General features: G+C 37.6%; 1 protein-coding gene across 1 annotated transcript; it reads left to right on the top strand.

Annotated features, from left to right (window-relative positions):
* Positions 1 to 12,483: 12,483 nt before the first annotated feature.
* On the top strand, positions 12,484 to 37,728 carry LOC145684959 (BTB/POZ domain-containing protein 2-like). The gene is made up of 5 exons (XM_081757309.1): positions 12,484 to 12,706; positions 18,816 to 18,939; positions 26,762 to 26,886; positions 29,945 to 30,149; positions 36,661 to 37,728. Exons 1-5 carry the CDS (start codon positions 12,681 to 12,683, stop codon positions 37,591 to 37,593), a joined length of 1,413 nt encoding a protein of 470 aa, XP_081613435.1. The 5' UTR covers positions 12,484 to 12,680; the 3' UTR covers positions 37,594 to 37,728.
* Positions 37,729 to 63,535: the final 25,807 nt, after the last annotated feature.

The raw sequence follows: 63,535 nt of genomic DNA on the forward strand, positions 1-63,535 counted from the left end.
CCTTTGAAAGAAGAAAGTATGATCAATGGAGAAAAACAATACTTGCCTGGGATCCAAGAAACAAGGAACGTTGCAGAGTAGCATGGAAGGGAATAGCTCAAGATAAGTGGTTGTGGAGAAAATTTCAAGAAATATTCATTCAACAGTATAATAATGATTTTTGACTATTTCCTGCGTGATTCACCTGAAATTTATACCACAAGTAGATCAGAAATGAAAATTTTCAAAGATGTATCAAATAGTAAGATGAATTTCTGATTAATTGAAAAACGTGCAGAGATGAATATCTGAAACTGTATTATTTGTGACACATGGTATCACAGTAACATTTGAGAGAGGAACGTTGCGATTCAAACATGCATTCCAACGTGACATTAAATTGTTCATGCTCTTTTGCAAAGAAATGTTGCTCCAGGTTTCCTAACCAGGAGACTGTGGCCTATGGTGCCTCTTTTAGTGTATGGAAAAGCTGCCTACGGAGGTATTTCTTTAGGAGTCCAAACAAATGGTAGTCGGAAGGCGATAATTCATGGCTATACGAAAGATGTTCAAGAATTTCCCAGTTGAAACTCACGATGTGAGTACGGGTCCGTTGAGCTGCAACATCCCCTCTAGTAATCCATCTTTTCCCCTCAGTTTCAGATGTATCGCTCCCTTCAGCCTGTTCATGGTTTGGTAGTAGATGTCCGCAGTCTAATACTCGTTTCATTTGCTAGAAATTTAACATGAGTAACATCCTCTTCAAACACAGGAGTAACACCCTCCCCTGATGGTCTCAAAACACAGTAGTCATTGTTGTCTTGGAAGATGTTGTCGTCTTGGGTTTCTTGGCCAGCAGTGGTTACGGATGTTTTCGTGTCATGCTTTGTCGTTTTGACTAAGGTGTCCATAGGAATATTGGAATTTCATCGCCCGTTATGATGAGATGAAGGAATGAATTTTCTTCCCGGACATATCGTGTGAGATGGTGATTTTGGTCCTCACTCAGATGTTTTGGCACCCAACGAGCATATAGTTTCTTGATGCCAAGTTGGTCGTGAGCAGGTACTCCTCACTAAACCATATGAGATTTCCAATGCATCTGAAATATCATGCAACTTCACTCTTCTGTCTTCACGAATCATCGCATTGACGTCACACATATTTCTGTCACTGATGGACATTGCTGGTCTGTCATTTCTGTCATCATCTGTCACAGTCTTCCTATCACTTTCGAATACGTTGCAATACGCATACACTTATTTCTGCGACATAACACATCATAAACTTCCACAAATTTTCGATGGATGTCAGGTGGTTTCTGTCCCGCGGCCAAAAATAGGTGCAACAAAAAGGTCACGATACTTGAATATCTCGAGAAATACATTTGCAATTTTTAAAAAGTCACAAAACTCGTCTCCAATATCTTTTAAAAGACCTATTCAAATATCCTTGAGCGAAATTTCCCCTTACTTCCTAAGGGGTAAGACGTGGGTGCAAATTTTTATTTTCAAATGGAAAAAGCTTGTTTTTGTTTTTTAAAATGCAAATATAGATTCTGCGACCGAAAATACGTTAACCTCTGTTTGAAACACTTTTTCGTAACCTTCTTAGATGGCGCTGCAACCGCAAAAATATAATGGTATGTCACCAGAGGTTAATAAATAAAATAACTCAAGTAATGCATTTGAAACTTTAAAAAGTCATGAAATAAGTACATATTTAATGTGTATAAAAGATCTAAAACTAAATTGTCCCCTGCTCCCTAAGGGTTGGCGTGGAGTAGCCTAACTGAAAAAAAATCAAATGCAAACCACCAATTTTATTACAGAACCAGGATCGAAAATAATATATATATCTTTTTTACTTCAGGGATACTTTTCATTTATCTTCCTAAATGGCGCTGTAATCACTGAAAAGATTAGTTGTTGGTTATATTTCCAAAATTTAAAAAAAAATGTTATTTATTGTCTTCAAACAAAGACGCACAATTTAATTTTCTTAAAGGGAACCCCTTAATTCTCACTGATTGAAGACAAGAGCACAAGTTATAAATTACTTACTTTAACTGTCAGACCCATTTCTTGACAACTCATCATTTTTAAACTGCTAAAGCTATTTTGATGTTTAGGATTAATTAGATAGTATGCTATCTGCATATTTCTCGTTTTGTAATACTCTTGTAGTAGACTGTAATTAATGTGTGTGTTGCTTGCATTATACCGGTACTCGAGTTACATGTAGTCGAATTCCATTTCCAGTTCAAACCCAAGTGGTTCAAATCTTCTCTAGAACAGTAAGTCGTCTTAAGTCAAATTTAAGCGAAGTGTCGGATCGCAATCGAATGCAATATACTCCAAACCATGTTTGTTCCCCGTCTTGGATAAACATAAAAAATGCTTCCGAGTAAAATGCTACATCATCACCCTCATCATGATATTATCATAAATCGCGAAAAAAATATTATTGAATAACCCATTGTAAATTCTGTATGAAGCATATTTCTTTGGAACCCACCAGAAATAAATGAAACTGGAAATACTGGGGGAAGTATGTCATGCTTGAACATTCGTTGTAAGTTCTTCATGAAACATATTTCTTTGGAACCCACCTTAAATAAATGAAACTGAAAATATTGGGGGAAATGTATCATGCTTGACTCATCCGTTATAAGTTCTTCATAAAGCATATTTCTCCGGAACTCGCTGGAAACAAATGATGCTGGGCTTATACATTGCAGTTGGGAGCAGGAAGATCATTTCCGTTATAGAACAATACTCATTTGTTGCTGTTTCAAGTCTCTCCGAGATATTGGTAGGTCGTAAGAAATAACAATATTAATTTGCCTTTCCTCGTTATTCGTTTACGTAATTTCAAGGTTTTAGCTCTCTATTTTTGTAGTTTGATTGTTGCAGATAAAAGCTGTACGTCTACTCACAATTAGCATAAGGAAATCTATTGTTGTCGACATGAGTTTGTAACTTCTGAAGGAACTTGTGTGTCGTGCGTGTATATTTCCACGCCCGTGTTTTCTATTTGTACCGCGTCCAAGAAAGCAAAGTGTTTGCTTCTTAAGTCATTTTGGCTCTTTCAACAAAGGCTTGCATTCACGAAGAAAACTTGTTTCTTAACAATGCACCTGTGACGTGTACAAATGCTAACACTACGAGAAGTAGTGGATCTCATCCCCTACCTGAATGCCAAGGACAGAAAGATTTAGTGCTTAGATAGTAACATTCATTGTCCGGAACTTGGACTTGCAAACTGTTCTGCCAAACGGTATGTGTGGCTATTTTTTATTACCTTTTTTATTTGCTATTAAAAGAAGTGCGTGTACACGAAATAACAGCTTAAAATAAGGTCAAGCTTACGATTATTGGAGTTGTGCCTGCGGAATTAGTATAGTTAGAAATTTATGGTTGTGGGTTTTATTTAGGTAAATAATTATTAGCACATTATATGGCTTACACTACAAGTTGTCTCACAGCCAAAAATTTTGCTTTTGGTTTACTTTCCCATAATTAATGGCCTAATACAAATTTCTATCATCGGGTTTACTCACGTCTATATAGTTTGTATGGGCTAAAATTGAAGTATAAAGGCTATCTTTAACGTAACTATTAGCCTTTTTCATTATATATTGTATGTATTTTTTTTATATGGAAGTTGGAAATAATCAGTGGCGTAGGCGTCAAGGGAGAGGAGGGGCTGATGAGGCTTAAGTCCTCTTTAGTTTACCGATATCTAAAATTGATTTTGCTTTTGATGTTGTATGTTTTGTGTGTGATGCCGATATTACAACGTTTCTTCTTCTTCCATAATTTATCATAGAAAGAAGTATTCTTCAGTCATATTCAAAACTTACGTCTCAGAAGCTCTATATTTAACCCTACTAAAATTTCGTCAATTTAATTAATTGCTGTACTCTTAATCTTTTTCTCTGCAGTATAATAATCAACATTGAGCATGTGGGTGCGAATAAATACTTTTTTTTTTTAAGAAAAGAAAAGTAAGTATGTGTTTTAAATTTTAAAGTGTTAATGATTTATGACTACATTAGTTGAATTATTAACCTACGCAACTTCCGTGAACAGGATTCCTCACTTCCAGAGGGAGCACTAACATTTTCTGTTGTTGATGTATAAAAATTGATTACGTTTTATTTGATTTCATTATAAGAGAGGAACAACATGTAAAACGCAGGAATAATAACGCCAATGACTAAAAGATTAATTAAAGATTGATAGCTTAGAGACTTTCGAAACACCTTGTAACTGTAAATATAAATCAAGTTAAAGCTCACGATGTTTGTGTGTGTGTGTGTGTGTTTTTAAGTGTATGTTTATCGGTTGACAAATAAATTATTTTCTCGAGTTTTAGCCAAGGAAGAATTCCGATACGTTTCCACTCGAGAAATGTGGAAGTCCTCTCCGTTGGTATTTTGGCTAGCGCATGTGCCTTTCTTGTACGTGGTTCTAGGTTGAAATACCAGTGACAGCTCAAAAATTAATTTTACAATCCTTCATTTTCATTAATCATCTGTCCCCTCTAGCATAAAGAACATAATCATAGGACGTTAAACTAAAGAAATTTCATTTCATTTTTTCGATATGAACCCTTTGGGGGGTAAAGGAGGTGAAGAAATTTATTTCTTAATTTTTTTAAAGGGCTATGATATTGGATGGCTTGTCTTTCGGGATTGACTTGTAAAAGCTGATTACAGTGCATCGTAATCCAGCCTTTTGGTAAATGTGGAATAAAAGTATTGATAAAACATCAGCGTATGGAAAATGTAAGCGTAAGTATCATTGCTTCAACACATAATAAAAAAACAACTTTTATTTATGAGTACAGAAATTCCCCTTGAACTCCCTCTGAATTTCTTTCAGACTCTAGGTCTCAGGTGACAAAGAATTAATTCTACTATCTGTTCTCATACACAATATAATTTTAAAACTTGGGAGCCTAGTAATCTTTGTGTCTGTAATATATAATCATTTGTCGATTGACTTCAGAGGACTGAGTTTAGCCCGCAAGCACAAGTTGCATATAGTTCAAGCATATCAGATGTACGGTCTTGCTTAGCAAAACCTGCCCCTCCCCCTCCTCTATCTGAAAACACCATTATTGTTGTCCACATACGAAATTCAAAGACACAGGCTATATTTTGTCTTTAAACAGCTATATTTTTATTTCAAGTCTAAGTTTTAAAATGTGCTAGTTAGGGTTGCAAGAGGTTGGGTGGCTTTTTTTCGTTTTCTTTTTTCTTTTTTCTTTTTTTTTCTTTTTTTTTTTTTTTGGCTAATACTGAACTTAGGTACCTGCTAACATTGGCACTCATCTTCTTCTTCATGAATTAATGTAAGAAGCGGCCACGTGATTTCCGGCCAATTTCTTAATCACCGGTATCTTTGAGCAATGAGATAACAGTGGAAGACAAACTATGTTCTTCAAACTTGATACTTTGAAAAGTTCTTAGTGGTTCTTTGTACAACACTGAGGTTAGTTTATTCGCAAGTTATTGCCAAATTAATATAGAGAGTGTATGTACTTTTTTTGCAGTCCCTTAAAGTGTTCTAGAAATAACTTTTATAACTTTTGAAACTTTGTTTATCTTAACTTGAACATATACGTGAAGTGGTTTATTACGAACAGGACAAAAATAACTGTGATAAATTAATTACAAGTAATCCGGTTAGAAACACTGTTTTGTATTTTAGTTCCAAAACCGGCCGCCCGCACTCGTTCGCTGGTCAGGTAATACACTCCTGACACATCCGATTGTCAGTGTTAACCTATTTATAACAGTATGTATAATATTTGCTAGAGAATGTCATATTTTCTTAACGTAGGTGTAAGAACTGAGAAAGGTATATTTGTTGCCCCCGATCTCTCCACACATTCCGATTGTCAGCGTTGCCATTTAATTATAATATTTTCTTCTTGTTTTGATATTTTCTAGATAAATTTTGGTAGATCTATTATTGACCATTCTCATGATTCTCTGCTCCTCTCACATTATTCGCACCAAATCTGATACTAGTATATTTCCCAATATCGAAAGACGTTTGTTCTGTGTTTCACCCACCCTATGCATCTCATCTATCAGTGTAGCCACCCTATTTCGAAGTGAATTTTCTGAAAATTCTTTTGTAACATTCATAGTTTCCGCATGACGTTCAACAAGAGTATTTCCTGCTACCTTCAAGAAAGAACTCAATGGATAATCAATCCAGTAGACCCAAATCCAGTGTTGCCACCTATCAGCAAGAACTTATCTAAAAAAATTCAATTGTGGTCAAAAAAACATCAATTCGATACGGAATTAACCACCTTCATTTTGAATACGCGACAAAACGTACTAGCGACAAAACGTACCACCGACAAAACGTACCACTTACCCTGAGGGCTGCTTGTGAAGGGCTTTCTAAAAACACTTTAAATAATGACAAGCGACAAAACGTACCACTTGCCTGGAAGGCTACTTGCGAAGAGTCTTCCAATCAGTCATCAAATAATGTCAGGCGACAAAACGTACCACTTGATACGACGGTATATAAGTCGGTATAAAATACATTTACACAGTACTCCTCTATATAAAAAGTAATCACCAAAATTTACAACTCAGGCAAGACATCCACTCGTATAATACTAGAAGCAGTAAATTCATAAATGTCCCATATCAACGACTGTCCAAATCATTAAATAGTTATCAGACAATTGGAATAAAACTGTATAACAAGATGCCTGCATCACTAAAAGATGAACATATAGATAGATTCAAATGTAAGTTATACAATTGGTTAGTTACAACGCCCTTTTATTCTTTACAGGAGTATTTTAATTGTTCAATAGAAGTGTAACGTATTTCGTAATCTCGTGTTGAGCTTGTATTTAAAATGTATATTGTTATTGTAATTTATTTTGTAATGCCATTTCATCATTAATTTAGTTATAGATCATTATTTATTTATACTTACGTATCAATATTGTATCACATTTTGACGTTGTCTATTGCTGTGTATAGCTTAACGACAATAAAATTCTTTATTATTATTATTATTATTATTATTATTATTATTATTATTATTATTATTATTATTATTATTATTATTATTATTATTATTATTATTATTATATCGGCCAAAATAAGGTTAAAAGTTGAACAGATTGGTGCTGAGAAAAGTACTGATGCAAGACCAAGACTAAGACTAAGGCTAAGACTAAGACCATGCCTGCAAGATTATCGCCAGACCAAGACCAACAAGAATCTTGCATATGCAATATTTGAATATTTGCTGATTTCCATCACACTTTATCCAGGCTTTGGACCAGAGACGGATAGGCATTATTAGAGGGGCGCGGGCCCTTTCTCCCACAAGGGCCACCAGCATCTCAATGTCATAAATCAATTGCAGTTTTCTTTCTACAGTAAGTCAATAGTATTAACAATTGACAATTAAAACCTGATATTCTTTCATTAGTATATTATTCTGAATTGTTCAAAATATTATATGAAGTTCAAGGAGAAGTATACTATATTACAAAATTAGCAGATGTTTTAGTGTACTAGTTTTTGATGCTACTGTATCTATCACTTTTGCATTCGAACTATTTTTTTAATAAATCTTTTTCAATAGACATCAACAAAATGTTTTCAAATGTTCCTGAGACGTGGTAATCGTTAGCCTATTTTTAATGTATTTCAGTTTATTTCAATTTTGAAAAATTTCTTTCACATGTTATCTGAGTTACGGGCAAAGTCAATAAAAATTTGTATGCTGGAAACCTGGATAAGTATTACTGCACAAATTACAATTCTGCAAAATTAAAAAGCAGCACATTGGACAATTTTGCAACACGTTTTGCATTCGCTTTCCTTGTAAACAAATGTATTTTCTCCTAATTCTGAATCACTTGCACCATCAGCACAGTCATTTTTCCTCGGTTGTGCTCGTCATCAAAACTGACTTTCAAGGATATCCACGTCCTTCAAAAGTCTAAGAGAATACATTTATAGTATCCTTGGAAACTTCTTAACTGAAGTTTTTCAGAAAATATATAAGTTTATCGAAAGGCACGTCTGGAAGTTCTGTTACTTGGTTGAAGTGGCTAGGGTCCAAACAATCCATAAAGTACATTGCTTCTTGAATCTTGAAGAAATACTCAAAACTACCATGTCCAATATTGTGTTGAATGCTTCGATGCAATATCTGGTCATTGGATAGAAGCAGCTTCATCTTCATATTCACAGGAAAAATCTTTGTCCATCTTTGAAGGCGAATTGTCGATAGGTCAACAGAAAAAAAGAAATCACGTTCTAAGTCTTCAAATTTGTTATTGGCCCATTCCGCAAAGCTTAATGCTGCATTCTTAACGGATTCAAAATCATCTCTCTACTAATTCAGTTGGAACAGAGTAGTCTGCATCATCCAATAGGACTACACTAGCAGCACCTTCTATTTGGAGATAATTTGACAGAGAGGTCGTCACTTGAAATATCTTAACGAACACTTCTGCTGTCTGAATTGTTTTGAACTTGAGAAGATCTTTTATATATCCTTTCGCTTTACACCTAGCTTTTGGTTTGATATTTTCTGTAGAAGCAATTTTCTTAATTATTACTGTCAACTCTATATACAAAGCACTTTTTGGGTTCGAAAAATGACCAAACTTTTTCTGAAAAACAGTGTGTTTTCTACCATCTTGTTTCCGCAATAACTGTAAGACGCCTTTGTTAACATTTGATCTTCCAAATGTACATTCGCTGATAAGACTCACGCATAAATATCGAACAGTCATTCAGCAGAACAATGACACAGAATCAATGCAATTTTTTTATCAGATCACATATGACATGATTGAGTATATGAGCGTAACACCTTACGTGTAACTGAGCTTCTTAGTAGTTAAGCCGTTAGCGTATGCGCCTTTGTCGTGGGAGACCTGGGTTCGATTCCTGGCGGGAGCTCATGTGCTTCGGATTTACCGTAAATCAGTATGTCGCGTCTCATATAGCCTCGCTGCTAAAAGGGCCGTTAAACTCAAAATCAACTGAATCACACGTATAACTGATCATAGGTGAATTGAAAAAATCCGAATATTGTCCTTGCATGTTACTTGAGCCATCTGTTGAATTTCAAATACACTTCTTAATGTCAAGGTTCAACTTTTGCAGAATTTCCAGCAGTAAACCGCAAAGACACTGTCCTGTTTGGTAGATATGCATTTTACAATGACAACAATACTTTGTTTAACAACCATTTCAACACAGAGCACTGGCCTGAAAACAACAGAGCACTGGCCTGAAAACAACAGAGCACTGGCCTGAAAATACTATATATTGAGTAGTGTCTAATAGAACAGAAAATATTGAAGCTTGAGAGAATTCTTTCGAAATATCTTCTCTGATAAGTGTGCTGATAGCATTCAAAACATAATTCACCGTGTTTAGTAAAAGTTATGCGACCACTATCCTGCTTATTTCCTCGTATATGACTCTTCTCGGTAACCTTATCTAAATTACGTTTAAACGGAAGATCAAATTTGCTTAAGAAAGAAATAATATCCAAAAAGTTTCATGATCTATAGCTGCGTCTTTCAGTTTATAGGCTGCTACATTTCCTCTGTAAATGAGTCCTCTTTTACCAATGAGTTTCTGGACTTTGACAACTCGATGCATTACCTGTCTGTTCTTCTCAACCTTATACTGCCGTTGTTTTACCTGCTCATGAGGAAGTAGTTTCTTAACATGAAGTAGTACGTTTTGTCGCGGATTAAATATCCGAAATGTTTTAATTAGTCCATGACAGGTTGTAATTTATATAAGTGGTACGTTTTGTCGTGGAATAAAGATCAGAAATGCTTTAATTAATCCATGATAGGTTGTCATTTATGACAGGTCGTCAAAAGTAGTACGTTTTGTCGGGAAAATTCAAGTGGTACGTTTTGTCGGTAGTACGTTTTGTCGGGACACCCTTCATTTTCCGGCTCAGAATCTAACAAGAATACAGCTATCTGATTGTCGCGAATTGTCTTTTCTTTGGATGCCATAACATACTACTCCAATTAGCACTGAAGCACGCCGTACCAAATGAAGCAAGACTCTCGTAATAATTTGTATAACACTGTCTTAGTTCAAAGAACCACCGCCAGTTGGCAGCACAATGCAATGTGTTATCGCTTACCAAATATTCTGTATGATCAGTTCGACTAAAGTCGAATATCGCAGCGAAGTAGAAACCACCGCCCGCTGGACGGAAGGTTCGCTCGTTGCTGTCATTCACTGCCTGCTCAAAGACCCTTTTTCCTATTGTTTTCTCCGAAAAATGTTTTTCGAAGTTTGACGCTAGGGCGCAGCACAAACACACCCTATTCCAAACTTCACAGCATATATCACCATACAGAGTGAGATATATTTCTGTCGTTGTTTTACAATGTGTTGCTACTTGCTAGATATATTTTGAAAACTGGTATACTGCTGTGTTTCTTTTTGTAAATCAAAACAATGAAACCCGGGGTTTCGTGGTATATCTTTTCGTGAAATACCTTCAGAAACTGAACTGAGGCAGAAGTGGTTGAAAGCAATATCAAGCGTTGTTTAGTGCTGTAAGAATGGGGAGTGGAAGCAATGACATGACTGATGCCAGAACAGCCCAAAATGCCATAAAAAGAAATGTTAAGATCTGGATTTATTCTGGCATGCAAATATTGCATGCCAAACAGACTGTGATTCTACCTCAGAATCCATCAATCTGAATTCGAATAATATAATGCCGCCAATATATGAACTACTAGCTTCGTTTCTGGTAATCTTAGAGTAAATTCAAGAGCCAAGAGCGCCCCTTTAGGTAAGTCTGGAAACTGCAGTGCAGGTATTGGTTTCAGAATATTTGGTGCACGTAGCTGAGGAAAAAATAGGCTGCACTACATATGTCGAAAATTTTCGGTGCCACCAACTAGAACACCAATTAATGGATGTGAAATGCACTCAGGATAGAGGAGGACTTCGTTATCCCACTTCTTACTTTCTGCGAATTGTAAAAAACATCCACTCATTTGGTGAAGCGGCTTTACCCTATTGCAAAAATGTCAGACTGCCTTTTCCAAACTTGAGTCATTATATAGCTCCAGCGTTATGCCAATCAACTGCGTCCAGATGCCCAAAAGATACAACCCACACATCTCAAATCGTACCTATAGTGTTACATAAATTCGTAAAAATCTGCTCTTACAAACATTGTCAAGAGACAGTCGGAGAAAGTGACACGAATTCGTTTCAGATCAAGACCTCTCCACGGAAAATATTAAAATTGGGATTTGTGAACTTCAGAATGAATTTTAAAAAAATATGGAAACAACAGAATATCAAGTGTTCAGTGTTGTTCTTCATATGGGTCTTCTCACAAGATCAGAATACGAAATTATAATCATACTCTCGACTGTAAGTATGTTTCAAATTCTGAAAACATCATAAAATATGTCTATTTAGCAGTGGTGGTTTTAGCAGTAGGCCGAGTGGGCACGGAACTACCCAAAAAATTTGAAAATATATAATCATAAACGCTAAATGATACAATAAAGAGTAAATATATTTTCCACTACTTATATTAATAGCAGATAATTAAACATCAAACACTACTGTAAAAGAAATTTTCTACTGGCATTGATCAGTTAAATATGTATGTGTATCCATAACCAAGGGAGCGGGTCTACCCAAAATTACAATCCTAAAGCCGCCCCTGCTATTTAGGTATACATAAAACTCTTATGTGAATTTTTTTGTGAATTTTATGTGAACTTTTGTGTAGATATTGCTTTATATTTGGTGTGTGAGTGATAGCATCGTAAGTAGATGAACGCCGAGGCTTATTACCGGTCTGGAACGGCATCGCAAGAAGGCATGTAATTTAGTATTTAGTAATTTAGATTTTATTAAAGAAAATAGAAACAAGCACACAAAATAATAAATACTTCGTCAGGCGTAGCCTAACAATTTCACAGAAATTTCTTTGAAGTGTACCTTTAAACAAACATTCAAGAAATAACTATACTCAAACATTTAGAAGCCAAAGTTCTGGGGTAAGATAGTAACGACGCCAAGCGGCGAAATCTGGCGCTACTCGTGTACGTGAAAACTCATGGAATGAGCGGGCAGTAAACGACGAGCGAACCTACAATCCAGCGGGCGGTGGTAGAAACAAAAATAGGCGTTATGGACGAAAGATGAATTCCACAGTTAAAAGTAAAAGTCATCAGTTCAATAAAAGTCGAATTTCGCAGGGAAAGGGTTAAGCTCTTCCATCAAATCTTACGGTTCTGAGTTGTTTGTGAAAAAAAAAAAAAAAAAAAGATGTAATCAGCGAAACGAAGATGGATCAGCTATTTACATTTATATCTTTGTCCTCCCAGTGGAAATAAAATAAGACAAGCTATGAAATTTACAATAATACAAGAAAAGGATTATTTCGGTTAGTTGGTTCTTGGTAACAGTTAATTGTTGTGAAAGCAACCATTAATAAAAGAATGACAAGCAACAAGAAATGCTTAAGGAGAAGAATTTTCTAAGACTCGATATTTTAAGGAAATATACTTCAGAAGAAACAGAATCCCTATAAGATCATAAATATCGCCATAGTTTTCTCAACGAATAACTTAATTTGTTTTCAGAGAAGAAATTGCAACAGCAGAAGGCGTTCAATATGCCAGGATCCAAGGGTAGAAGAAGGTATGCATTTTGGTTTCGTTTTCTTTTCTGAAAAAAAAAACCGATTTCAACATTAAAAAATTAGTGTTAGGTTTAAATATCACTTCTGCAGCTCAGCAAAAACCTTTAACCCAGAAAATACATATTTTGGCATGCAAATTAAAATCTGTTCCAGGTTATCTCTAAACAGAAAGTGTGTTATTAACATCATTTGCGGAATCAAGATCAGTGTTGCCACAGTTCTAGCTCCAGAGTGGGCTGAAAAACAGTACCAAATTGAAACAAAAAGGGCTGAATTCATTATTTTGTACCAGTATAATACATGGCTCCATAACACGAAACTAAAAGAGGTAAAGTTCTAGAACACCTCCCCCATCTACCCTTGTCTTCTAAGAGTCCAAATCAAGAAAGTGCTCTCTTTTCAAAATAATAACAATAATAATAATAAATAAATAAATAAATAAATAAAAGCATCCAAATGGGAGGACTCTGAAGAACCGTGGAAGTAGTTGTATTTTTAAGTGCATGTACGTATTTTTTCGTGCTATTATTGTTTTGGTGTAGAATCTTTACAACGACACATATAGACTTACTTGAGCACACGCGGGTGTTCTTTAGTATATTCAACACTTGATTGAACATGTGTGTGTTTCTTTTCTTTCTTTCTTTCTTTCTTTCTTTTTTTTTTTTTTAATACTTCAAGCTAAAATCTCCACAACACTGCTTCCTTCTCGTCTCCTTCACGGCGCGGATACACCCATCTAGCGTCATTTGTTTCCCGGTATAGGTCGAATTTATGAATTTTCCACACAAAGTTCGTAGTGTTGTGCGGTGCAATGTCACAATGAATATTGAAGAGCATTTTCTAAGAGTCCAACACAGGATGAATAACGTGAAATGTAGGAAATGTATTACTGACACTTTTGAAAATGTGACAAGTATTTGTTAAATGGTGCTGAATTGGGTAGAATTGTACCAGCTTTTTCACAAAAGGGGCTGAAAATGCCAGCGTGGTACCAACGGGCTGATAAATGACAAAAAGGGCTGAATTTGGTACAATTGTACCAAGTGTGGCAACACTGAATTCAAGATTCATATCGTCTAGCTTTCAGGCTTAGAAAAAAAATAAAATGAAGTATTTCAGTTTACTCACAATTATGCCCGTTAGGCTAAGGAAAATTATGATTAACGAAAGTGACTGATGATGTAAGAATACGTGGGGTGAGACAGTGGGAGGAAACGGAAGTATCCCGAGAAAATTCAGGGACACGATGTTGTCCACCACAAACTTACTTGGGTAGGGAATCGAACCATAGACCTCATGCAAGAGAGGTAAGCAGACTTAAGACCAGAACACATATACACAAGATTCAATTGACGCCATAATCATTGGATATTTTTCTAAAAATGTAATACTTGTGTTGTTTGATTAAATACATTAGATTGAAGTGTTATTTGATAACACTGTGCAACAAATTTGAGGTCACGTTCTGATCTTTGGTTGGAAAACAGGCGATTTTTAGCTAAATTACAGGCACTAAATCAATATGTGATGTCCGTTTTCTCCTAATTCGGGCGTGTGTTTAGCAGAAAAGGTCCAGCAATTTCTTCTTTAAAAAAAAAGTTACAATTTCGGTAACTTCTGTTCACATTAGGTTAATTTAGTTCAGGTTAGGTTAGGTTAGTTTATATTAGTGTAGAGGTTCAGCATAATTTTCCAAAAAATAAAGAATTTTGAGTATTTCTACTAATATTAGGTTAATTTAGGTTAATTCAGATTAGCGTAGGTTAGTTTTGATTAGGTTAGGTTAGATTTTTGGTTACGTTATTTTCGGTCTATATGATTTATGCCAGTTTGGCATTTTCCCGTTTCGCCTTATGCCCTCAAAACTTATTTTGACAGACAACCGATAAGGATGTTATCTGAAGGCGAAACGGAAATTCCCGTTTCGCCTTATAACATACAAGGGAATTAATACTCCGTATCCGTAACAAAGAGAAATTTATTTTATTCTCAACTGCAAAATACTTTCTATTTCAGACAAATTAAACTCAAATATCTTACAAGAACATAAATTTTATTATCACACCCAAAATAACATATCAGGTTTCTATGTAAATATAATATTAAACTGCATCAATATATGAAATTACAACAATTTCACTGTTCTTAAGTCTAAAATAAGCATGTATTAAATTCTAGAATGTACAATTAAATAACACATATGCCCGTACCACATATGTAGAATTAAATAACAATAAAAACATAGCGTATAATTTAAAATGATATTCTACTTGATCATGGTACATTTCTTATCTCATTGTCATTTCTTATTTGAGGTACAAATATAAAGGTAACCAAGAAAGTTCTGTCGTTTTTACACCCAACGCCCACGAACATTGATATATCCCCTAAGACGTACCTGTAAGATCAAAAATAGTTCCCATCATCATCGACGACCTTCTGCCGACGTTCTGGAAGACCATGGATTCCATCGCAGTAGAACTTGGTAGTCCGTGAAGCGAAGAAGGTATCAAGTCCATTTCGCATCTCTACTAGGGATTTGAAGTGGCATCTTCTAAGGTGATCGTCCAAGGAATGGAACAGGTGATAATCGGACGGTGCAATGTCCGGGGAGTATTGTAGATGCAATAGTGTTTCCCATCCAGGGCGCAGAATGGTGTCCCAAGTCATCCTAGCCAAGTGGAACTTAGCGTTGTCCTGTAACAGGAGGACCCATTTGTGATTCAGAAGTGCTGGCTCCGGAATTTTGAGTTTTTTCTTGAACACGGTTCAACTGCTGACAGTACACAGTTGCATTGATGTTCTGACCAGTTGGTAGCAGTTCCCGATGCATAATGCAGCGAGTAGTCCACCAAACACACAGGAGGACCTTCTTCTGGTGCAGTGTTGGTTTCGGCTGTTTTGGAATCGGTTCATGGGATGCTAACCAATGATGACAGCGCCGTGAAGCTTCGTACAGGACCCACTTCTTATCATATGTGAACACCCTGTTCAGAGATGGCTACTTCCTCAGATGAGACAGAAAAGAAGCATAGGTGTTTGCTCGCGTTGCCTTCTGTCCCGGAGTCAAATCATGTGGGACCCATCGACCTAACTTGTAGTGCTTCCCAAGTTGATGGAGTTGCTGCCGAATGGTTCCTCCACTCACACTCAATTCCAATACCAGTTCCTCACATGTTTGGCCACTGTTCGCCTCAATTGCTGCCTAAAGATCTTCAATTTGTACATGTATTGGTCTTCTGGAACGTGGTGCGTCTTCGAGTGTTTCGTCACAGTGCTTAAACTTGTAAAACCACCGCTGCAATGTTCGCGTGTCCATAACACCCTCACCAAAGGCTTGGCATATCTTCCGGCCCACTGTAGCAGCGTTTGGCCCAGTTTGAACTCGTACAATATACACGCTCTTATGACGCTCTGTGTAGGTCCCATGTACACTCTATCCTTACGCAAGTTCACGGTGTAAGTGATCTGCCATAAACAGGTAGTATATTGGATATTGCAACACCAACAACTGACCTTCACCGCATCTCCATTCGCATTCAACTCACGGTGTGAGGGCCAATTAATCACAGACCTTTATAAAAAGGGACAGAACTTTCTTGGTTACTTTTATACATGGCTGCAAAAACAATTGCTTGAGTGTGTAATATACAGTATGTTTGTAGAAGACGCAGGTAGTCCGTCGAAACATTAATAGAAGTAATATTTATTCTTAAGTTTATTTCTGTGTATTTGTTCAGCTAACATTTTATTAAAAGTCTTTGCTAAACTATTGGCCAACATAGTCATAACATAACCATACCTCTCACTCGCTTTGAATTAAGGTTTAATTAAACCTTTTTTAAACAGTGACGCAATACTTTACTCTGAATACTTACATTGATTATAAGTACGATGTTTTATTAATTCAAACATGAATATTACTAGCCTTACAAATTTTTGCATAATGACATTAAATTTCCCTATTATAATTTGAAAATTTCCTTCTCTAGTGTAAGGCCAAACGGGAATTCCTCTTTCGCCTTACAATCAAATTAATTAACACTATCTTAGCATCATAGCCCGAAGTAATGAAAACAGGCATAAGACGAAACGGAAAAAGGCCAAACGGAAAGACACCGATCTATGTACTTGCATCATCCATTTCTGCTGTAATTTTTTTTTTTTTTTTTTTTACGTGCTTCTGGACCTCTTCTGCTAAACATGTCCCATAATTGGTACTATTTTTATGGTACGATCACATGACATTTTGTTACGTAGACATGAGACAGGCATTTTACGCATACAAACAAAAAATTAGGTGTGCCTATATAAATTTCTAGCAAGATGTCCTTTAGTTTAAAACATGTAACTTTACATAAAAGGCACTAACTCGATATATGAAGTCTGTTTCCTTATAATGCGCATCATTTATATTGTGCAGTCACATGACATTTTGTTACACAGACATAGGACATGCATTTTACGTTTACAAACAAAAGACTAGACAAATTTCTACGGAAATGACAATTGTCATCTTTTTCTATAACTAAAGGCGTCTCTCTGATGATAGGACCATTAATATTCAGCAAGTATACTGCTATTCCATCGTCCACTGAACAGATTTTCAAATGTTGCAATATCCTGTTGTTGAAATGTTCCCCATATTGATGCCCTAAATTGCTTGGAAAGAAGTCCAAATGTAAATCCAAGAAACGTAATTTCAGGAAATGTGGCATTCTATAATCTGGTAGCAGTACATGGTGTCACTAATGATAGTCTCATAATTTGGTTCTTTAGTATTAGCAAGGAAATTAGAACACACTTAAGTTGAATGTTTTCCATGCTGCCTTTTCTATGTCTGACAGTGTACATTCAAACTCACTATCATGGATAACAACTCTTATTTGTGGGCCAACGAATACGCCTTCATTTATCTTTGCGACAGTTAGGTTTAGAAATTTTGTCTTCAGGTGCTTGGAAGCTGGCCCATCTGAATTTAATGCCTCAATGAGGATTTTTATAAACTCTAGATTGATGTGTAATCGTGGAAGAAAAACATCTCTAGGCTTTACGAGTTGTTGACATGATAAGATCTTGATTCCTGGAACATATTCTTGTCGTGATGGCCATGTTTTAGGCACATAATGGTTAACTCGCTCCCGGCTGTCCCATGCATACAGAAAGCAACAAAATTTGGTAAACCCTTATTGCATGCCTGTAAAGATTGCAATATTCTCCACAGATTCGCCACTTGAATGTAGTAAATTATGCCACCAGAGGCCTCATCACTGCGAAATTTAAATACCGCTAATTTTACAGTAATTATGTAATATCTTCAAATAGATAAAAGATAATCAAAAAGTGGAACAAGACCTGCCTAGACAGTATTATTTTGCGTGAGATACCGTTATCACGAGTCATTTATCTGCTTTCGATTTCCAGCCATTTAGAAAATCGACATTTATTTTCGCGTTTCTAAATAACAGCAAACGAAAAGCTACTACGTGACTCGTGATAACGGTACCTCATGCAAAACAACATCGTTTAAGAAGGTCTTGATCCACTTTTCGATTATCTTTTATCTATTTGAAGATATCACATAATTACTGTAAAACTAGCGGTATTTTAATTTCACTGTCTCGGAAAAGAGTTTAGGGTTGTTTTTCCACTGCAATCAGTGTGATTTTCGCCGAAGCCAGAGTCTATTGTTGTTCTTGTAGTTCTCAGTAGCGGGTCTAGCCCGGATCCGGGGGAGTTAAGCCCCCAGTTTTTTGAGTGACAAAAATAAATTAAGCTATTATTTGCATATTTTTGAAAGGCTATAGTAATTCATTATATATGTATTATAGTTTGGGTTTTGCCTGCCGCCCCTCCCAAGTTTTTAACTTCTAGATCCGCCACTGGTAGTACTCATTTTTAAACAATTTAACGAAAAAGCAAAAAAAATATATATATATTTTCATAGAAAACCCAACCGGTTTAAAAACTACGACTAGTGTTCTTTTTAATAGAAAATGGAGACGGTTAAAAATATGAGTTTAGAGAAACTGTTTTTTTAAAAAAAAAAAAAAAAAACTTGCCTTGTTTTAAAAGTAACTAATATTTTGTTTTCTCTGTTTTTAGAAATTCAAATGTCTACAAAGCCGCCCCAAGAGTGTCTCAAGAAGTACGACAAAGAATTATGCATTTCCTTAAAAATGGTTCTACTGATTGTGAAGTAACTTTAAAAAATCGCATGGCAACTAGAGTAAGTGAAAAAAAAAAATATTATTTTCTCAACATTGCAGCCTCTACATACATTTATCAAAAGATGTTTTCCCAGCGCTTACATGCCATAAATTTCTGTTGCAGTACCGCGAAAATAAAAATTGCAAGGCATGATTATTCGCAAACAGCACACATGTATTAAATAGTTATATAATTTATTTATTCACTTGATTCGTTTTAAGTGTCTTCATCCCGGCGAAATTAAAATACCGCTAATTTTACAGTAATTATGTGATATTTTCAAATAGATAAAAGATAATTGAAATATGGGAACAAGAGCGTCCAAGACAATATTATTTTGCTTGAGGTACCGTTATCACAAGTAACCTAGCGGCTTTCCGTTTTCAGCTGTTTAGAAACGCGAAAATAAATGCCGATTTTCAAAATGGCTCGAAATCGAAAGCAGGATAAGAGAGTCTTGATAACAGTTTCTCATATAAAATAATATTGTCTAGGGCACTCTTGTTCTACATTTCGATTATCTTTTATCTGTTTGAAGATATCACATAATACTGTAAAATTAACAGTATTTTAATTTCGCCGGGATGAAGACTCTTAAGTTATTTGCTTACATTTCATACCAAAGGCACCATTTACTTCCTTTCTGCTCAATAATATTGTAGGGTCTATTCGGTAGACACAATAATGTTGGATTTAACCCTTCACCAAATTTATTTTTAAAATATTACAAAACTTCTTTGTAAATACGAAGATAATAATTCAATGTCTATCCTTATTACGAGTAAAGGTGAGGGAAGGAAATACTTTTGCACGGGAACCCTTTAGCTCATGCCAGAATCCAGGGCGTCTGTAGCGAGTATAGGATATGGTATTATTGGTAACCTCCTTAGACCATGGCAGCCTCCAGGGCAAGGTAATACTCCTTCGTCTAGGGCGACCTCAGGAGCAGATGTGGGTTATGCGATGAGCGGTCAACTGATACTTCGGTACGGAAATACGGAAATAAATTAGAGATAAAGAGGACCTCTCAGCAAGTAAGCTCGTTTCCTTAAGTGATGCACCAACCTAATCTGCGGTTTCAGTTTCAGTTTCAGTGTTTCTGGCGGGTTTTTGTTTTTCCGAAGTGTCGGGCTCTTGCCCATGCCTTCTATTTGTGCTGTCCTCTGGCGGTGTGTTTGTGAATGTATTTGTGTTGTTGGGCTGCTACTGTCGCTAGCCCTTTGCTTGCTCTACTTGGAGTGGTTACCTCTCATTGCGGTCTTGGCATGCGGTATGCTCTCCGGGTTGGTTCAGCCGTGGCGATGGTGTTGATTGCTTCGTTATGGTGGTTATGGATGGTGTTCCAGAATCGTTCTGTATGTTTTTGTCGGACTTCTTCGAGTGTTGGAAGGTCCAGGTCCTCGTGCAGCTGGTCAATTCTCGTGTCCATTGCGTGGCCAGTGATCGCTCGGGCAGCTCGGTTTTGGACTCGTTGTAGAGTGCGGAGGTGGGTCAGTGCTGCACGCTGCCATGCCGGATGGGCATACAGCAGTATTGGTCTGATGCATTGGGTGTAGACTTGGCGTCTTGCTTCGTGTGTAAAGCTATTGCTAAGTAGGATAGGCAGCAGGGCTCCGAATGTTCTTGTTGCTTTAGTTGCCGTTTTCTTGATATGTTGGGCGAAGGTTAGTTTTTTATCTAGGATTACCCCTAGATATTTGGTTTGTTCCGTGGTCTGCAACTGTGTCCCATGAAACCTTACGTCGTACTCCTTCCGTTTGTACTTTTGCGTGAAGTCCACCAGGGCTGTTTTTGTGGCGTTGACTTTAATTTTCCATTGCCTTGTCCAACTCTCCAGAAGATGGATGTGTCTATTTATGGCTGCTTCCGCGTAGCGATGGTTGGAATTGCTAGCGAAGACTGCCGTGTCGTTTGCGAATGTCGCAAGCAACGTGCGAGGGGTGGTTGGCATGTCTGCTGTGAAGATGGTGTACAGCAGTGGTGATAGACACGAGCCCTGGGGTACTCCTGCTGCTATTTGTCTGGCGTTTGTTAGTTCTCCTGCGTGTGAAACTCTGAACGAGCGGTTATTCAGGAAGTTGTGTATGATCTTCACCAGGTATGTTGGAAAGCCCGCTTGGATGAGTTTGTGCACCAGTCCTCTGTGCCACACCCTGTCGAATGCTTTCTCAATGTCCAGGAACAGTCCTAGGGTGTGGCCTCCTGCATTGTATTGGTGTGTCATTCGGTCTACGACCCGGACTAACTGATGCGTGGTGCTGTGTTCGGGCCGGAAACCGAATTGATGGTCGGGCAGGATGTTCGCTTCCTGGGCGTGGTTGAGTAGCCTTCGTTGGATGATCCGTTCTACCACCTTGCTCAGGTGGGAGAGGACGCTGATCGGGCGGTATGAGGTGGCTTCTGTGCATTTCCCGGTTGGCTTTGGGATCATGCTGATGCGGGCTTCTTTCCATACAGCTGGGAAGTGTCCAGTTCGGAGTATTCCGTTCGTTATCTTAGTCAGGAGAACTAACACTTTTCTTGGAGCCTTCTTCAGCGCCAGTGGTGTGATCTTGTCAAGCCCGGCGGCTGTTTAGGCGGCGAATGATGTCACTTATTTCTCTGGGGGTGGTTGGGTGTCCAGGTTGGAAGTGGAGTTCCTGGTTTAGTTGGTTGATGCTGGCTTGCACTGCTTCTTCTGTTGCCGGAGTTGGGGGGACAATGTTTCGGTGAACGTTGCCTGAAGGTGCTCCGCAAACACTGTGGCCTGTTCTGCTGGGGTGAAGACTAGTCCTTGGTGGGATCGGAGTGGTTGGATTCTTGGAGGTCCCCTTGGTTTTCCAAGTGTTCTGATGAGGCGCCAAAATTCCGGTGTTGCTGCTTCCATGTTTTGGAGTTTTTCGTTCCACGTTTGCAGTTTGGTGCGTAGTAGTCTTTTCTTCACTCTTTTTGTGAGGGCGTTCCAAAGCGCTTTGAATCTTGGGTTTCGGGTGTTTTGCCATTTCCGTCGCGCCCAACGCTTGAGATGTATTAGCACTGAGGTGCGAAGGTCCTCCGGTGGTGGGGTTGGGGCCTGGTCTGCCTTCGTGTTGCTGCTGTGTACGCTGTCTGGATCGACGCTGTGAGTGCCGCTAGTGCTGCATCTATTTCTTCTGGCGTGTTGGTTGCCATTCTCGTGTCGATCATTTCAGCAAGGTGTTGCCGGTATTGGTCCCAGTCTGTGGTGCTTGTCTGGGGTAGTTTCTTCTGTGGGATGTGATGAGTTGTCGCCACTGTGAACAGCACGGGCAGGTGGTCGGATTGCAGGTCATGCAGCACTATTGGGCCTTCCAGTACGGCTGTGTTTGCCATGAGGAGCATGTCCAGGATATCCGGGGCGTTGCCGTTCTTGGGGTAATGGGTTGGCTCTGTTGGGGCGTCCGGTATGAAATCTATTTGCTGGAGGGCGTCGTAGAGTATGTTTCCATTCCTATTTCTGGCTCTGGAGTGCCATGCTGGATGTTTGGAGTTTAGGTCTCCAGCGACGATGATGCGGTGGCCGAGTCTGCGGAGGTTTTGGATGTCTGGTGGGTGGAGGTTGCTGTCGTGCGGCCGATATGCTGATATGAGGTGGAGAGGACCGTCCGGTGAATGCACTGTTATTCCTGTTGCTTCCAGTGATTGAAGGACTGGTAGTTGAAGCTGGTCATGCGCTATTGAGTTTTTGATTAAGACGGCTGTTACACCCATCCGTGTGTTGATGCGGTCAGTTCTGTAGGTTACGTAGTTTCGGATGTTGTAGGAGAACTGGGGTTTGAGGTGAGTTTCTTCCAGGAGGGCGACATCATTTCGTTCTCTTGTAAGAAAGTCTGTTATCTCCTCTCGTTGTTCCTTGATTCCATCCGCATTCCAACAGGCAATCCTGACTTCTCTGATTACTTGCATTCTAGTCTGAGCCATCATCAAGAAGTGCTGCAGATAGCTCGATGATGATGGCCAGCTTGCTAGCCTGATCTGTTGCTATTTTTAATTGTTGGAGGCCTTTCTTCAGTTTTTCTAAGAAGTTCCTTATGTTTAATCCTGTCAGGAGATTTAGCACTTCTTTGATGGAAGTAATGAGACTTCCGTCGATGGTGGTGGACTCTGTTGTGGTTGTCATGGCTGCTGTGCTCGGTTCGCCTGCTGGAGTAGGGTGGGTGTTTTGCGTCGGGCTGGTTATTGTTCCCGTGAGTGTGGTGGGTTCTTCCTTTGCTTGGGGTGTTGGGTTCGGTGGAATTCCGCCGGGAGTTGTCGCGTCGCTCTCACTGGACTTGTTTGTTTGCCGGTTGGTTTGGGTTTGCTGGGAGTTTTCCGTTGGCTGTTTGTCAGTGGTCTTCTCTGGTTGTTGTACTAGAGGGAAGGTTTGTTTCTTTGCCACTCTCTTCTTCTTCTCCGCCTGAATGTATGGGCAACCTTGGTAGTTGGCCGGGTGTGCTCCTCTGCAGTTGACGCATTGGGCGGCCGTGTCCCTGGTCTTCTTGGGGCAGTCTTGCGTTGCATGTGCTCCGCCGCACTTGACGCAGCGAGCCGTGGCTCTGCATGTTTGTTGCGAGTGCCCGACCCGTTGGCAGTTGTGGCATTGCAAGAGTTCTTTGCTGCCTTTGTAGGCTTCAATCTCAACTTTGTAGCACAGTAGGCGACGTATGTTATATATGTTGACGTCTTGATTTTTGGGAAGCGTGATAAGGAAGAGTGGAAATTTAGGGCGGACACCTTTTTCATCAGGCCTGCCGCTGAGTTGGCTTACGCTGGTGATGTCTAGACCCTGTTGTTGCAGGGCCTCTTTGATGTCTTCCATGTCGTTATCGATTGGAAGTTTTCGTAGTACTACTTTGAGTAGGCGTGATCCCCTTGGCAGTCCTGTGGCGTATTCTCTGTTCTCTTGGATGCAGAATGCCTCTATCTTGTTTAGGTCCTGCATGGTTGCGCAGTGGAATTTTAGAAAGTCCTTGTTTGGGTATATCAGGGGGGGGTGGAGAGGGTTGCACATAGTGTTTTGCTCAGCTGGTGCTGGTTTTTTACACCGTAGATGTAGATGGGCGGCACTTTTCGGGCTGAAGCACGTGTGTTTGTGGCTCTATTTTCTTGGTCTTCCTCGGTCTGCACTAGCATTTCATTCTCCTCTTCAGGTCCACTTTTATAGGTGATTTCTGGGTGGCTCGTTCCTTCTCGGGTTCCGTCGTGCTGGTTTCGTGTTTTCCTGATTACGTCATGTGTATCGTCTGCTTGTATTGATGGCTATAAACAATAACATGTGCTCGCACTGAAAGGTAGAGGCCCTTACAATATAGAAGTAGGGCCTCTAGAACCTCTGTAGTATTTATGTTATGTAATATCTTTATTTTCTGAATTAACATTATAAAAAAAATGTACATCCATGTGCATGGCCGCCTGCAGTGGGGTCGAGGGGAGGCAGTTGCCGCTCCTGAAGTTTCGGAGGAAGTATAGTTCTTGGAAATACATATCAAAACATACTCTTTTTTTCCTTTACACACTGCAGTGCTTATTTACTGTAGTTAATAAAGATATGGGCGCAAATAATCGTTTTTTTTCACTATGTGTTGTGTGCAAGTATGCAGCAAAGTGTATGTGTGTGTGTTTGTATGTATTGGTGATTATGTTTGTGCTTTTCTGTCTTCCTCTTTAGAATCGACTTTTGTCCCCCCCATTTGAATAATCCTGCTGGCATTCATGTATATATAAAACAAATAGAAACAAAGCGAAGCTAAATAAAATATATTCATATAGCATAAAGAAAAAAGCCATTTATTAAGGTAAAATTGATATTGGCGTTTTTCACTACGAAACCAGCAAAATGATGGTGGGCAACACGGGCATCCATCCTGGGGAGGATGAGGCGAGAGGGCAGAGAAACTTTGCCCAGGTCAAGACACAACTTCATCTCAATTCACTGAATGAATATCGTCACAAGAAATATGAGTGAATTATTGCGGCTAATTAAGACTTGGAGGAGTAAACAAAGTTACTCACCAGATCACGTGTATTTGCATCCTTCTTGAATATGTTTCGGTTGCAACCAAGATAACATAAACATGAATTTATATTTTTGAAACAAAAGACAAACAAACAAGTGGCAGTGTTGTGGTGTGATGAAGTTTGGTTTTGGTGTTCGGTAAACCAAACTCCTTGACAAGCTAAATTTTACGAAGCCTAGGCTGAAATATAGCATTGTATCTCAAATGAAGTGAAGGATGCTTTAAGAGTCTTCATCCCGGCGAAATTAAAATACCGCTAATTTTACAGTAATTATGTGATATCTTCAAATAGATAAAAGATAATTGAAATATGAAACAAGAGCGCCCTAGACAATACTATTTTGCGTGAGGTACCGTTATCACAAGTCACCTAGTGGCTTTCCGTTTTCAGCTGTTTAGAAACGCGAAAATAAATGCCGTTTTTCAAAATGGCTCGAAATCGAAAACAGATAAGTGAGTCGTGATAACGGTTTCTCATGTAAAATAATATTGTCTAGGGCGCTCTTGTTCCACATTTCGATTATCTTTTATCTATTTGAAGATATCACATAATTATTCCAAAATTAGTGGTATTTTAATTTCGCCAGTATGAAGACTCTTAAGATGAATACGTATTTGAAAGTAGAAAATATTTAAATGTTTAGATTTGTCGAGTAGTAAGTTACCTTAGTTACAATTTAACGCTGTATTCCACGGACAGATCACTATTTTGTATCCTAAGCATTATACTAACTCGCTAACCCAAACAGCACTGCGGGTAGTCTATCAAGGAAAGATGATTTCCATCATTACTTCCATACAAAAACATGGAGAACTTTTTTTTTTTTTTTTTTTTTTGATTGTTCATATCTTGGAATCAACTGGATGGATCACTTCGTTTAAAGAACTCGATTCATAATCTTTGACCTTCAACATCCTGGACAAGATTCATTTTGATCCCATTAACTAATTCTTGAGATTTTCTGTTTCCCAGACAGACACTCGGATGAATAGAGGAAATATATAGAGGAGCTTTTCATAAAATAATCATCATAATAGGTGTTCTGCCATTGTTGGCAGGTCCCTTGTCACAACTAAAAAGCTTCCATGCTCCATGTTGTTCTACAAACACCTTCGACTTCACGTACGATTTTTCTATTTTGATATCGTCCATTAATTGTAGTCTTCTTTTCCCTTTCCCTCTCTTTCCTGCCACCACACCCTCTATCACGTTCCTCATGATACAGTTCATTCTTAGTCTATGTTCCGTGCAGTTTCTCTTTTCAATAACGTCTAAAATTGTTCTTTTCTCCCCCTCCATTTCTAACACCCTCTCATTCATCATTCGTCTATTCAGTTAATTTTCTCCATTTTTCTCCACACCCACATTTCGAAAGGTTCCACTCATTTTTCATCATTTTCGCGTAATGCCCATGTTTCTGCTCTATACAGTGCAATACTCCACACAGAGCATTTTATGATCTTTTTCTCAACTCTTTATTCAAGGTCCTCACAAAATAGACTTTTCTTCCTCCTAAAGGCTTTATTCGCCATTCCTATACTTGCTTTTATTTTACATTCGTAGTTCATATCATCACTAATAATAGTACCCTGGTATCGCAAACAAGTCACCTGTTCTTTTTTCTCGCATCCTATTTCTATATTTAAAAATGACCGCTTCGTTCCAATCACTATGGCTTTTGTCCTTTTAGCATTTATTTTTATTAATAAAATTAAAAATGGAGAGTTAATTTGTCCTAAGATCTTTAGTGTAATTTACCTAAATTTTGTTGTTATGGTATTAGTCTATACTCTGAAACATTTAAGAATTTCTTACGTAATATTTTTTTTTTTCTTTTCACTTTCTAGACTCATAAACTTCACAAACTTATATTGGCCACTTCAAGTCCAGTTTTCAAATCGTTGACGGATAAAACCTCTGTAATGAAATTACAAGCTGATATCTCGCAGCTAAATTTTGATCGGATGTTGAAGTAAGTATGATTTCTGCATAAAAACACATACTATATCGAAAAATGTTGTTAAATGTTAATTATATTCATAGATATAGAGATATAGATAAAGATATAAACATATGTTTAAAACTCCCTTTTTGAGCACGTGTCGTAACTTTATTTTTTAAAAAAGTAATTATGAATTGTATTAACGTTGCGCTTTTGAGAATTTTTGTTTTACTAGCTAATCAGCGCCGCCAAGTGGTTGGTTGACGAACTAAACCAACAGGTATGGGAAAAACGAAAGACCAGTAAACATATCGGTAAGATGAGTAGCCATGTTTCATCTTAGTGAAGAATAAGCGCAATCGTATTATCGATTCGGAGGCTGGTTTGGTATTATTTCGTCACAATCCCGAAAACTGGGTCGACACATACCAGTGAACGAGATATGGATACACAACTACACTTCAGAAACAAACACTCAAAAAAATGGATTTTTAAAGGCGATCCACCTCCGAAGAAGGCGAAGACGGCAAAGTCGGCCGACAAGATGATGATTTTTTTTTTTTTTTTTTTTTTTTTTTTAGGACTAACAATAAATGGACAGTATTATGCATCGCTATTGCACTGATTGAGAGAAGAAATAAATAAATTTTAAAAAGTCCTCATTTGGCAAAGAAAAATATTCTCCCACCAAGACAAGTTTCGAGAAAAAATTATGGGATTAAAATTCGAATTATCACAACATCCACCGTATTCACCAGCTTTGGCCTCCAGTGACTTTTTTTAATTTGCAAACTTGAGAAAAAAATGCCATGGCAAAAAACGATTCACGTCGAATAAGCAGGTCATCGCCCAAGGAGATTCCTATTTTGATACCCTTCCGAAATCATCCTTTTAGTACAGCTTAAAATAGTTGGAGAAACGCTGGTGGAAAATGTGTAAAGCTACAAGAAGATTATGTTGAACAATAAAAAAATCAACTACCGAAAATAATTTCTTTTTTTATATATATATTTTTCTAAGGACTTACTGAACGACTCTCAGATTATAGAAATTGTCGTTCTTTCTCTCCTTCGGAGCGAAATTTTCAAAAAAATTGAAACACATTCTATTATTTCTAATGAAGAATGTATACCCACAAAGTCTTCTTCATAACTTCAAGGATTCATGAGAGATGACAATGAGGATTCATGAGAAATTTGATTTCTTCTTTACTCCAGCTTAGGACATGCACGAGGACTCCTATTTCAAAAAAAAAAAAAAAAAAAATTCTGCTCACCTGCTTTCGTAACAAAGAGTATTCTGTCCAAATTTTGTTTCTAGCTAGCCACAGTGGTGTGGTCAGGACACTTGATGAGCGTATCATTTTTACTAGTTTATAGAATGGTATCAAGGGCGCCCATTAGGGGGGCAAGGTGGGGCTCTTGCCCCCTAGAGGAAATTGTACTTCGGAATATCGAAAACCCAATAAAATTGTTAGAATAATTACAGCAAAATTTGAAACTATATTTGAAATGTCGCTTTTTCTTGCCCTCCCCCTTGGAAACCACAACATGGGCGCCCTTGAATGGTACTGATTAAAGTAAGGTGGTCGAAGAGAACTTCTTCATTTTACATTTCTTTCAATTGATAGTAGCGCCGTCTACGTGCATAAATGTAAATCACTTAGATAAAATGAGAATTCAGAAAATAGTCTAAAACTTTGTTTTTTTAATCTTAGGGAGTCGCATTTAAATTGTTGTTCTTGGTACGACGTGAGTATATATATTCCTATATACGTATCGTATAATTTCTGCAAAATCAATTTCAACTTACGGTTGATGAAATCGGGTTCGAACTAGAATTCTGTTAAAGAATTAAGACTACATTAGCCCAAAATACACTGCAATTCCAAGGACAGACCGTACTCTACAAAAATAAAATACAGGAGTGGTGGTAACTAAATTATAACAAATGTTTTTCAATTCTCTGAAAACTGATTAGAATACAATTTTATGATTTGTAAATTTCAGAAATATCGAGGTCTACTCAAAAACCTATATGCCTCCCAGTACAGTACTGATTCAAGGTAAATAATGGACCTACCTAAAAAGAACTTGAGAAGACGTTGGAACAAATTTAAATAAGCTTAAAGAGAATATATGCTTTCAGTGTAATGAAATCTATCTTGGAATTCATGATTATTGAATGAATTAAGAGTCTTCATCCCGGCGAAATTAAAATATCGCTAATTTTACAGAAATTATGTGATATCTTCAAATAGATAAAAGATAATCGAAATGTGGAACAAGAGCGCCTAGACAATATTATTTTACATGAGAAACCGTTATCATGATTCACTTATCTGCTTTCGATTTCGAGCAATTTTGAAAATCGGCTTTATTTTCGCGTTTCTAAATAGCTGAAAACGGAAAGCCACTAGGTGACTTGTGATAACGGTACCTCACGCAAAATAATATTGTCTAGGGCGCTCTTGTTCCATATTTCAATTATCTTTTATCTATTTGAAAGATATCATATAATTACTGTAAAATTAGCGGTATTTTAATTTCGCAGGGATGAAGACTCTTAATTTCAACATGATTTTAGTTTGTGTACAGTGGTTCTGTGGTAGAGAAATTCCTCTCTGATGATATGAATTCGTTGTTGGATGCTAGACCATCTGATTTTGTGGTGAATAATATCGCTTCCGTTTATTTTTTCGAAACTCCAATATCCTCCCACAGTTGCATTCCGCCAGTTATTTCATAATCTCAGTGATGATTTCATGATTAACCAGGGGGAAATCTTTGAGTCACGACATTACTTCCAGAGACCACATATCCTATGGTGCTCAATATGGATTCCAATTATACTTTTACTATACTCTTCACCCCCAGTGGTTTTAAATTCCCTCCGGAGAAAAGCTCAAAATTATCACTGTTTACCCTCATTAACTATTCATTTTGATCAACATACAGGACATTAGCATGAAATGCAAGTAAAAATTCATATTATTTCGTTCTCTTAACATACAGAACATTATATTCTCTCTATTGATAAATTCAGTTAACAGCTAATATTCTTAATTTGTTTTTTTCTTTTTTTTCAGTTTTATTTACTTTGGCGATCTGCTTCTTGAGGATGTGTATGATTCTATTCAAATGTATCAGGCAGCTAAGAAGTTCCAAGTTTTGGACTTGATAAAAGAAACTCGAAAGGCTATCTGTATTTTCATATCCATAGATTCCATCTGGGTGGCGCTGCAGTGCGGAGTTTCCTTTAACGACAGTGATATTAAAAGTGCCTGTGTTGATGTGAGTTTATAATGTTTATTTATACAGGGGTTAGACAAAAAAATCTAAAACGTTTGCAAAAGTGTGAAAATCATACCTAGTATGGTTTGGGACCATCTTTTGCGTCTAAAACAGCTTGGATCCGACGTGGATTGGACGTATACAGCTCCTGAATTGTGGTGTGTGGAATTTTGTACCGTTGTTCCTCCAAAATATGATCTAGTTCCTTAAGAGATGCTGGTGGAGAGTAATGAGACCCAACACGCCTTTCTAACTCAGACCACAATGGCTCAATGATGTTCAGATCTGGTGATTGTGGGACCCAGGGGAGGTGTGATAGCTCCTGGTCATGCTCCTCAAACCATGATTTCACCGTTTTTGCAGCGTGACAGGGTGCCAGATCATCTTGGTAGATGCCATCAACATCAGAGAACAATATTTGACCATGAATAGAACCTGGTCCCCCAAAATGGCCTCATACGCCTTAGCACTCATTATTCCATGCAGGGCTATGATGGGACCTTCAGGAAACCACGATATCACTGCCCATACTTTACAGAACCACCCCCATGCTTTACAGTTGGGAGCAGACAGTCTGTATCATAGGCCTGCGACGGTGTTCTCCATACGTAAACACGACCGGTTGTTGGAAACAAGGCGAAGGTCGATTCATCGGACCACATTACGTATTTCCACTGATCATGAGTCCACGTCTTGTGGTCCTTGTAGGACTGGATACGCCTCTTCGCATTTACTGCTGTAACCAGGAGTTTGGCGATAGTGGCCGGGCCATGAATTTCATTTTATCAAGTTCCCGTCGCACTATTTTCGATGAAACCGGGTTCTGTAGGCCGGAATTGAGTTCAGACGTAATTTTCATTGCAGTGGTCTACAATCCGTTTTAATGCCCTCCGTTCCCTATCTTACAGGATTGTCTTTCGACCACTGTTGTGCTTTGGAGACGTCGTTTGCCCATGGATTGTGTATGCCCTCGTGACATTGAACACAGTGCCTTTCGATACCCCGACAATGTTCGCCACTGTTGCCACTGAAGCTTCAACCAGACATGCACCAACGATCATGCCTGTTTGGAAGTCTGTCAGTTCGCCCATTTTACCGCACCACTTTCAGACCACGACACTCACAGGTGAACTGGTTACTGCTGACGGAAGAGGAAGGTCCACATGACACATTGAAACAAAAAACGACTGGCACCAGCAACGCGTATTGTACAGTGGAGGACCAAACTTACGTATCCTGTATGAAGTGTTTTTAGATTTTTTGTCCATCTCCTGTATATATATTTAAAGAATTATTTGAAACATATGGTGTAGGTAAAGTTTAAAGGTCGCCAGAATTTCGGAAATTTACAGGTAAAACAATCTACCAGCATCGAAAGAAATGTATGTAAAGAACAAATTTCAGCAAATTTAATACATTGTTAGTTACTTAGTGAAAACGTCAATACTAGGTAATATGATAATATGCCAAAATTTTTTGGAAAGACGAAGTTGAGAGGGGCCACCATAAACATGGCTATTGTAATATCCCACACGTGGGTAAACACTATCACATGTTTCTTATTTATAAACAAAACCACGTGCTCTTCTACTACAACTACTACAAGAAGCAGATGACAGGAATCCTCATCACCATCAGGTCATGTGGTAGAGGAGGAGCACTAGCGCCACTAGTGTTCAGAAGAGGATTTAAAACAACATGTAAGTCTCCATCCACATCAGTTCCGGCTCGTCAAATTTCCTCTCTTAGCTTGCCTAGAACTCTGAGAGATCTTATCCAACCCAAGTCTCTTAGCTTGCCTGGAGCTCTGAGATCTCCTGTCCACTTAGCTTGCCTGGAGCTCTGTGGGAACTCAAGATCTCTCTTAGCTTGCCTGGAACTCTGAGAGATCTAATATAAACCAAGTCTCATAGCCTGCCTGGAGCTCTGATATCTCTTGCCCACTTAGCTTGCCTAGAGCTCTGTGGAAACTCAACACTTCTCTTAGCATGCCTGGAGCTCTGAGAGATCTAATTTAAACCAAGTCTCTTACCTTGCTTGGAGCTCTGAGGTCTTCTGCTCACTTAGCTTGCCTGGAGCTCTGTAGAAACTCAACACCTCTCTTAGCTTGCTTGGAGCTCTGTGGGAATTCAACATCTTTCTTAGTTTGCCTGGAGGTCTGAGAGATCTAATATAAACCAAGTCTCATAGCCTGCCTGGAGCTCTGATATCTCTTGCCCACTTAGCTTGCCTAGAGCTATGCGGGAACTCAATACTTCTCTTAGCATGCCTGGAGCTCTGAGAGATCTAATCTAAGCCAAATCTCTTAGCTTGCTTGGAGCTTTGAGGTCTTCTGCTCACTTAGCTTGCCTGGAGCTCTGCGGACACTCAACACCTCTCTTAGCTTGTCTGGAGTTCAAAGGTCTCCTGTCCACTTAGCTAGCCTGGAGTTCTATGGGAACAACCCAATTCTTAGCTTGTCTGGAGCTCTGAGAGATCCTAACCGCAATCACCTAGCTTGCCTGGAGCTCTGTGATCTACCTGCCCACTTAGCTTACCTGGTGCTCTGCGGAACACCAATCTCTTTTTGCTTGTCTGAAGCACTGAAATTTACTAATTCACTTCCACTTAGCTTGCCTGGAGCTCTGCGGAATCCTTCCCTTGGTTGCCTGAGCCTAGGGACACCTATTTACCCAAACTACATAGAGACTTTATATTGGGCTTAGCACCACTCTTATAGTTACTGCATTTAAAATCATTAGTGTTTGTTGTCCTACTCGAACGATATTAGTGCCACAGTATGTGAGTCTGTACTATTGTACTCAGTGGTAGAGCGTTCACCTCTGGTGCTTGGGGTCCCTGGTTCGATCCCAGCTCACGTCGTGTGGACTTTGTGGTGGACAAACACCATGCTCGTGGGTTTTCTCGGGGTTCTCCCGTTTCCTCCCACTTTCTTCATTCCACCATTTCACTCATCTCTCACCATCACCGTCTTCTTTAGCCTAACCGGCATAACTGTGGGACGTAAAACTTAAAGATTTCATTTCATTTTTCTGTACTATTATAGTTAACAGCTGTAATAATTAAACACAGGTGTTCTGTGTTACTCGAGTTGTATTATGTTTTGACACATGCCTGGTGCTACTTGTACTCCACCATAATTTGAAGTAAATTATTAAAATGGTAGTTGCCAAGTCAACTAGCTATATAACATTGTAACTTATAATGTGAAGTCATTTTAGTAACACACAATTGTTGTTTTCTGTTCAGTTGCCAAACAACTACTTTTAAAATCAATTTCTTACTTATTAAATGGAAATTATTCTACTATTAAGAGGGATAACATGATATGCGGCGTAAATTATTTATAAATGGTTACAATAAATGAAATATAGTCGAGGAGGTAGAATAACATCGTGGACTTTAATGTTGTGATTTGGGAACCATGTTTCCTGAATTAAAAAAGAGCATCGAGAAATGAAGAACAAAGTAATCAAATGAAGTGTCAAATGGTCTTGGTTTAAAAGTTTTTCTAGGTTAAAATACGCTGAGAACAAATGTAATAACATCGAATAACAGATGGCAGCACTTGCCCTAATGTAAAGCTTGTCAGAAAATTCATAATTGCATAAAAACTTTTTGTAAAAGACTGCAGAAAATACTCGTAATATTGTTCATTACATGGTATAAACTTCAAATATATCACCAAAAGCTTTGCTTATAGCTAAAAACAAGAAGTGATGTTACTAGCTGTTTAGATCATGGGCATTTGCCCAACGGACGTCTTAAAAGATGGGGGACTCACGGACCACATCTAGCAAGTGCGCACTCCACTCTGGTATACCACTCTGGTTCCTGATGTCGTCCAAACTTTCGTGTGTCTCACGAAGGTAAGGGATCCTCAAAAGTGCAAATAAACGCTACAATCTCTTTCATACGAAGAGATTCTTACATTTCAGTTGGATCTGTTGAATCTACAACCTTCGTTCGATCCATGTCATCTCAGTCTAAAAATAGCTAAGCTACTCGTGTGCAGGACTCACTGACGAAAAAAAAAAGCATCATTACGAGAACTGTGGTACTGACACTGTGGATATACGAGCTTCCGAATCTCCAACTTCTCTATCTGTTTTATCAACCTTTGCCATATTACTTCGCAATTATGACAACACGTTCTCAAATGACGAATTCTGTCTCTCTCCATCCTCCAAATACCTACTACGCACTTCTCTCAAAGAAATAGTCCATACACGGCATGGCTACATTCTCAAAAATTCTAACCCTGTATTATACATCACAATGCGTGACAAAGTTCCTATATATATTCTCGGAGCAAACGCCGAGTTCACTCACCTCTCAGCCACATCACACAAGCAACTACCTCCGCCACGGCCGCCCTCACTTCTCTCTATGTTTATCTGCGAAGTAGACCCATCAGATACAAATGATGACATCCATGAGGATCTGAAACTCGATGGCTACACGGTTATTAAAGTACTTAGGATCGTAAAGACCTTGGGTCCACGTATATACTCCGTATTCTTACTCTCCAGCAAAAGATGATCGATAATCTACTTGTTCATGGGGCATATATTTATAATTAGAAACATAGAGCTGAAGCAGCGCTGAATAATACACGCATACATCTGAATGTAAAAACAACTATAAATGCGGCTACTATGCCGGGCTCCACTAAACATGGCTCAGTATCAATTTACACCAGCCAGCAAAGTGCACCAAGCCTGACAATCATCCCACCTATAGTTATAAGTGTAAAGCAAAAGCGGAACAAACACCAGCCCATGCTGAACTTATCGTACCGCAACGCACAACATTTATAGCTCCTCCAACTCTGCCTACCACTGACGACCCTACTCTGACAACATCAAATTACCCTCACAGTCAAACATTTGATATGAATTTCACTGCTACATATTCTGGTAACACAGTGCACTTTCGTGCATCTCCAACCACTCACAATGATCAATTATTATTTTATTATGGTTTTATTTGAATATTTGATCCTCCTCCACAAACAAATTCCTGTTTGAAACTCTAATTCTGGAGGAACATATCACAGTCTTCTTAACTAAACAAACATTCTTGACAAAATCAACCTCATGTCGCATACCACAATACACCATCCTTAGGGCAGACAGTCACACTCTAGCACAAATAGCAAATTTGGGCGTAGTAGTTGGTTTCTCTTTGCATCTCTTCAATCGCCAGCATAATTGTGGCATCAATCTATCTCATCCCAACCTGAACATCTCATCATCACTGTATATTTGAATATTTTTTTAAAAGGGCGTATGTGCAATAAAAAGTAGTCGGGAGATGACAAAAACTCTTTTCTTACGAGACGGTTTGGTTTATGAAAAGAAAGAAAAAATGCCTTATAACACGTTTCATGGAACACACGTCCTCTTAACACAAATTGTTACATCTACCTCTAAAGTATTCATTTCTTTAAAAAACAAGTTAAAATTGTGAAAAATGTTACATACGCCCTTTTAACACAAAGCGATCCATTTTTAATATCTTTTCATCACGATTGCTATCATTTAGACCATCCTCTGCCTACTCGTCGCCACTTTTGGATCAAACTATATTTCATGTTCCAATCTAACAGAAAAGCAATACCATAACCAACAATGATAAACAATTATTATTATTATTATTATTATATTATTATTATTATTATTATTATTATTATTATTATTATTATTATTATTATTATTATTAAGAATTTTGCCTTTTGGCAGGTCCTAGGACTAATGAGGTTTTTCTTTTCTTAATTTTCAGTTTGGGCCTCGAAATGTTTCTTCAATGTTTCTCGAGTTTCAGTTTCCTCTTTTAACTCCGAATATTTTCTTCTATTTTTCAGGTCATCGATCAGTTGTGTTCTTCTTCTTCCTATTCCTCGTTTTCCTTCCATCTTTCATTCTATGGCGTTGTGAAGAAGACAATTTCTTCGCAAGATATGTCCAATCCAATTGGCTTTCCTGCGAAGGATGCTGGCTAGAAGTGACCTCTTCTCTCCTATCCGTTTTAAAACATCTTTGTTTGTTGCTCTCTCTGTCCATTTTATCTTTTCCATCTTTTACCCCAACACCACATTTCGAAGCTCTCTAAATATTTCTTCTCTAACTTCCATAATGTCCAAGTCTCTGAACCATACAATCCAATGCTCCATATTTAGCACTTGACCAATTTCATCCTTAGTCCGATAGTTAAGAGTGACCTTTTCTTGTTGAATGCTTCTTTCGCTATGGCAATTCTTGACCTGATCTCCCTGGTGCAGTACGCGTCTTTCGTCAAAATACTTCCCAGATACTTGAAATGATCAATGTCTTCAAGTACTCTTGATAAACAAATAGCGGGTTGTTTATATAACCATCTACACTTATTACATTCCCATTGCTGTAGCTCTATAATAATAATAATAATAATAATAATAATAATAATAATAATAATAATAATATTAAACCATATTGCATCTCTTAGTAATAATTATAACGATTCGTTTCAGGTGTTGAAATTAGAATGTAAAGAAGCACTTGAGATGCGAGGACTGGCTGACGTAACAATCCAAGTGATGGAATTTATCTTGGACCAAGATGCGCTAGAAATATCATCTGAGTTAGATTTATGGGACATAGTAGTTACCTGGGCAAACCAAGAGTGTCTGAGGAAGAAACTCGAACCTAATACAGAAAATATGAGACGCGTAATTCTCCCTTTGTTGCGCAAACTCAGATTACTCACACTAAGTCAAGAGGAATTTATCGAAGGTCCAGCAACATCAGGACTTCTTACGAATGAAGAGGCAATGTGTGTGGTAAGTAATATACTTGCGCCAGGCAAAGTAAAGATTCCAGAGACGCTATGTGGTAACTCAAAGCCAAGAAATCAGTTCATGAACGCTTTTATTGAACTTCAGTACGAACAATTAGCTGATGTTTATCCTGTAGATGTTGATTTAAAGCAATTCCACATTTTCCAGTGCAGAGATGACACTCGTTTTGTCACAGAACATTTTATCGTAACAAGACCTGGCAACATTTTGGCTCTGCTAATTAGAACGCAGTCTGTCAACAAAGAGGCCCTGAGAAAACATTATCCTCATCATGACCTCTGCTCATATCACGAGAAAATGGACATTGAACTATTCAGAAATAATGTGCTTGAAGGAAAATGGCCACAAGACGAGCGTGTTAGATGGAACACTACATTGACGTTTGTAGTTTCTGAGATTCCTGTGGACAAAGACGATGTTATTTGTGTGAAAGTCACCCTGTATAGACTTGGTTGGTATCCATTGAAACGTCCTTCTCCTGAAGATTTTGAACTATTCCACCTAGACACCACAAATGGTTATTGTTTCGTAGCAAAATTTGAGTGCGAAGTGACAGAGGGTGAAAGTGAGCCTTCAGTAAGTCACCGTGACAAGAAACGAAAGTGAATCACGTTGCGAGATTTGCAGGTGAAACTAGTTATTCTTCGTAAGCAAGAGCTTTACAAGTTTGATCTCCAGTTTTAGAGCTGTTACGTTGTTTCTCAAAAATAAACAAGAAAACAAAGTTAATAAACCGTAGGCTATTTATTTTTTTCATTTATTCGTTCTTAACCAAATTCGTTATAGGTCTAATACATCTTAAATTCCAACTTATTAAATTGAAATATACAGGGTGGTGCGGAGCCGACTGACACATTTCAACGTTGAATATTGCACAGACGCGATATCTGGGAATGGGTTACGAATTTCTAGATTGGAAGAGAATAGGATGCCATGTTAGAAGAATACCGTAAGAGTTACTGTGGACATCGTTGGAGCGTTGATCAATATGTTTTTTGTGTTCATACTTATTATGAAACGAAATCAGACATTTAAGTGCAGCAATTGTTCAGACATTTAATTGTAACCTGACATTACGCTAAAGCAGCATTGCATTCTTCTTATGAAATTGCATCCTACACAACAATAAATGAGGTGTTGAATGACTACCACTTTAGCGTGTTACTTGTGTGTTAATTCAACACCAAGCACATCGCCTTCAGAGCACATCAGAAATATCTCGTTACTGGCTGTGAGTATTTGCATTGTTTTTTATTGTTTAGTATGAACAAAGCCTTGCGAAATATATTTCGCATTTATGGCAAATAACTAATAACATTCTATGTTTTCTGTAATCGGTCACAATAATATTATTGTAAACCTGTGAATCATCTGACAACAGTTACACAGATAGCAGTGCTTCCATCTATATTCTTTATCTGTTATTCTTGTGTCTTAACACGTATGCACAGAAGATAAAAGAACTGTTGTCTATGTAACTGTTGTCAGATGATTCACAGGTTTACAACAATATTATTGTGACCGATCACAGAAAACATAGAACATTATTCGTTACTTGGCGTAAGTGCCAATATATTTCGCAAATGTTTGCTCATATTAAAGGATAAATACCAATGCAAATTCTCTCAGGTAGTAACTAGTTATTTTTGATATGCTCGGAAGGCGTTGTGCTTGGCGCTGAATTAACACACAAGTAACACGCTAAAATGGTAGTCATTTTGTGTTGTTCCAACACTTTTTTTTTTTTTTTTTTTTTTACAGTGTATCCACTTTCCATCCCCTAGCCATAACGCACTCCAAGTTATTGCGAATGCGCAATACTCAACTTTGAAATGTGTCAGTCGGCTCCGCACCACCCTGTATATTAGTATAGACCTGTAATGTCAACACATTTTTATCGAAAATTTCAAGGTGCGGACATTACACGAGTCTCTCAGTTCATGAGTGTGACTACTGGTAATGCACCGTGTCCGAAGCCAATGAAAGATGATCAGAAAGCAAACGAAAATACAATGCAATATTAGTATATATGGTACTAGCTACTCAGATTTGTTCTATTTTTTTTTTTTCGTAATTGCTGGAAAACACTCCTATTTTTGTATTTTATAAATAGTAGACTATTGAAAAACACACAATCTAAAATATGAAAATGCTAGTACAGATATTATACAGGTCAATACTTTTTCATTTGCACTCACCGAAAAAAAAATAAGATGCGAAATTATATGAGCGCGAACATTACACGGAAGTATACGATATTACTGCTACTATTAATTGAACTTTATATATACAGGGTGGTAGGTAACTCCACCGAAAAACTTTGGGAGGTGATTCCTTATATGAAATGAAAGAAAAAAGTTCTAATAAACATGGGACGAAAAACATCTCCTTTTGGAGTTATGAACCGACGAAAATTCGAAAATTCACGTTTCGAAACGCTCTGCCTTAGAAACTACAGGACCGATCCTAAGCGGTTTAAGGAATTACAAAGGAACTTGTATGCGAACTATCTTAATATCTATGTTCTACCGTGGCCCGTTATCGGCGAAACGAGCTGTAAAATGGAAGTTGAAGTCTAGGGATACTCCTTTGGGTACTAAATGGCGCGTTCGTTTCGGCGATAACGGAGGATGCTAAAACATGGATATTTAGATAGAACGCATACTAGTTTCTGTGTAATTCCTTAAACCGCTTGGAATAGGTCCTATAGTTTCTAAGGCAGAGCGATTCGAAACATGACTTTTCGAATTTTCGGTAGTTCATAACTTGTGAAAGGAGACGTTTTTCGACCTATGTTTATCAGAACTTTTTTCTTTCATTTCATATAAGGAATTACCTCCCAATGTTTTTCGGTGGAGTTACCTACCACCCTGTATATACAGTATATATATATATATATATATATATATATATATATATATATATATATATATATATATATATATATATATGCAATCTAAAGCACCTTAATGTCGTATACTACGATCATCATAAGACTTGTTTCGAAAAAGTAGTTTCTGGTAGGTTTAATTACAAGTTCCCGAAATTGCATAATTTTAAACAGTGTTACGAACTTTACCTGTATTTACTGGGGCCGCGGTGGCTCAGTGGTGTAGCGTTCACCTCTGATGCGCGAGGACCCTGGATAGATCTCAGCTCGCACTAAGTGAACTTTGTGGTGGACAAACAGCGTGTGTGTGGGTTTTCTCGGGGTTTTCCCGTATAGTCCCACTTTCTTCATTGCAAAATTTCATTAATTTCTTATCATCACCGTCTCCTTTAGCCTAGCCGGCTTGAACGTGGGACGTAAAACTAAAAGATTTCATTATATATATATATATATATATATATATATATATATATATATATATATATATATATATATATATATATATATATATATATATGATTGAACTGACTGATAATGATATGAAATCCATAGTTTTTGGGGCCGTTGAGACGAACAGTGATACTTCCAATGCCGTTTAAATCCAAATTCAATCCCCATTGCCCTTTATAGCTGAAGTGAAACGTATTCTACCCATTCGAAGAACGGGTATTATGCTAGTAATAGTGTAAATGTAAACAATAAATTACAGTATAAATCGTTCACAATCAGTGGTGGATTTTGAGGGAAGTCACAACTGTAAATATTTAAGTGTTACTATTAGAGTATATTTAATGTACTAATTCCAGGAGCACAATTTGGGGTGGCCATTGTTCCCGACACCACGTTTGAGAAACGCATGTTTTCTTAAATATATTCTATACTAAATTGCTAATATAGAACTAAAACCTCCCTTGTCCGGGGATAATCTTGCCACCTCCCCTCCCGGACGAAACTTGAGTTGACGCCACTGAGTTATTCTTGTGTAAAGGTTTTTGAAATAGAATAAAGTTATCTTTCCTTAGCTTGTAGCTATAAAATTTAAATGTTCATGAGTATGACTTCCCTCAGTAGGAGCCACTGAAATAAATACGAGGAGAATTCAAAAAGTAAAGGCATGTTTGAGAAAAGCTGTACTTATTCTAATGAATTCTAATGATAGAAAACTGAAACATACCTTATTTCTCTACGTAATCTCGCTGGACTTCAATGCACTTTTCCCAATGTTTCTCAAGGTTTTAGATTCCGTAAAAAAAAAAAAAAAAAAAAAAAAAAAGTTTTTCGGTTGCATCTGTAACCAATTTTGCAAAGCATCAATGACTAACAGATGGTTGGCGTTTAGTCGAGGTCGAAGGCCTGCCGGATCTTTCATCGTCACATAAAGAAGATTTTCCTTGTTTGAAACATTCTATCCAAACGTAGATCTTCTTCGCGATAAACATCTGTCACCATATTTTGCTTGCATTCGATTAATAATGTCCGCAGGTTTCACACCTTCCCCATACAAAAAGCGAATCACTGCTTTCATTTCCTCCTTGGTGCAGATCGACAATAGACCTACCACGTTTAACGGTCTGTTACACTCCAATGACTATAGTACGGAAGGTATAACGTCGTTCGCTTCCCGCGAAAAGTTAAAGTGACGTTTATGGGGAGTGGCCAGCTTGGTTACTCATGGCTCGCTGAGCGCAGTAGACGGTTGGTGGTGATTGGCTACACTTTTACCACACCTCCAATGACGAGCAGGTCTAAGCGCGGGAAGCCAATGACGTTATACCTTCTGGAATATAATGCAGGAATACGAGCGACGCGTTGCCTCGAGTGTTGCCAACTACATCCACTCAGCGTTGGTTACTAACAGTGTTGCCAATCCCTGGAAAGAGAAATTGCAAATGTGCCTTTACATTGTTAGAATTTATAGGTTAAACAATACTCGTTAAGAAAATTGAACATAAAGATATAAATGAATATATACTTTCTAATTATAATGTGTTTATATTGTGTAATTAGAAGGAATAAAGATTCAATCGCATATTTTTAGCTACGAGACTGAACTATTAAATGAGCCGTGAAGGATTTTTTTATAGTTCATAGATGAAAATGTAGAAGCCGCTCTCTCATTTGTTATTCTGAAATATTATTATATCCTTCACATTTAATAATAACAATTTCAATGTCCAACATAGATACACGTCTTGAAAACAACAATTTATGAAAGCTAGAAGTATAAGTAAGGGTTTAACCTAAAGACCTGCACGGGCCGAATTTTTCGGCCCGAGCCCAATCCAGCCCGAATGTACGTAGGCCTAGCTCAGCCCGGGCCGGAAAAGTTTTAGAGATTTTCGGCCCGAGCCCAGCCCGGCCCGGGCCCCATAAATTTTCGAAGTTTCATTTTGTAACATTTTTCACGGGCACACTTCTTCAACGTTTGCCTTTATTCTAATTATCATTTAACGAATGTCAATAATTATTAAATAATTGCAATTAATCGGCCCCAGTCCGGCCCGACCTGAAGAGAAATCAGTGTCGACCCGCCCAAGCCCGGCCCGACCCAAAGAAATAATAGAGTCGGCCCGCCCAAGCCCGGCCCGTGCAGGTCTCACCTTCCTATGGGGTGAATTGTGTCTCTGAATAATGTTTAGAAACAAAAACCTTTACTTTATAGATTTGCGTGGCATGGCAGCAGTGGCGGATCTAGAACATAAAATCTGGGGGGGGGGGCAGTCAGAACCCAAACTTCATAGAAATAATATAAAATTACTATAAACTTTCAAAAAAAAATAAGTAATAGTCTAAATTATTTTTGGCACTTATAAAAACTGGGGGTCTAAATACCTCGGTTCCGGCATAGATCCGCCACTGCACGGTAGGGTTTTAGAACACTGGTCCACATCAGTAGCAGATACGGGGGGGGGGCGATCGAGGCGATTACCCCCCCCCCCCCAACAGAAAAGGAAACTTTCTACATATAAATAAAACCCATTGCAGAGTTTGAAGCTGTTAAAAGTAGGTCTAGGTAACAGTATGACAACTCACCGCCCCCCCAGAAGTCGCCCCCCTGGTCCACATCCATTTAGTTCTAATAAAGAAAGTAATCTATCTGGCTACTAACTCACCTTCACCTATGTGTGCGGAGCAGTATTCTAGAACTTTCCCGCGTGGCACGTCTCATTGGCAAAAATTACTTTTTCTTTCACCAGATGGTAGACGATAACAGAATGTCTAAGGTTTACCATAAATACTATGTTTTATATTTGTGTTTGTGATTCCTTTGCTGAGAAGCTAACTATTTCTAAATGCTACATGTCTGACTATTGGGAGATAGCTAACTTCTGACACATTAGCACATATGAGACACACAATAATGCAGACGTTAATAGTAAATAATAGGATTCATTTTAAGAAAACGGCCCGCTATCAAAAGTGTAAGGAGTTATTTCTCCTCATTACTTATACCTATCTATCTAACATAGGCTTAATCACGCATTAGCATTTTGGTAATAAAAATTTCGTCCGCATATATTTACCAAAACCATATATTTTATATTTACCTTCATCTTCTAAGCTCAAGTTTACCTGATGTGGTCTATTGTATGGATAATAGCGCTTAATAAGAAATTTTGGGATTAGCTATCTTGTCATGTCAATCACTCCGGTACACTGAAAAAATAATGTATGTGGCGTACGTAAATCGTATGCTATATTTGTAAATCCTTTAGTTTTTGGAGTTAACGTAGAGCAAAACGTATAACTAAAAAAGCATGTTTTATAATACTTTTTGTATAAGTGTTCCATCTGTACGTACTTTCCGTATGAAACAATATAGGCGGTCAGGATCTCGCATACAAATGGATGTATACAACATATAGTTGTCGAAGGTAACATACATATATGCTTGTAATATAAGGAAGACTGTTAGATATCAGACATCCTGCAATGGCATGATGTAACATCTATAAGGGTAGTGCCTATGTAGCATACGGATAACGTATGCTTCATACAGATTTCTGTAATAAGCAAGAGGATTCTGTATACTTGTATATTATACCGCTGTCCGGAGAATGGATTTTTCTAAGTGTAGCGTTTTGTATCGGTTTCTTTTTTCGTTTCTTCCGTACATATGAATCTGGTTCTTTCTGCCGAGCATATTTATGAACGTTACATCATATTAAAATTGTTAAGTCCAGGCGCACTGTTAATCTATTTCTTTGTAATTGTGCTTATGATTTCAGCATGTTAGCCAGGAAAAGAGGACTCTACATTCTTGCGTCGAAAGTTAATCTTTATATAAATTCTGGTAAAGGCTGTAAATATGAGCACTCGAAGCTGGTATTTAGATATGAATTGAATGCTGGTAGTCGAAGCGATCATTATTATATAATATATGTATATTCTTTCATACTCCAAGGATATAAGGTTTTAACCTCACGAAGAAATTTTAAGGTTTAACCAAGAAAATGTTGTATTTGAAGTTAAGCTGATGCCAAACAACAAAAAATACTCTGGGCTTCATTAATCCTTTTATAATTGAAATTTGTGACGTATAACATACATAACCTCTCATACCTCAGCATGTGCACTGTTAAAAATGGTTTCTTAAATTCGAGAAAAAAATCCTCGTATTTGAGTACATCCGTTTCTTACCTGTGCACCGAGTAATACATTCTTAAAAGTGAGATTTTGATTTTCTCAAATCATTTTGAGAAATAATGACTCAAATGCGAGGAATTGTGTCTCAATTCTGAGGGTGCAAATGCTTTCTCAAATTTGAGAAACAATGTATTTTTTTCTTAAAATTGGGAAAGTAACATTTGAGGAAATGAGACGCATAACCTCAATTTTGAGAAACACATTTTTCAAAAAGATTTGTGAAATATCTTCCTCAAAAGCGAGAAACGATGCACAGAAACGGGGTTCTCAAATACGAGAAGACGGAAAAGGATATAAACAAAATATAAACATGCAAAAAAAAAAAAAAGAAAGAAAGAAAACTATTAGTACACTCAGAATTTATATTAAATAAACACCTACAGTTATAGATATTGTTTAAAACGTAACACATTTAAATCTTCACTTCAACTCAAGAAAATTCCACGAATACCACGATGACTTGAATTTTAGGTGCGTTTCTTATTCCTATTGCATCAGACAGTTGAACATTTTCCTTTTTATCACTGTCCACTTTCTCAAGACTTTTTTTTTCATCGACGTTGTTTACTCAAGATTCTCCCGTTTCCTCCAACATTATACCAACTTCTTGGTAATTCAGATTCAAGAATTATCCGTCTACTTCAGAGTAACGACAACAATTTCTGCTGGAGTGTAGCGTCCCAAAATTATGCTACGAGACTTAGGGAGACGTTATGATGAGCGAAAATGCTGTAATGAAAAAAGTGAGGGAATCCCGAGAAAACACACATAAGATGTTTACTCACACAGCCCACTTGACGGAGGTGGAATCAAACTACGAACCCCATGCACCGGAGGCTAGTTCTGCCACTGACCGGTGAGTCATCGCAGACCAATATGCCTACTTCTCTACCATAAAAAAGTTGCCTACATGAGAAAGCACCGTGTTCGTGGGCTTTTCCAGGATTCTCCAGTTTCTTCCTACAAGAAACGTACGCAGGAATTTATTTCGGAGGGGTCTAAGTTCAATACGAGGACAAATTGTATTAAAATATGTAAAACTGACCCTAAAATTAGATAAAATTTACATAAAAGTAGCGATTTCAGGAAAAGTCCGGAGTCCCAGGACTCAATCCCTACCTTCCATCTTCTTCATTACGGCAGGGGCATACGACAGTTTCTGCCCCTCATAAATGTGCTGAAACTCCACTGCTAAAGGTTCAATTCAGATTGGAAACAAGGTCACAAACCCATGCAAAAACTGCATAGAAACGTGCGTCCACATTTTCATTACACCATTATTATCCATCTCTATCACTGTCTCTCTTAGCCTTGAAGCACAATCGTGGGACGTTGGATTTTTAAAAAATGAAATCTTTGAGTTTCACTTTCCACAGTTGTATTGGGTAGGCTAAAGGAGACGATGATGATGAGAATGAAAAAGATAGTGGAATGAAGAAAGTGGGAAGAAATCGGAGAACCCGGAGAAAACCCATGCACATTGTTTATCCACCAGAAAGCCCACTTGCCGCGAGCTGGGAATCCTGGTATCAAAGCAAGGGCTTCACGCACTAGAGGTGAACGCTCTACCACTGAGCTACCGCAGCCTCTACGTTAAATTAAGAACAAATGCGTACAGTACTATGCCACAAATAACTTGCAAACGTGTGTCATTAAAACGATTACTGGTGGTGAAAAAAGGAGGCGCCAATCTATGCTAGGTGATCGGTACAAAGTACCTTTTATTACAATTCCATAATAATAAATCACACTTTTGTAACGTTGTTTCTAACTATACAGATGACTTATGTATTCTTTGTTTCCGTTCATAAGCTATTTTGCACATTATAACGAATGGCTAAGGGTGTAAAAGATTGACATGCCTCCCCATTCTATTGTAATATAGAAAAAAAAAACGTGCTCTACGGGGTTCTAATCCGCCTTCACTTGTTATTGCTGCACTCGTTATTATGTGAATTGAGTACCGGTACTGAGTTTTGATACATAAAGGAGCCAACCTGACTGCTATGGCCTATATAACCTGTATCAGGGGGGTCAGCGTTCTACATCCTAACGAATGTAGACCCTACTACAGCAACTTTTAGTCTATGGTAGTACGTTTACAACTCACCCAAACTTACGTTCGAAAGTTGATATGTATGCTGCTCCTCGCCGCTGTCACATGACATGTATCCATACGCCACCTCAGCTGCATCACCTACTGCGTACTCATATCTATTCGCACTCTGCTACAACTGAAATTCTTTATCTCGTTTCCTGAATAGTAATTAAGCCCTAGCAATATTACTTCCTAGTAAAACATAGTAATATTATTTCGGTAAGATTGTTATCGTTACTTTTTAATCATCTATGATATTGCAAATCACGCACTATTCCATTCTCATTTTTAAGAAGTGAGAAAATCTCATAAATGGGAACCTGAAAATTTGCCTCGAGCTCACAAATGAAAACACATTTGCAAATAATGAGACATTTTTCCTCAAATATGAGTAAACATTACTTATTTTGTTTTGAACATGCATTTTTCTCATTTCTGAGCAAGGAAATTTTTAAGAGTGTGAGGTTTTAACCTTAGCAATATTTTTTGAGGTTTCACCAAAAAGTATTTTAACCTCTGGGAAACACATCTCTTTGTCGTTAGTTTAAAATACATCAATATCCTAAGCTTTATATACTGTACTTAGTCAATATAAAGTCAGGTCAATTGGACCAAACTTCTGAAAATACTTAAAGAAACCGGAGTCAACTGGAGAGAGCGAGGAGTCATACAAAACCTGTACGTAGGCCAACGAGTCAAGACGCTCTTGAATGAAGGTAAAACCAATAGTGTGGAGATTGGAAGAGAAGTCAGACAAGGATATAGTATGTCGTCACAACATTTACAGTGAATGTTTAATGAAGGAAGCATTAATGGGAATTGGAGATTTCAAGATTGGAGGGTAGATCATTAACAAGATCAGGCATGCAGATGATACGGTTAAAATAGCTAAAACCGAAGGAGGACTACAGGAGATGATTAACAAAATAGTTGACACTGGAAAACTACATGGAATGGAAATCAACATGGAAAAGTCGAAAGTCATGAGAATATCCCGCAAGAAAACACTTTTACGGGTCAGAGTGGAGCAAAGAGAACTTAAAGAGGTCGATTATTTCAATTATCTGGGAACTATTTTGACGAGAGACGCTTACTGCATCAAAGAGATCAGATGCAAAATTGCCATGGCCAAAGATGGAGAAACGTGGAAGAAATATTTTCAGGCTCAAATCTAAAATAACAGAAAAAAAAAACTCATTAGCCCCAGAACCTGCCAACAGACAGAATACTTAATAATAATAATAACACTGTAAGTATGTATGCTGTTAACCTCATCAATATTAACCTAAAAGCTTGTTAAACTCAAAAATATTTTAACCCTATTTTTCTTGACTTTTAACCTAAAACGTCATAATCTCAGTACATATTTCTATGTATGAGATATGAGATATTGGTATCCATCCATTACCGTTACCCTCAAGATGTTAACGGATTGGCTGCATTAAAAAACTCGGCCAAGGTACTTGTCTAGTTATCTATTGCAAAAAAAAAAAAAAAAAAAAAAGTAAAATAAAACAGAAAAAGAAAAAAAGAATTAAAAAATCGTTTTCGTTCAAGAGGTGACGGTCGTGCTAACATTACTATCCTAAGGCCCACTAGTGTATCCTAATAACATTACAATCTTTAAGGCCCTTTAGTGTATTCTGATAACATTACAATCTTTAAGGCTCACTAGTGCAGCCTAATAACATTACAATCTTTAAGGCTCACTGGTATATCCTAATAACATTGCAATCTTTAAGCCTCACTAATGTATCCTAATAACATTACAATCTTTAAGGCCCTTTAGTGTATTCTAATAACATTACAATCTTTAAGGCCCACTAGGGTATCCTAATAACGAGTTAACAAGGTAGAAATGTGTCAGCAGTTTGGTTTTCCAGACTATGGTAATACTTAGTCGACTTAAATTAAAACATGATTTTGCAGAGTCGAACATACTGATGAAAACATCTGCACACTCACATTACGAAAGCTTTCAATTAATTTTCATCAGTTTTGTGTAATGTTCATGTTTCTGCCCCATACAGTACAATATTCCACACGAAGCATTTTATGAGTCTTTTTATCAACTCTTTATTCAAAGTCCCACAAAATAGTATTTTCTTTCTCCTAAAGGCTTCTTTCGCCTTTCCTGTCCTTGCTTTTATTTCACATCCACACTTCATTTCATTACTAATAATACTACCCAGGTATCGAAAACTAGTTACCTGCTCTATTTTCTCCTCTCTTACTTCTATATTTGACACCGATACTTTTGTTCCAATTTCCATGGCTATTGTCTTTCTAGCATTTATTTTCATTTCATATTCTTCGCAATCCTTCCTCAAGTTTTCAAACATCTTATTGGTTTTCTTCTCAGATTCCGCAACAAGCGCCATATCATTTCCAGGCCATATACACCTAATCATTCTATCTCCTACCATAATCCCGTCTTCACTAAGTAGGTTCTTTTTCACTATCTCTTTTAGATATATATTAAATAATGTAGGCGAGAGAGCGAGAGACAGCATCCCTATCGAATTTACTATCTCTTCTAGATAGATATTAAATAATGTAGGCGAGAGACAGCATCCCTATCGAATTCACTATCTCTTCTAGATAGATATTAAATAATGTAGACGAGAGACAGCATCCCTATCGAATTCACTATCTCTTCTAGATAGATATTAAATAATGTAGACGAGAGACAGCATCCCTATCGAATTCACTATCTCTTCTAGATAGATATTAAATAATGTAGACGAGAGACAGCATCCCTGTCAAACTCCCCTTCAATTGCACTCTCCTCTGTCATTTCCTCTCTTATCCTAACACTTATTTATTGGTTCATATGTAAGTTTCTTATGAGTCTTTCGGTCTTTCCATTCCAAAACCAGCCTTCTTTAGAATTTCCAACAACAAATCCCAATTCACAGGGTCAAAAGCCTTTTCTAGATCAATAAATATAACACACACCTCTTTGTCTTTGCCCATAAATCTTTCACCGATCACCCTTAATATTCCAATTGCATCTCTTATGACCTTAACTCTCCTAAACCCAAATCGTTCGTCTTCAACTTTCTCATTTGTTCTTCCATACAATCTTCTGTTTAATATTCGAAGCAAAAATTTTTGCTGCTTGCGGCACGAGATTGGTAGTTCTTTCATCCTGACTTTTCTTTGTGTTCGATTTCTTAGCCATCGGTCTTCAAGAAGTCTTTTGGTCCTATTTCATATATTTAATTGCAGAGTTGGAACAATTCTTTCTTACCCTTGTCCTTCATATTTTTAATGAATTCAATTGGTATAGTATCTTCCCGTTGCCTTTCCATTCTTAATCTCAGATATAGCTTTATGCGTGTGTGTTTGTGTTAGAGACCTGCACGGGCCGAGCTTGGGCAGGCCGACTCTGTTATTTCTTTGGGGCCGGGTCGGGCTTGGGCCGATTAATTGCAATTGATTAATAATTATTGACTTTCGTTAAACCATAATTAGAATAAACGCAAAGGGTGAAGAAGTGTGTCCGTGAAAAAATGTCACAAAATGAAACTTTTAAAATTTATCAGGCGCGGGCCGGGCTTGGGCCAAGAATTTAAAAAACTTATCGGGCCTGGCTGGGCCGGGCACCGGCCGAAAATCCCCACAACTTTTCGGGCCCGGGCTAGGTCGGGCCTAGGTACATTCGGGCTGGATTGGGCTTGGGCCGAAAAATTCGGCCTGTGCAGGTCTCTAGTGTATGTTGAAAATCGAGACCGTTGAAGTTCGAGAGCATACTGGACAACGCTAGCCAGAAATTTCTTATTTAAACCAGTAAAGAAAGAAGAAATGCTGTGTGTAATGAAGCAGTTTGCTATCTGTTAAACTAATATCACACACAAAGCAGACGTTTATGACTTTAATTTTGTAAACTAAACTCCCATTAGACTCAAATAGAATATTTGGAGCTTATGATAAACTGTTTTCCGAATAAAGAATGACATGTAAGCGAAATTTTATATATATACACACACACACACAGAGATTGTATCTACTTTTAGTTCATTATACTTTTCTTTCTTTCTTTCTTTTTTCTTTTTCCCAGCGAGTTTGAATTTATGCAATCAGCAAGACATACATGTATATCAAAATGTATAACTTTCAGACATTTTATAAAATGATTAGGCAACCAAACTGACACATATGACATTGCGAGCTGCATAACTTGTGCTTGCTACCAACCAATGCAATGCTTGTTTGAAAATCAATCGAGACAGTTAGCCGTGGATTGAAGTATTAGATGTTGTAAATGTACTTTCTTAATTGTAGAATCCACTACAGAGAAATAAAAATACTACTGGAAATAGAAAATCATAAAGAGCGAAAAAAAAGCGCGAAAATTTGTTTTTAGTGAGCGCTTTATATTTAAAAAAAAACTTTCTCAGAGAAAAAAGTAGTATTTCTTGCATCGCTACTTTTACAACACTTCTTCGGTGTCTTATCTTGTAAGCAACCCTAGACACCCTCACATTTAAAAGGTGAAACTAGGACTGGATTTTTTTTTTTTTTAGAAGAGGAAGGTAAACGAAATTTTCCTCTTTAAAGCAATACTCAAAACATAGCATACAATTTAGCTTTCTAGTGACAATATGATTACCATACATGCTTTCGTCACGGGAGACCCGAGTTCGACTCCCAGTGGGAGATCATGTACTTCAAATCCCATGTTAAGCTGTAGGTCTGTATGTGATATAGCTTTGGTGCTGAAAAAGGGCCTTATACTCCAAACCGATCAAATGACCAGGAACGTTACACTTTTGCATTCTGTTATAAAAGTTTATGTTAGAAATTATACAATAAACCACTATCTCCAAACACTTACTTTATTTTTTTTTTTTTTTAAACGCAAGCATTAAATATCCACTGGAGAGAAGCTAGGACATTTAATTAAACGAGATTCACATGAATTTTAATTACAACAATCACTTCACGCCATAGATTGTCACTAAGAGACACCCTTCTTCCCACCCCCCCGCCAAGCCTTGTCACTACCACAGGCAGAGTACCAAATGACAATGTCATACCGTTTCACCAAGAGAGACACTTTTTTTTCTACCTCTAACGACTCGTATAGACAAAGTTTTGAAGGGGGATTTTGGTGCTCGGAATATCTCTTCCCCTCCCGCAATATACATATATATATATACATGAAATTATATGTGAGTGTTTATTTCGAGGCGCGGATTTGAAAATATATGAGGTAAATTACGTTGTAACCCTTTCCCTCTCGGTTTTGGTGTATCTCTCCCCCCACCCCTCTTCCTTTCGCCCTATGTGCTATTAATTTTCTCACAAACGAACTTGCTGAATGGACTCATAACTAGGATGAATCTTTCCGCTGACAAAAGGGGATTTTCAGCTTTTGAAAGCGAGGTTCTTGCCCCCATCTCTCTATCCACTGAGGCTGAAGGGGGGAGGACACATTTCAGGGATTTATTTTTTTTTCTTTTTTTTCCTTTTTTTTTTATCCTCTCTCAACGTTCCGGACAATGTTCAGTTAGTTACATGAGGAGGATATCCAGGGGATCGGTATGTATGAATGAATGGATATGGGAATCTGGTATCATTCGATCTACTCTGCCATGAAAGCATAATCCATGCTTCTATTTGACCCAACGACATTATGGAACCATTCTACATTTTTTTTTGTTTTTCTTTCTATTTTTTTATTTTTTATTTTCATAAATGGATAACTGATGGAGTATTCACATCAGTACAAATTAATTTGATGACAAATAGCTTACTATCTTTTTTTAATGTTTCTCCGATCCGAGATTGTACGGATAACAATACGGTACATCTAGGAAATATAGTGTATTTCAGTCAATGGCGGTTCGTCAGGGAAATCACATTGGTACTAATTATGATTTTATCGTTTACAAGCTGACGGAAGAAAACTAATTTATACAATTACACAATAATTAAGACATTAATATATATTAATATATTTAATAATTAATATATATTTAATCGATGTCACTTCATTCTAAAACCACCACCGATTTCACTATTTTTTTTTCTGTTTGGCTAGCTCTGCTCGTTAATTACATGTCAGCCGCTTGCTAAAACCGAGTGGTCTGAAGCGTTTGACAGTAGATGGTAGTAAGATGCAATGGATCATAAGTTCGAGTTCCATTAAAGAACAACGGGACTTTTAAATTGTACACGAAGTTTCTGTGTTTGTTGGATTGTAATGCGTAGAATTTAAAATAAAAGAGGAATTAAAAAATACTGCAAGATTCCGTACACCCACACATACTATGAACACGTGTTTTCACGATTTGTAATTAAATATTGGCAGACGACAGAAGAAAACTACACCTGCTGGAAGAGACGAAGGGGACACGGAAAACCACGAAAGACTCCGATAGCCCTCCTCCACAAGTTCTCCATCCAAAGAATGGCTATAAAAGAGCACGTCAAGAGTAAGAAATCATTAGTGCCCAGTACTGATTATAACCTACAGTACCCACACGCCAAGGCCGCTTTGGGCTACGGAGATTTACCCTTCAATACCTATCCCGAGGTCGCTTTGGGCTAGAACACCGAGGCAACATAGTACGCCGAGGAGAGGCCTCTTTATCAATACTGAAAATATTTATTTTAAAGTAATTATACACTCAGAGAAGATTTTTAGTTGAGAATTCGTATAGTAATTATATACATTTCGTAATAAAGGGCGAAGGTGTAAAATCCCATGTACTTTACCTACAAAATATTACGTGATGGACATGCCAGAATATTAAAATATTAAAATAGAAAGAGTGTTACTTGGAGGTGAACTTTAAAAAAAGGTAGCCAGGATACACAGGGACGTCCGTATGATTTTTGTTAAAGTGTGTGTGTGTGTGTGTGTGTGTGTGCACAAAAGACATATTTTAGAAGGGATAGAACAAACATATAAGCGCAGTTGTGAGTACACACATTTTTGATGCATGCTTGCACATGATAGACTACATTTTTTTTTTCACAAAGGTGAGCAGTAGCAACCAAATGTAAACAGAAACTTGAGGTATGTATCTATAATACTAGGTTTGTGAAGAGGTATGGAGGAGGGGGGAATGTAAGGTAGTATACTCTTAAGAATACATATATCGCTCTGTGTATGCTGTATGTATAGTTTCTTGTTTTGATGATAAATAGTATGAGGGTATGGCGGGGGAGGGGGGATAAGGGAGCATAATCGTGTGTAGGGGTATATATGTGTGTATGTACATATGCATTAATGTAGCAATTGTAATTTTTATGGATTCGACGTGAATGGTAGTACGTATATCTTGTATACATTTGAGTTGGTTGAGTGTAAGAAAAGGCAAACATAACCGTAACTCTGCCGTTAAATAAATAAATAAATTATATAAAATAAGTGTTGTTTACGCACACATTCTTATTAATTACAGTAAATGTACCATAGAACCATACTATTTAATATGAATGTATTAAGTATTGTAGTATGTGAGTAACCAAATTAATATGTTTTGTTATGTTCTTCGAAGAACTGAACTCCTTTCAAAAATTCAGAGGGGTGACTGTTCCCTTACCCTCCGTTGCAGGCAGCTATGTAATGTGTAAAACAATACTTGGAGGTCCACAATGTCAACCTCCAATCTAACATAATATCCATTGGGAGAGAATTCAGTTGGAAACTTCTGCAGGATCCATGAAAAATTGTAAACTCATGATACACATATCAAAGTCTGGATTCTGGCTGCCCCAACCCCAGTGTTACCTTCTAGGTCCGCTACTGAAAGAAACCCGGAGCTACATGATGATAAAAGACCGCCAGCCCTGCAGGCATGTTTTTGGTGCATAAGGTCCTGAGTTTGATCTCTGGTGGAAGAACACCAAACGGGTTAGAGTGACTCAGATACCAATTTAAACTATAGGAGTCTTGTATTATAGAATAGTATTGTGTCTTTCACGAACCATTCGTCATTGTGATGAATCTTGACTCTTTACACACATGTATTGATTTTCATGATGTATCATTGTTCAGTGAATAGTTTGTCATGTCCATATTGTCAAGTAGTACTCACCAAATGTGTGAGCAAATCAGCGTATATTTTTAGAGACCACGTGCGCTGTTGGAAGGGATTTAAAAAAAAAACAGAGGGAGTAATAACTTGTCTGTTTGTGCAGGTAAGGAGAGATAAGAAAGGAAGAAAGCAAATCAGCATTGCAATATGTACAGATGGTGATCACAAAAATGAAAACACCCGTAGTTGGCAACACGTCAGATGTATGGGTTGGCAGTGGTGTCGTGGCGCCCGCAGCGCCGGACCGCTGGTGGTGGTGTGTTAGGTTGGTCTCCATACTACGTCAGGCGCAGTGGAACAGCAGTGTCCAGTGGCTGCAGCAGACGGAGGTAGTGTAAAATGGGAGACCTCTCAGATTTTCAAAGTGGGCAAATTGTTGGTGTGCGGTTATGTGGAGTGAGAGTGACGACAGTGGACTGTGTTAGGTGTGTCGCGTGGGACAGTGTCGAAGGTGATGACGGCCTACACATCTCACGGGAAAACCACATAAGGGAAGCTGAACAGTGGGCGGAAGAAAATCATGAGTGACAGGTCACGCCGGGTATTAAAGCGCATTGTCACGCAAAACCGTCGCGCCAGTGCGGAGCAAGTGACGGAGGAACTCAATCAGCACCTCCCCAACCCTGTTTCGACAATCACAGTCCGCCGCGAATTACATGACATGAACTTACGGGGTCGTGTTGCACGGGCCAAACTGCTCATCAGGGACCATAACGCTTTCGCATGCCGCAAATGGTGCCGCGACCATGCAACTTGGACCGTTGAAAACTGGAAACGTGTGATATGGTCAGATGAGTCATCCTTCACCCTATTCTCAACCACGGGCCATGTTTATGTGTGGAGAACGCCCAAAGAAGCTTATGATCTTCAGTCTCTCCGCCCAACTGTGAAACATGGCGGCGTCTCGGTGATGCTGTGGGCCGCCATATCATGGTTCTCATTGAGTCCTGTGGTCACACTTAGCGGACGAATCACTGCCAACGACTATGTCGCAATTTTAGGAGACCACTTGCATCCTATATTCCTGATGTTGTTCCCGGACAATGACGCCATTTTCCAGGATAATAATGCACCCATTCACACAGCTGGCGTTGTTGCAGCGTGGTTTGAGGAACATCGGGATGAAGTTCAACACCTCCCCTGGCCCCCCCAATCCCCAGATCTCAACATAATTGAACATCTGTGGTCCGTCTTGGAAACACGACTCCGGCGACGATTTCCACCTCCATCCTCTCTCACAGAACTGGCCGATGCCCTGCACGAGGAATGGTGCAAAATTCCACTTGCTACCATTCACGACCTCTATGCCTCCATCCCACGTCGCATCAAGGCTGTTCTGAAGGCGAAAGGTGGCCCGACACCATATTAATATGGTAAGTTGCAATTTCGTTCAGGTGTTTCCATTTTTCTGATCACCATCTGTATATACCGGGTGTATCAAAAGTCTGGAACCATAAAGACCAAGTCCGTTTTGAGAAAAATATACGAACAAGTGGAAAAAAGAGGAAAGTTGCTGCAAATAGGTGGTTTTCAATCTAAAATGGTAGATTTTTTTTCAATCACACTAGTGGTTTGGGTTTTAAAAAACGAATGTTTCCAGTTTAGTAGGCTGCTTGAACTTAACGTAACGGCACACAAAAATGACACGATGAACATGCAGATTGTTGTGTGAAATAACCAAAAACACCTGGAATCCGTTTTCCAATGCTGTATTGTCGGTATGGTGAGCATATATTTTAACCACGCTCGATCCTAGCCATGGGAACTAAATGCATCGTTCTGATTGGTTGAAGTTATCCATTTCTCATCATGTACCATACATATAGTACAAATTAAGCCAACTGCCGCTTGTTGTGACCGACCATGCTAGCGCACGGGCTAGTAATGAAAATCGCTTTGGACGGGGGTTCAAACCCGGCCCGAGGGAAGATTTTTATTTTTTAAAAATTTGAATAGCATTTTTATCATTAAAATAAAATAAAAATAATACTCATTTACCTTGTATGTAATATATAATGCATAAAAAAGTGATTTATTTACGTTACGAAACATAGCTGAGAGAGCGTCAGCGAGCGAAGGGGTTAGAAGCCCCGCAGGGCTCGTTTTGTTCCACCTTGACCCCCATAATAATACCACGTGACATTATGTCACTCTTAGGTGGAGCAACTTCGATGTAAATCTACCCTCATTAGCTTCCTTGTGGCCAACTTAAAAGACTTGGCTAGGGTAGGGCGTGAAAAATATATACGTATGGTGACAGCCAAAGGAAACAGCTTACTGAACTGGCAAAATTGCTACTTTCATTTAACATAGGAAGCCTTACTACTACAGACAAGGATCTTATAAAACAGAGGATCTGCCCTTACAACAAAATCTTGAAGCCATATACGTCATAGTTTCGCCACCCCTACTCTGCCCACTCCGCCCAATAGGATCGCAAAGTTTTGAGCCAACAATCATGGCGGAAACGAAAGTAGCCAATCAGACGATGGCAGAAACGAGAGTAGCCAATGAGACGTGCCGATGCTCGGTTGTTTTTTTGGCTTCATCAATGTAATAGGATGAAGATACATATGGGCAAATTCTCTATTTATAACATCCTTGACTACAGAAGCCAAATGACTGATGCGATTGAAAAATAAAAGATTTAGATTGAAAACATGTTCCCAACTTTCCGCCTTTCCACTCTTCTTCGGGGCTCTCAACGGCGGTCTCAACCCGAATTGACTGACCCGACCCGACCTGAGTGACCGGACCGGAACTACCCGATTGACCCGACCCGATAATCCGACCCGAGCTGACCCGATTGACCCGATCCGACAACCCGACCCGAGCTGACCCGACCCGGCAACCCAACCCGAGCTGACCCGACCCGACCCGACCCGTTTGAGAGCACTATTCGGGGGAAGGGGGCACGGTGTGCTTACCTCTAGTGTATGGGATCCCTCTTCAATCCCCGGCCAAGTTAGTTGGTAGAGAATAACATTGTGTCCATGAGTTTTCTAGGGGTACTCCCGTTTCCTCCCACATTCTCATTCCACCAATTTATTCATCATCATTCACTTGCCTGAGTCATCCATCATTCACTTGCCTGAGTCAAGTGCATAACATGAGACGATAAAAGAAAGATTTCATTTCATTTTTCATATTTTTACTCATAAGTGAATTTGTTTATGTCTCAAACTTTTAATTCACCCTATAAAGCTTATCTTTTCGATAATTCAAGTTGATAATATACCATGTAGATTGCAATAATACTTTAAAATTTTATATGAAGTATGGCGGAAATTAACCACACCAAATGTCATAGAACCAGCGACGCACAAACAACACTGAGTCAAGCGATTCGCCTAATCTTATCGTTCATGTCTCATTCAATTCATTTGTGCAGAAGAAAACAACACAAGACTGAATGATTTATTTGTTCGAGTTATTCCACAAATAACGCATATGATCAAAACAACTTATCTACACGAAAAGAAGCGCAGAAATTTGAATGATTCATATGAACGAGTCGAATAATTGAATCGGATTAAATGAATCGATTAATGAAAATGTATCATTTTGCCTACCACTACTATATAGTTTCGCTGCTAATAAAAATGTAATGAAATTTATAGCACAATGTCCTATGATTATTTATAGCACAAAGATGAGGAGAAACGGTAATTAGAACGAATGAAATGGTGGAATGAAGAAAATGGAAGCAGTTACGAACAAACTCCCACACACGGTGTTTGTCCACCATAAATCCCAATTGCCACAAGCTGAGGTTGAACCAGGAACCCAACATACCAGACGCGAGCGCCCTACCACTGAGCCATTGCGCTCCCTCGCTGCTCACAAAAGACTTAAGAGACCTAATCACTGCGAAATTAAAATACCGCTAATTTTATAGTAATTATGTGGTATCTTCAAATAAATAAAAGATAATCGAAATGTAGAACAAGAGCGAGCTAGACAATATTATTTTGCATGAGATACCGTTAACACGAGTCACGTAGTAGCTTTCCATTTGCAGCCATTTATAAACGCGAAAATAAATGCCGATTTTCTAAATGGCTGGAAATCGAAAGCAGATAAGTGAGTCCTGATAACTATGTCTAATGTAAAATAATATTGTCTAGCGAGTTCTTGTTCCACTTTTCGATTATCTTTTATTAATTTCATGATATAACATAATTACTGTAAAATTAGTGGTATTTTAATTCCGCTGTAATGGGGCCCTCTTAAAAACACAACTCAAGTAATCAGTACTTGCTTGGGCGTTATAAGAAGTATTATATGGAAATTTTACTACTTCACTAAGATAAAGTTTTACTAATTGGCGTTATTGATCCAAAAATATTTTTTCCTTCTGCTAATGTACTAATTTTGCTTTCAGAACTTGCGCAAAATAATTCGTATACATACCTGTAGATATTTTAATATTATAATTTCTTACTAGTTACTCTGATAAACAGTATATTTTTTAGGTATAAATGTCTTTGAAAAATAAGTATATAAAAACGAGATCCTTCGTGGCTAAGCGGTTAGCGTACCCGTCTTTGATATGGGATATCCGGGTTCGATTCCCGGAGGGAGCTCATGTGGTTCGAATTCCACGTTAATCAGTAGGTCCCATTTCATATAGCCTCGCTTCTGAAAGGGAAGTTAAACTCAAAATCAACTCAACTGAAGTTTTTAATAATAAATCTAATACGTGTAATATTTTCTTTCGGTAGAAGCAGTAGGTTTCTTCAATCATTGATGCCATCTGTTATTCTACGTATTTACAACCGTAGAATAGAACTGCGGAGGTATTGTTGGTAAAGTGTCTGCTTACCAATTACGCTACCTGGGTTCGATTCCTACTGGAGACGAGAGGTTTACTTCGTTCTATCCTAGTTCCACTGCCGCTCATTGGTTCACTCAGACTCTGTTAATTGGAAATCGGGGATGAAAGACCACTGGACCATGGAGTTCAACCCCAGTTTTTGAATGACAGAAAGCTATTATGTATATAATTTTGAAAGTTTATGGTAATCGTTGCATCTTATTCTTTATTGGAAATTTTTTAAACATTGGACGTAGTTTCAGTTGTAGTTTTTGTTATGCAATGTGTAAAACAATACTTGAGGTCTACAATGTCAACATCCAACCTAGATATAATATCCATTGGGAGAGAGTGAAGTTTATAATAAGCGTTGCCTTTTATTCTTTATTGTAAAATCTTTGAAACATTAGATATAGTTTCAGTTGCAGTTTTTCTGTTATGCAATGTGTAAAACAATACTTGAGGTCCACAATGTCAACATCCAACCTAGATATAATATCCATCAGGAGAGAGTGAAGTTTATAATAAGCGTTGCCTTTTATTCTTTATTGGAAAATCTTTGAAACATTAGATATAGTTTCAGTTACAGTTTTTCTGTTATGCAATGTGTAAAACAATACTTGAGGTCTACAATGTCAACATCCAACCTAGATATAATATCCATCGGGAGAGAGTGAAGTTTATAATAAGCGTTGCCTTTTATTCTTTATTGGAAAATCTTTGAAACATTAGATATAGTTTCAGTTGCAGTTTTTCTGTTATGCAATGTGTAAAACAATACTTGAGGTCCACAATGTCAACATCCAACCTAGATATAATATCCATCAGGAGAGAGTGAAGTTTATAATAAGCGTTGCCTTTTATTCTTTATTGGAAAATCTTTGAAACATTAGATATAGTTTCAGTTACAGTTTTTCTGTTATGCAATGTGTAAAACAATACTTGAGGTCTACAATGTCAACATCCAACCTAGATATAATATCCATCGGGAGAGAGTGAAGTTTATAATAAGCGTTGCCTTTTATTCTTTATTGTAAAATCTTTGAAACATTAGATATAGTTTCAGTTGCAGTTTTTCTGTTATGCAATGTGTAAAACAATACTTGAGGTCCACAATGTCAACATCCAACCTAGATATAATATACATCAGGAGAGAGTGAAGTTTATAATAAGCGTTGCCTTTTATTCTTTATTGTAAAATCTTTGAAACATTAGATATAGTTTCAGTTGCAGTTTTTCTGTTATGCAATGTGTAAAACAATACTTGAGGTCTACAATGTCAACATCCAACCTAGATATAATATCCATTGGGAGAGAGTGAAGTTTATAATAAGCGTTGCCTTTTATTCTTTATTGGAAAATCTTTGAAACATTAGATATAGTTTCAGTTGCAGTTTTTCTGTTATGCAATGTGTAAAACAATACTTGAGGTCCACAATGTCAACATCCAACCTAGATATAATATCCATCGGGAGAGAGTTAAGTTTATAATAAGCGTTGCCTTTTATTCTTTATTGGAAAATCTTTGAAACATTAGATATAGTTTCAGTTACAGTTTTTCTGTTATGCAATGTGTAAAACAATACTTGAGGTCTACAATGTCAACATCCAACCTAGATATAATATCCATCGGGAGAGAGTGAAGTTTATAATAAGCGTTGCCTTTTATTCTTTATTGTAAAATCTTTGAAACATTAGATATAGTTTCAGTTGCAGTTTTTCTGTTATGCAATGTGTAAAACAATACTTGAGGTCCACAATGTCAACATCCAACCTAGATATAATATCCATCAGGAGAGAGTGAAGTTTATAATAAGCGTTGCCTTTTATTCTTTATTGGAAAATCTTTGAAACATTAGATATAGTTTCAGTTACAGTTTTTCTGTTATGCAATGTGTAAAACAATACTTGAGGTCCACAATGTCAACGTCCAACCTAGCCATAATATCTATCAGGAGAGAGTTTATAGTAAGCGTTGCCTTTTATTCTTTATTGGAAAATCTTTGAAACATTAGATATAGTTTCAGTTACAGTTTTTCTGTTATGCAATGTGTAAAACAATACTTGAGGTCCACAATGTCAACGTCCAACCTAGATATAATATCCGTCAGCAGAGAGTGAAGTTTATAATAAGCGTTGCCTTTTATTCTTTATTGGAAAATCTTTGAAACATTAGATATAGTTTCAGTTGAAGTTTTTCTGTTATGCAATGTGTAAAACAATACTTGAGGTCCACAATGTCAACATCCAACCTAGATATAATATCCATCAGGAGAGAGTGAAGTTTATAATAAGCGTTGCCTTTTATTCTTTATTGGAAAATCTTTGAAACATTAGATATAGTTTCAGGTGCAGTTTTTCTGTTATGCAATGTGTAAAACAATACTTGAAAGTCCAAAATGTCAACATCCAACCTAGATATAATATCCATCAGGAGAGAGTGAAGTTTATAATAAGCGTTGCCTTTTATTCTTTATTGGAAAATCTTTGAAACATTAGATATAGTTTCAGGTGCAGTTTTTCTGTTATGCAATGTGTAAAACAATACTTGAAAGTCCAAAATGTCAACATCCAACCTAGATATAATATCCATCAGGAGAGAGTGAAGTTTATAATAAGCGTTGCCTTTTATTCTTTATTGGAAAATCTTTGAAACATTAGATATAGTTTCAGGTGTTTCAGGTGCAGTTTTTCTGTTATGCAATGTGTAAAACAATACTTGAAAGTCCAAAATGTCAACATCCAACCTAGATATAATATCCATCAGGAGAGAGTGAAGTTTATAATAAGCGTTGCCTTTTATTCTTTATTGGAAAATCTTTGAAACATTAGATATAGTTTCAGGTGCAGTTTTTCTGTTATGCAATGTGTAAAACAATACTTGAAAGTCCAAAATGTCAACATCCAACCTAGATATAATATCCATCAGGAGAGAGTGAAGTTTATAATAAGCGTTGCCTTTTATTCTTTATTGAAAAATCTTTGAAACATTAGATATAGTTTCAGTTGTAGTTTTTCTGTTATGCAATGTGTAAAACAATACTTGAAAGTCCAAAATGTCAACATCCAACCTAGATATAATATCCATCAGGAGAGAGTGAAGTTTATAATAAGCGTTGCCTTTTATTCTTTATTGGAAAATCTTTGAAACATTAGATATAGTTTCAGGTGCAGTTTTTCTGTTATGCAATGTGTAAAACAATACTTGAAAGTCCAAAATGTCAACATCCAACCTAGATATAATATCCATCAGGAGAGAGTGAAGTTTATAATAAGCGTTGCCTTTTATTCTTTATTGGAAAATCTTTGAAACATTAGATATAGTTTCAGGTGTTTCAGGTGCAGTTTTTCTGTTATGCAATGTGTAAAACAATACTTGAAAGTCCAAAATGTCAACATCCAACCTAGATATAATATCCATCAGGAGAGAGTGAAGTTTATAATAAGCGTTGCCTTTTATTCTTTATTGGAAAATCTTTGAAACATTAGATATAGTTTCAGGTGTTTCAGGTGCAGTTTTTCTGTTATGCAATGTGTAAAACAATACTTGAAAGTCCAAAATGTCAACATCCAACCTAGATATAATATCCATCAGGAGAGAGTGAAGTTTATAATAAGCGTTGCCTTTTATTCTTTATTGGAAAATCTTTGAAACATTAGATATAGTTTCAGGTGCAGTTTTTCTGTTATGCAATGTGTAAAACAATACTTGAAAGTCCAAAATGTCAACATCCAACCTAGATATAATATCCATCAGGAGAGAGTGAAGTTTATAATAAGCGTTGCCTTTTATTCTTTATTGGAAAATCTTTGAAACATTAGATATAGTTTCAGTTGTAGTTTTTCTGTTATGCAATGTGTAAAACAATACTTGAAAGTCCAAAATGTCAACATCCAACCTAGATATAATATCCATCAGGAGAGAGTGAAGTTTATAATAAGCGTTGCCTTTTATTCTTTATTGGAAAATCTTTGAAACATTAGATATAGTTTCAGGTGTTTCAGGTGCAGTTTTTCTGTTATGCAATGTGTAAAACAATACT

This window comes from Thermobia domestica, chromosome 5 (genome assembly GCF_964235325.1).
Source record: "Thermobia domestica chromosome 5, izTheDome1.hap1.1, whole genome shotgun sequence".
NCBI lineage: Eukaryota > Metazoa > Arthropoda > Insecta > Zygentoma > Lepismatidae > Thermobia > Thermobia domestica.

Bases quoted from the DNA above. Each gene is read 5' to 3' on its own strand.
- LOC145684959 (XM_081757309.1), top strand. From the start codon at position 12,681: ATGCCAGGATCCAAGGGTAGAAGAAG. The intron at 12,707-18,815 runs GTATGCATTTTG...CTCTGTTTTTAG, and splicing joins GGATCCAAGGGTAGAAGAAG to AAATTCAAATGTCTACAAAG. The intron at 18,940-26,761 runs GTAAGTGAAAAA...TTCACTTTCTAG, and splicing joins AAAATCGCATGGCAACTAGA to ACTCATAAACTTCACAAACT.